Below are 69251 nucleotides of genomic sequence, written 5' to 3' on the forward strand. Positions count from 1 at the left end.
GAATATTCCATGGTACTATCTTGTCTTTTAGGCTTGTCACTTGTTTTTGATTTCTCCTCTTCTTTCTTTACAGCCTCCCCCTTTTCTTGCAACTTGTCCTCAAGTGCTTGGACTTGAGCCACGGCCTCGACATGTGAAAGTGTAGAATTTTCCTCCAATAGCTTGGGAATCCTAAGAACATCAAGCTCGAGTGGAGAAAAACTCATAGATTCGGCCTTAATGGCTTTAGTACCTACAACACAAGAAGATATACCCTTCTCAAGCATTTCAAGATCAAGCATAGGAGATATTTTAAACAAATCATGAGAAGAAGTAGTTGCATCATTCAAGCATGCATCAATCTCTAAACAAATAGGACAACTACATCCATCAATACATGTAGTAGTAACAAGAGACAAATCATCATCAACATGTGAGAAAGAATCAAGCATGTGAGACTCACAAGCATCATGAAGCAATAACTCAATGGAACTTACACCTAACAAAGAATAATCCTCAAAAGGATGTTTCATTGCTTCATATATATTAAAAATAACATGATCCTCTCCACATTTCAAAATCAAACTACCTTTTTCCATGTCAATCAATGTACGGGCAGTCCTCATAAATGGCCTTCCTAAAATCAAAATATCATCCCCACTCCCTTCTTTTGACATATCAAGCACATAGAAATCCACAGGAAATAATAGACCTTTAACACAAACCAACAAGTCTTCTACTACTCCATGTGGTCTTCTAACACTTCTATCCGCTAATTGGCATATCATAGGTGTCTTATGCATGCAATCAAGACTCAAGGCATGATAAATTGAAAGAGGCATAACATTAATGGCTGCACCTAAGTCTATCAATGCATGAGAAAAATGTGTGTTGCCAATCTTGCATGGAATTGTGAAGGAACCGGGGTCTTCACATTTTATAGGGAGTTGAGGCTTCATGATAGCACTCACAGATGAGGGTAATTGTACCCTTGCATTAGGCCTAAATTTTCTTTTATTTGTACAACAATCTTTCAAAAATTTGGCATACTTAGGAAAGTTCTTAACTACATCCATCAAGGGTACATTAACATGAATCTTGTGGAAGAAATCATATACCTCTTGATCAAATTGTCCCTTTACTTGCTTAGGGACCACTTGTGCTTGTGGAAAAGGAAGCTTCTTCATAATCTCTTGACTTTGCTTTCCTTCTTCCTTCCTTGAACTCTCCTTTCTTGTTTCACTTTGCTCGGCCTCTCCCTCTTTTTCCTTACTAAACAACTCGGCCATAGTCCCCTTTTCCACCTTAGATGGTGGTTGCTCACATATGATCTCCTCAATGTTTTCATCCTCATCATCTCTACAAAAAGATGCATCATTAGGAGCAAAAGAAGAACTAGAAACATTAACATCAATTGAAGAATTTAAAGAGGGCTTCTCGGCCTTCCCTTGTCTTTTGTCTTCTTGTACTCTTTCTCCCAACTCCTTGCCACTCCTCAATGTGATAGCATTAAGATTAGCTTTAGGATTAGCAACGGTGTTGGATGGTAATGTAGAGGCTTGAGCATTGGCTGCACTTAATTGGTTAGCAAGCATATTCATTTGAGAAGTAAGGGCATCAATTTTAGAGTTCATGTTCTCACACTTGTTACCCATACTCTCTACCTTGTTCCCTAAGCCATCATACATGTTTTTATACAAAGAGTTCATTTCAATCAACTGCTTACGTAACACATTCACATCATTAGAAGAGTTCGAATTAGAAGAACTCTCAATTGGAACAAGCCTCCTATCACTATAAGAATTAGAAGAAGGTGTAAGAGAATTACCACTTGGATTGTAGCTTTGAGAAGAGCTACCTTGAGACAAATGAGGTGGAGGGTCACGGCCAAAGGTGTTTTGATAGGATCCTCTTTGTTGATTGTCTTGTAAAGCCACATTTGGATTTGAATAGGAGAAATTAGGATGGTCTCTCCATGAAGGGTTGTAAGTATTAGAATAAGCTCCTTGCCCTTGCCTCCCACCATAGGATTGTTTTCCATTGTAGATAGCATTTACTTGTTCAAACTTAATAGGACAATTGCTTTCTACATGCATAGGTGAGTCACAAAAAGTACAAGAATAAGGGACAAGTGCTTGAGAAGTACTTACATTGCTCACTTGAGATATTTGTGGAGCCAACATTCTCCCAATCTTGGCAGCTAGCAAGTCCACATATGAATCATTAAGAACTGAGGAACCTACCATATTCACATTTCTCTTTTCCCTTGTAGAGTATTGAGCACCACTTGAAGCCATCTTGTCAATTAGTTCCCAAGCCTTTAAGGAAGTGAGGTCAATCAAGCATCCACCACTAGCGGCATCAATGTTAACTTTGTCTCTTGGAATCAAGCCCTCATAGAAATATTGGACTAAATTCTCACTAGAAATTTGATGGTGTGGGCATTTAGCCAAAAGGCCTTGGAATCTAGTCCAATACTCATAGAGACTCTCATCCTCTCCTTGTTGGACCCCATAGATTTGCTTTCTCAAATTGGTGACCTTGGAATTTGGAAAGAATTTATCTAAGAAGAGTCTTCTTAGCTCAGCCCATGTGCTCACTTTCACATAAGAAGGGTAGTTGAAATACCATTCCTTTGCTAAACCTTCAAGAGAAAATACAAAAGCCTTAGCTTGAACATCATCAACATTTACATGCATAGGCTTCATAGTATCACAAACCAATAGGAAAGTATGCAAAAACCTATGACAATCCTCTCCTGGTAACCCATGAAATTTAGGCAATGCATTAATCAAGGAGGATTTAATTTCAAATTGAACATTAGTAGGAGGAACATATAAGCCATAAGGATTATCATGCCAATTAGGTTGAGTTAATTGCCTAATGCTCCTCTCCTCTCTAGGGTTATGCAAGCCTTCAAATTCATTATTAACATGGCCATCATCATGCAAATTCTCATTCCCATTCCCATGGCCCTCATTATGCACATGCTCATGTCCTAAGATACCTTCCATTGTTGAATTACAAACCAAATGAGAATCAAGAATAGGTTGTGATCTTCTCAATCTAGAAATAGTCCTTTCAATTTCTGGATCTAATTCAACAAAAGAGGTATGTTTTCTTCGGGTCATGCACTAATCAAGCTCAAGAAAATTAAGAACAAAGAACAAGCTAAACTAAAATGCAAATCAACATGAAACAATTCAAAACACACAAAAGCAAGAGAAATAATTTTTTTTTATTTTTTTTAAACTCAATAGCAACAAAATGAAAAAAAAATAACACCAAACAAGTAGAAAGAGAGTTAGAAATGCTTAATCAAGAAGCTTTGGCAATTCTGGAATTCGCACAGTAGGCTCTCTGGAGACAGTGAACTTGTGAATTTTCTATCAGCAAATCCACATGATAAATTCCCCTGAAACTTTTATGAGAAACACAAGAGATATACAGGAAAATTATATAAAACTTTTAGATTAAAAATCCTGCCCAATCGTTTCCAGAATTTTTCACAAGTTGGTCCTCAAGTCTGGAGAAACAGGATTTCGTCCAGAAGACCTTCAGAGCTTCTAACAAACTTTCAAATAGGAAAATGGAAAAATTGAAGAAAATCCTAAACACAAGAAACAAAGATAAGACAGCGATAAGAAAAATGAAATTGGAATCAATCAATTTGAACGCACAAAGAGGAAGATATGCTAACTCAAAATTGAAACAGGGTTTTGGAAATCCTCTGTAATGGCTCCCTGGACCTTGTTAGATTGTAAAATTTCCACAGGACACTTCCCACGTCCAAAATTGACCAAACCAATTTTAAAGTGAAGCTAGGATATAGAGCTTTCAATGAAATAAATTTCAAATTCAAATTCCCTCAGACTCATTCCCAGTTAATTTTTCAATTTCAGACAGAGACACTAGAAACAGAGTATTTTCAGCTCTACACCAAACCAACGAAAATTGCATTAATTTTTTTTTTCTTTTTCAAAACAGAATAAAAACACTCAAAACACACAAAAAACACTAAACAAAACACAAAACACAAATTTTTATAATTTTTCAAAAAAATTTTCAGGAACACTAAAAATATAAATTAAGTACTAAACAACCTTAGAATTAAACTTAAACCATTCCCCGGCAACGGCGCCAAAATTTTGATAGGAAATTAGTCGCTTATCCTCAAAATTATACTAAAGCTAACCCTAATGCAATATAGGGCCAACCCTAGGTCATCTCCCAAGGAATGGTTTTAAGTCTAATTGAAAGTTATCTAGTGAAATAAATCAACCAAAGTTTGTAGGAATTTAGTTATCTAGCTAATTATCTAAACTAATTACCTAATATGCAAGTAATTAAAATGCTAGTGAAAGTGAGTGAAATGAACTTCCCTTTTTACAATAATGGAACCCTAGAGATTAGTTGATTTTGGACTCATTATCTTCTCATGATTAGGCTAAGTTTAGCTTCCCTTTCCTCTTGACTAAAGCTGTCATGACTTAAGAAAATTATCCTAAGCCAATTAACCTAATTAGCTAACCTCCCTAGGTCTTAGATTAAAGTCCTAGTTTAATTAACCAATTGGTGAAGACATTAGCCAAGTGATTCACTCAAAATCCTCTCTCAACAGCCATGGTCAAACACATAAATTGAGCAACCACAAGATTATGTCAAGCTACTCAACAACACAAGCATTAACACCACAAGATTATGCAATATTAACACAAGAAATTCACTAATTGAAAAACACAAGATTATGTGCCAAACAAAGAGTGGCAAAATTCAGTCATGGCTGTCCAAGGAAGAAATTAAATGAAACAATCCTCTCTCTTTACATCAACATCAAATTCAAATTAGAATTTATAAGCTAAGATGATTAGACCCTAGATTAAGGAATCTAACCATCTAGTAAAAAGAGAAGAGGATAGGAAACAAAAGAACTTAGCCAATTTGAAGCTCAAGACTCATCCTCCATCTTCATCTCTCTAGGATTCCACAAAGAAACTTAGCCAATCTTCATCTTCAAGAACCCTAGTGATTGCTTGTGAAGGCCAAACTCCATAGCTCTTGAATGATGAAAATGAGCTTCTATCCTTGTGAAAATGGAAGGGATGGAACGAAAATGAAGAAAGGAGAAGAATGGTATGAGTTTTGTGGAGGTTTGGTGGCTGAAAATGGAGGTTAGGGTGCTGGAAAATGAAGAACAAAAGAGAGAAAATGAAGAACACTATGAACAAGAGAGAGAGAATGTGGAAGATGAATGAGATATGTGTTGGATCCCATTTGAGACTTAAAATGGCGTGCTCCTTGGTGTCTTCCATCAGCTGAAGCTTAATTAAAATAAGGAAAAAGAAATTAAAATGTAAATGGGAGCCTTGTCACACTTGCAAAGTGGCAACTTCCTATTGGTTTGTAGATGATTCCAATGTGTGCCTAATTTCCCATGTGTCATCCACATCATTTTAGCTGATCTAATCCCTCAAAATAATCACAATTCACGTGCAAACCATCAGCCATTGTCCTCAAGGAGTGTTGACCTCAATTGCCCAATTGATGCACAAGTCACATGCCACCTATGTCACATAAATCACATAATTCAATTAAATAGCATATGATAGAATAAAATCTAATTCATGTCCAGAATTAAATTCATAATTAGAAGGGAGAATTTATTAAATTAACCAAGTTTTAGGCTGCACAAAATTATATAAAAATTTTTACACAAAGGCAAACCAAAAACTAGGACAAACTAAGACACTTAAGAAAGTGTTGACTTTTTTATTTAATTACTCCCAAACTAAAATGAATTTTAAAAATATAATTTCACCATTCATCAACTGGACATAAAATGCACTTTGTCAATTTTTCTTGTACATTTTCTCAAAAGTTCATTTTTTGGACCAAAATGCCCCTAGTGCACTGATATTAGAAACTTAGGCAAAGTTCCAAATCTAATGCAATGTGTGCACTTGAAGGTGATAAATCATTAATAAAATGGTCCTAATTGACAAATAAAAGTGGGTAACAAATGTGTTCTATCAATACCCAATTTCAATGTTTGCATAGAGAAGTTTCTGATGATGAAATCAAGAATGCTACTTTTGATATTGGAGCCTTCAAAGTCCCAGGTCTTGATGGTATAATGCAAGATTCATTCACACCTATTGGGATGATCTGAAACATAACATTTTTAAATTTTTCAAAAAGGTCTTTAGTGATCCTAAAACTATTGGGATGGTAAATGATACTTTCATCACTTTGATCCCCAAGATTGATCACCCCACTTGCTTGAAATATTTTCATCTTATATTTTTTTGTAATGTTAGCTATAAAATTATCACTAAAATTCTTTCTAATCACCTTTGGGCCTGTATGAATCATTTAATCAATGATAATCAATGTAGCTTCATTTAAGGGTGATAGAGCAGTGATAATATCATCATTCCTTAGGAAATCATTGACTCCATGAGAAACAAAACAGGTAAAAAAGGGTTCATGACTATTAAGGTGGACCTTGAGAAGACTTTTGATAGACTTTCTTGAAATTTCATTAATGATACTCTTAAATTCATTGGGATAAATAGCCACTTTAGAAACCTGATTCAGGCGGCCATCTCTACCACACACATGCAGGTCCTTTACAATGGAGCACCCTCTAAGGAATTCCCACCTTCTCGAAGCATCCGTTAGAGGGACCCTCTTTCTCTTTATCTTTTTGTGCTTTTGTATTGAATGTTTAGGTCATTGCATTAACAATAGCAATGATCATAATGAATGGGTGCTAATTAGACTAACAATTAATGGGCCTTCAATTTTTCACTTATTTTTTGTTGATGACCTTTACTTTTTGCAGAGTATTCTTTATCTCAAGCCATGATCATGCAACAATGTCTCTCTGAATTTTGTAACACCTCAGGGCAGAAGATACATTGATAAATCCAAGCTCTTTTGTTCAAAGAATGTTAACAACAATAGAGCTCAACAAATTAGTGAAGAGTTGGAGATTCCTCTCACTAGAAACCTTAGCAAATACTTGGGAATTCCTATCATTCATGAAAGGACTTCTAAGCTTACTTTTGCTCCTCTTTTTGATAAGACAAACTTACGATTGTTTAATTGGAAAAGCCATTATTTGAACTTAGTCAAGAAATTTGTACTCATCAAATCTGTTCTTTTGGCTCTTCCTAACTATATCATGCAAATTATGCTTCTTCCTCTGAATTAGAGAAAAGTTCTAGGAATTTCCTTTGGAATTCATCTGACAGTACCAAGAAACTACATCTTATCTCTTAGGACTATATTACTAAGGACAAAAAAGATGATGGTCTTGGCATCAGGAAACTTAAAAATTAAAATACAGTCTTCATTATGAAGCTTTGTTGGGGCTTAATCTCCAAACCTAATTGTCTATGGGTGTGTATCCTTTGTGATAAATACAAATGCAATAAATCCAAAATTTTGATGGTTGTCAAACCTAATACTTGCTCCTATAACTGGAATAGCATATGTAAAGTTTGGGATAAATTTATGCATTATGTTGGTTGGAAAGTTGACAAAGGAGATCAAATATATTTTTGGTATGATAAATGGTCTCCGCTCCCGGAACCTCTTGTTAATGATGCTTTACCCAATGCTGACTCTATTTTACATGCTAGAGTTGCTAATCTTTGCACTAATACGAGAGGATGAAATATAAATCTCCTAAGCCATTACCTTCACTCTAATGTGATCAAGCAGATATCCATTGTTCAACCTCCCAATCACCAAAATGAAGACAATGTTCTTATCTAGAGGCCCTCTTCTGATGGCAACTTTTCTGTTAAATCTGCTTGCAGAGCCTTGGAAATACATAAGGACCAAAATCACTTAGTACCTGGTATAAGATTTGAAAATGGCTCACTTATGAGAAAATAAGATATTTCCTTTAGAAAGCAGCTTGGAATCGCCTCCAAAACAACTACTCGCATTCTACTGGGATTTGGTTGTAACTCCTCCAGCTCCACCATTCATATTCTACGAGATTGTGGAGAAGAAAATGAGGTATGGAAAAAATTGGTCAGTCTTACAAAACTTTACACTTTTTTCTCTCTTGGTCTATAGGACTAGATAATTTGAAATGCAAAGAATAATGTAGGGAACTTGCATACAAGAAGAACATCTTGGTAGAGTCTTTTAGCCCAAGCTTATTGGAATATTTGGAAAAGTACATGCAAGAAACTCTATTTTGAAGATAAGGTCTTGGATAGCAATATTGCCTTCTCCAGCAATCAACAAATTAACAATGACACGAAGCTTCTTTCCAAATTCAATCATTTGAATAAAAGAAACAATATTTATGACATTAATTGGAAACCAAATTGGATGGTTTAGACTTGACACTAATGGTGTAGTTAATATTAATGGCACTACTGCTTATGGAGGCGTCATCAAAGGTGATAAGAAAAATTGAATTAAGCTTGTCCAAGCATATTGGATATCAACCCAGCACACCAGCTGAGCTCATGGAAATCTGCAAAGGCCTTACCTTTACTAGAGTGAAAAATTACCCAAAGCAAATATTCATACTGGCTCAATGGAGGCATTATCTCTTACCTACAACTATTCTGGAAGTCATCCATTCTCTAATATCATCAGAAAAATTAGAGAACTCACTTTATAAGACTGGGTGATCACTTTTGATCACGTGTATAGAGAAGGAAATAGATGTGCTGACCACTTAGCTCACCAGCTATCTCATGACAATTTTGTTACTACAATCTATGATGTTCCCCGTATGATAGTAGAAGCCTTTTGACTTCAGACATGACTATATATTGGTCTTTTTGCATTGTTTGCCATGGCCATGTATTCGAAAAAAATTGAATTGAATCAAATCTAATTTTTATTAATTGATTCAATCTATTTAATTTTTTATTCATTTTTTAAAAAATATTTTAGTTAATTAATTTAGTTAGTAAGATTTAAAATTGAATAGACTAAACCAATCAAACTATCACACACACACACACACACACACATATATAATTTATTAATTTATAAATGAAAAAATATCAATTAAGGACAGCTGGAGAAAATTTTTATCAATTAAGAATCACCTATTGTCAAAACCAGAATGAATACTTGTTAGTTCAAGTTAGTTTTTTTATTAACAAATATCTATTCGGGTTTTAACAAAAACTAATTCTAAACTAACAACAATTTATTTGAGTTTTTTCCAAGGAGAATTTTTGAGAAAGATGATGTGGTTGACTTTGATTTCTACTCAAATGATGTCATCAAGCATGTCATGGGTGGGCATAGTGAGAGTAAGGTCGTCTCCACCATCGGCATGGGTGGGCAAGGAAAAATCACTCTTACTAGAAAGATCTATAAAAGTGATAAGCTACATTTTCATAGATTTGCGTGGGCTAATGTTTCAGAAGACTGGAAAGTTAAATCATTATTGATCATTCTCTTGGCTCAAGTGGGATCAAGTAGTTATCATGGAATGGGCACAAAAAATCTAAGACATGCGATCCAAAAAGTTTTGGATCACATGTCCTTTCTAAAATATCAGTATGGAGAATTTGTTAAAGCAAAAAATCCATGAAAGCTTGAGAGAAAAGCCTTATTTTGTTATTCTTGATGACATATAAAGACCTGAAGTATGGAGTGCGATAAATGATGCTTTCCAGATGACAAAAATGGGAGTAGAATATTGATCACTAGTTGATCAATACAAGTAGCTCACGTTGCTAATGTATACGAAAAGTTTGTATATCAGCTTCCATCTCTCGACAAAGAACAAAACTAGGAACTTTCATCAATGAGGGTGTTTATGGGAGAACAATGCCCTCCTGAATTGGAAAATCTTGACAAGAAAATGGCTGAAAGTTGTGATGGTTTACCATTATCCATTGTGGTGTTGGCTGGCATATTAGCACAATTAGAGAGATCGAATTCATGGTGGTCCTATGTCACTGGAAATGAAATTTGGCATCTTTTTCAACAAAAAGTTGAATGCACAGACATTTTGGCATTGAGTTATAAGTTATTGCTACAAAATCTAAAACTATGCTTTCTATATGTTGGTCATTATCCTGAAGACTTCAAAATCCATGTTAGGGAATTGATGAAACTTTGGATAGCAAAAGGGTTGATACCAAAAGATACAGGCAATAAGAAACCAGAGGATGTTGCAAAATACTACTTGATGGAACTCATTGACCGAAGCTTGATCCAAGTTGAAAGCAAGAGGACCGATGGGAATGTGAAGGTATGTTGCATTCATGATCTTTTACGAGCATTTTGCATAGAAGAAAGCAAAAATAAGAAGTTCTATGACATTACTACTACCACTAGCAATTCAAATTTGGTTAGTCCTTGAAGATTGTTCATGTATAATCAAATTGCAACTTACCTAACATCTAGCCTAAGTACTAATCATTCATCTGTGCGTTCTTTGATTTTCTTTGAAAGTTGCTATGGGGATTCCAAATGTTACTCTACTCCAATGGTAAGAAGAATAATTACTCATAGAATTGTGCGGCTCATCCATCTTAGGTACCTAAAGTTACATTTTGAGTTGGGTTCTTTAAGAAATATTCCAAAAACAATATCTGACCTATGGAATTTAGAAACTTTAGAGACGGTGGGATATTCAGTGATTCTACCAAGGAGGATAGGGAAACTTAAACGTTTAAAGCATCTTTTACTTCCAAAAGAATCACAAATCCCACCTCTTAATTCTTCTTTAGACAATCTGGAAATCCTTTCTTTTGTTGTTGTTGAAGACTGTCAAGGTCCCTCACTAACCTATATGCGCAAGCTTAGAAAATTGGGGTTATGCTTTTGGGAAGGAAAATTTTATCCAAATGCGTTTTGGAAAAACCTTCGAACCTTATCTGGTCAACAAACACTCAAGATTGAAGATTACAAATTCCTTTACATAGATGCAATTTTTCCATCAAAATTGACCAAGATAACACTACTGCTGGGTTCTGGAGATATTTCTTTGGAAGTTCTTGGAACCATTTTCAGTCTTGAGATTTTAAAAATAACTTTTCATGGTGGAAGGTTTCAAGAAGAAGGTAGATGTGACAATCTTGACTGCAAGAGTGGATATTTCCAAAGTCTCAAAGTCTTTAAGATGAGAGACATGGGATACAAAAGTTGGAATTTGAGCAGAGGTGCAATGCCTCGTCTTCAAAGCTTGTCCATCAATTATTGTAAGATATTGATTAAGCTTCCAGAGGAATTATGGTTATTGCCTGATTTGCAAAATGTGGAGATGTTAGATCCATCCAAGAAGTGGCAGATTGTCTTGCCGAATTGGAGATGAAAGATGGATGCAAGCTTACAATCCTTTAATGCTGCATAAGATACTTGATTAACAGGTGAATTTGATATGTTTGAAATCCAGTTCCGTTGGTAATTGTAGATTCTCATTTGAAACACTATAATCCTTCCAAAGTAGCTCGAGTTTTGATTGGATTTTTTGTTCTTTACAGCTCAACATGTACTCTCTTTTTTAGTCAATGCTCTACATTTATTATTTTTGTTATTTTAAATTTTTAATAATGGTCTCTGGCATGATCGGGAATATATATATATATATATATTTATATATTGTCGAAGGAAATTATAATAATTAGGATAACGTATTTACATGTGGATTTAGAAAGAGTTCTGAAATTTAGAATTAGATTAGTTCAACATGAGATCTGTTTTGACCAAATGTTGGTGAACTTATGTTAAAAGTAAAATTCCATTCAAAATATGGCGATGACGTGAACATATCAATTCAATTCTTAGTCTTTCTCATGGGTCAAATCAATAGAATAAAAATATAAAAAAAATGATATTTCTTATTGAAATGATAATTTAAAGTATAAATAAAATAAAGATTGTTGGCACAAAAACCAATGAAAAGAGAAAACTCTGAATTGTATTTCTACTCTGCCTCTCTTACAACAAAGTGAGTCCTATTTATAGTGTTAGGACTCTGAACGAAAACAGGTAATAAGCTAACGTTACAAATGTAAATGCTAGATGTTTTATTGGCTTAATGAAGGGTAACGGAACACGTTTGGCTTCAATTCTGTAACTCTCGTGTATTAATTCTGTTGTCCGTTTCAGTCCGTTTCATTCTTCCCGGGTTCAGCAAGAAGATTACCAAGAATCCTATTTATAGCTTCAGTTTGACCATCTGTCTGGGGGTGACTAGCGCTGCTAAACTGGAGCTTAGTTCCCATCTTCTTCCATAACGTCCGCCAAAAGTGGCTAAGAAACTTCACATCACGGTCAGAAGTGATAGTTCTAGGAATGCCATGAAGACGCACAATTTCCTTAAAATACAAGTCTGCTACTTGAACAGCATTGTTGGTCTTCTAGCATGGGATGAAATGTGCCATTTTTGGTATCAGAGCTGGTCCAGAGAGCGAGAGAGTGAGTTACAGTTGAGAAAGTACGCTGGAAAGAAGAGAGGTTCAGAGGAGGAGTCCCTGACGTCTTCGCGTTTTATAAACCAGGCATTTTCTCAGAAAAATAACATCACCATCGTGCTCAGGAGGTCCTAAAATGTGGAACAAGAGGTTCCCCGTCACCGGAAACATCTGCACGCGCCTCCACGAGCCACCGTCGGAAGACCACGCGCCTCGCCGCCGGTCCACGCGCCTTCACGTGCCATCCGAAGGTTGAAGACGCTGACGTCAGCTGCCACGTCATCGTTCTGACCGGTCAACGATAGGTCAGCCCAGTAGTTTTCTGCCACGTGTCACTGTCGCCACGTCACTGTGCCCAGTCAGCCAACTTTTCATAAATTACATTTTCGCCCCAAATCTTTCAGTAATTCCAAATTTTGCCCCTATTTTTTATGAAATTTCATTTTGACCCCCAAATTTTTAGAAATTCCGTTTTAACCCCTAAACTTTCCCAAAATTACACTTTTGCCCCTTGATTTTACCTGAATTCCAGTTTAACCCCTATATTTTTCATAAATTTTAATTTGACCCATCATTCTTCTAGAATCGCTATTTTACCCCTAGACAGTCCAAAATCCCCATCTTGCCCCTAGCCTTTTGAAAAAAAAAAGTCTCATTTTACCCTTATATCCTTCAACGTTTCCAATTGCACCCCAATCTTTACCCCTAGCCTTGACACTTATCCAAAATGCCTCCAAGACGTAGACATGTGCACGAGGTTGAGATGGAAGAGTTGAGACGTAAGATACGAGAATTGGAAGCCACTGTGGAATTGCAGCAAACTCTGTTAAACAACAACAGAGAAAACTTAGAGAGAGATTCGGGAAGCAGTAGTTCGTCATCTACTGAAAACCGCCGCCGCCCACGACAACAACAATTCCGCCCTAATGACATCAAGGTTGACATTCCTGAATTCGAGGGAAGGCTCCAGCCAGACGAGTTTGTAGATTGGCTACAAACTGTTGAACGAGTATTTGAATACAAGGAGATTCCAGATGCGCAGAAAGTCAAAATTGTCGCCCTCAAACTCAAGAAACATGCTTCTATTTGGCGGGAAAACCTCAGACGAAAGCGAGAACATGAAGGAAAGCGCAAGATTGAAACCTGGGAGAAAATGAAACGCCAGCTCACCAGGAAATTTTTACCAGATCATTACCACCAGGATAATTTTATCCAGTTGCAAAATCTTCGACGGAGATCTTTATCTGTAGAAGAATATACTAGAGTTTGAACAACTCATGATGAAGTGTGATATTCAGGAGAAGGAGGAGCAAACAATAGCCCGATACCTTGCAGGCTTAAACACAGATATCAGTCGTCCAGTCCAGCTTCAACAATACTGGACCTTGGATGATGTCATCCGTCTGGCCGTGCGTGTTGAGAAGCAGATGCCCAAGAGATCCACTTTCCAACCTTCATCCTCTAGGAGTTATCCAAAAGGCCGTAAAGCAGAATTTCAGCAGACTAACTCCTCAAGCAAGCCACAACCTACTGTTATACGCAAACCACCATCCAATGCTGCCAAGGAATCTGGTTCTAAAGCAATCAAATGCTTTAAATGCCAAGGATTTGGCCACATTGCTGCGGACTGTCCTACACGAAGGGTTGTCACCATTCGAGAAGGATCAGGGTATGAAGCACTTGAAGAAGATGAGGAGGACGATGAGTTCTACGGCACTGATCCCGTATATGACGAGGAGGTCACACTTGCTGATCAAGGAGAAGCATTGGTGCTTAGACGAAGTCTGCATACAACAGTAGTCAAAGAAGAACCTTGGTTACGACGCAATATTTTTCACACTCGTTGCACGGCCCAAGGAAAAGTTTGTAATGTCATTATTGACAGTGGAAGCTGTGAAAATGTAGTATCTAACTACATGGTGGAGAAATTGAAGTTGCCAACACAAGATCATCCACAACCTTACAAGCTTCACTGGCTCAACAAAGGGAATGAGGTAAAAGTTTCTAAACAATGCCTTGTGACCTTTTCTATTGGGAATCGATATTGTGATGAAGTTTTATGTGATGTTGTTCCCATGGATGCATGTCACCTTCTCTTGGGGAGGCCATGGCAATATGACCGACATGCTATGCATAATGGGCGAGCGAACACTTATTCTTTTACGAAAGATGGTGTCAAGTTTACACTAGCGCCTCTACCACCCAATGAGATTAGCCAATCTTCAAGGGAATCTAGTATTTCTAAGCCGTTAGTGTCTTTGTTGACTAAGGAGGAATTCAAGGTGTCAAAATTCGAAGCCCAAATGATGAGCTTTATTCTGGTGCTTGAGGTGAATGACGAGACGGCCAATCCACCTGGAGTCATTCCGCTATTGTTAGAATTTCCAGATGTAATATCCGATGAGATACCACCAGGGTTGCCTCCAATGCGAGACATACAGCATGCCATTGACTTCGTTCCCAAAGCAGTCATTCCTAATAAGCCTGCTTATAGGATGAGTCCTCAGGAACACGCCGAAGTCCAACGACAAGTTGAAGAGTTGTTGAAGAAAGGGTTAGTTCGAGAAAGTATCAGCCCTTGTGCTGTACCTGTTCTTCTAGTACCTAAGAAGGATGGGAGTTGGAGAATGTGCATTGACTGCCGAGCCGTCAACAAGATCACTATTAAGTATCGATTTCTGATACCTCGGCTTGATGATATGCTGGACCAGTTGCATGGTGCCACTACTTTCTCCAAAATTGATCTTCGTAGTGGGTACCATCAAATCAGAATTCGACCAGGAGATGAGTGGAAGGCTGCTTTCAAGACCAGAGATGGCTTATATGAGTGGAATGTGATGCCTTTTGGGTTAACAAATGCTCCTAGCACATTTATGCGCCTGATGAATTAGGTATTAAGACCCTTCATTGGTAAATTTGTTGTTGTGTACTTTGACGATATTCTTATTTACAGTAAGAATCAAGAGGAGCATTTAGATCACTTGCGGCAAGTTTTGCAAGCCTTGCGAGAGCAGAAGCTTTATGCAAATCTCAAGAAGTGTACCTTCCTCACCAACGAAGTTGTGTTCTTGGGTTACATCATTACCGCAGAGGGTGTTCGCGTTGATCCAAGCAAAGTTGCAGCCATTGACAGCTGGCCAATTCCAAAATCTATCCAGGAGGTTCGAAGCTTCCACGGATTAGCTTCTTTCTACAAGAGGTTCATCCGTAATTTTAGTTCAATTGCTGCACCACTTACAGATTGCACCAAAAGAGAGAAGTTTCAGTGGACAGAACAAGCTCAGAAAAGCTTTGAGGAGCTTAAGAAGAAGTTGACTGAAGCTCCAGTCCTAGCTCTTCCTAACTTTGACCAAGTGTTTGAAGTTAGCTGTGATGCTTCTAACACCGGCATTAGTGCTGTCTTAAGCCAGGAGGGCCATCCTATTGCTTTTTTTAGTGAGAAGCTCAATGATGCAAAGCTCAGATATTCTACCTATGACAAGGAATTCTATGCCATTGTCCGAGCTCTCCAACATTGGAGTCATTATCTCCTGAATAAAGAGTTCATACTTTTTTCTGATCACGAGGCTCTCAAGTATTTGAATTCCCAGCAGAAGATCAGTCGCAGACATGCTCGTTGGAGTGAACTCTTACAGTCCTACCCATTCCTTATCAAACATAAGGATGGAACTCTGAACTCCGTAGCTGATGCCCTTAGTCGTCGCCATGTACTACTTACAACACTACAAACCAAGGTTGTTGGATTTGACCTTGTCAAAGAGTTGTATCAAGATGATCCTGATTTCCGAGGAGTGTGGGAAGCAACTATAAATCAACCTTTCCACCAGTTCTACAGACACGACGGGTTTTTATTTCGAGGTAAAACCCTCTGTATTCCACAGGGTTCCTTGAGAGAAGCCATAATTTGGGAAGCACATGATGGTGGATTAGCTGGACATTTTGGACGAGATGAGACAATTAACCTAGTGAAGGAGAACTTTTACTGGCCTCGACTTGAACGGGATGTCAACAGGCATATACAGAGATGCAGAATTTGTCACTTGGCTAAATCCAAGGGTCAGAATACTGGACTATACATGCCTCTGCCAATTCCAGAAGCACCTTGGGAAGATATAACTATGGATTTTGTTCTGGGTTTACCACGGACTCAGAGGCAAAAAGATTCTGTCATGGTAGTTGTGGATCGTTTCTCAAAAATGGCCCATTTCATCCCATGCCAGAAGACCAACGATGCTGTTCAAGTAGCAGACTTGTATTTTAAGGAGATTGTGCGTCTTCATGGCATTCCTAGAACTATCACTTCTGACCGTGATGTGAAGTTTCTTAGCCACTTTTGGCGGACGTTATGGAAGAAGATGGGAACTAAGCTCCAGTTTAGCAGCGCTAGTCACCCCCAGACAGACGGTCAAACTGAAGCTATAAATAGGATTCTTGGTAATCTTCTTCGCAGTTTCGTAGGGAAGAATTTGAAGCACTGGGATCTTATTCTTGCTCAAGTTGAGTTTGCTTATAATAACTCTGTCAACCAAGCAACTGGGAAGTGTCCGTTTGAAGTTGTTTATGGCACTCGTCCCCTTAGTCCACTAGACTTGACCCCTTCACTTGATAAGCAGCAATATAGCTCTGATGCTGACCAAAGGGCTAAGGAAATTAAGAAGTTGCATGAGCAAGTTCGCGAGCGAATCCAAAAGCAGAATTTGAGATACAAGGCTCAACGTGACAAACATCGAAGACAGCAGACTTTTAAGGTAGGAGACTTGGTTTGGATACATCTACAAAAGGAACGATTTCCTAAACAACCAAACGCCAAGTTGTCCCCAAGAGCTGATGGTCCGTTCAAGATAGTGCAAAGGATCAACAACAACGCTTACAAAGTGGAATTACCTGGTTCTTATGGTGTATCTGCCACCTTCAATGTTGCTGATCTATCCCCTTACATTGACGATAATGCTGAATTTGACTCGAGGGCGAGTTCTGCTGAACCCGGGAAGAATGAAACGGACTGAAACGGACAACAGAATTAATACACGAGAGTTACAGAATTGAAGCCAAACGTGTTCCATTACCCTTCATTAAGCCAATAAAACGTCTAGCATTTACATTTGTAACGTTAGCTGATTACCTGTTTTCGTTCAGAGTCCTAACACTATAAATAGGACTCACTTTGTTGTAAGAGAGGCAGAGTAGAAATACAATTCAGAGTTTTCTCTTTTCATTCGGTTTCTGTGCCAATTGTATTTGATTTCATAAATAAAAGGAGACTAAGAAGCTTCAGAATCTTTCATTTTTATTTAGATTGTCGAATGTTTTAACGAGATGTTATTGACAAATGAGATTTTATATAATAAATTTCTCTTAGATTATTTAGGGAAAAATTTTTGTTATGAAATTATCTTGATATATTTTATGTTTAAATAATAAATCATTAGTTTTCATGCATGTTGATTTCATTCTCCATATCTGTTTCATCTCTTCTAAATCATTTTGTCTTTTTATAGGTAAAAAGTTAACAGATGTTAGTTATTTCCTCTCTGTTTCTCATTTCAGGTTCTAATATTGAATTCATATCTCTGTTTCATCTCTTCTAAAAGAGAGTGAAGATAAGTGTTGAGTTATACTCGATCTTGTATGCATGTTTGCTTAAGGAGAATTGGAGTGTTGTGCTTTGGAAACTTTGCAGATGCTTGAATGCTCTGTGTGTAACGTTAGATTAAACATATTTCATCATGGCACATTGGATTTTGCTGCATATGTCAAATATCGCAGCCTTTTGTATGGTTTATTTGTGAATTAAGTATTTTGATTATGGATATGTATTTGAAGGTTTTTTGTATGGTAATTTGTTTTTAAGGTTAATTTTTTATATATATTTGGGTGAGAGAGAGAAGAGATTTTGCAAGGGTCAAGTTTTTGAAAATTATTAAATTAATACACACATATATATAGAGTCAATGTAAGTTTCTTTTAATATTTATAATTATAATATTTTTTAAAATACTTTTATAACTTACCCATCACTTGATACTGGCACAGGTGGTAAGACTAGAGTAGGGTGTGAGAAGAGGTAAAATGATCCAAACCCTTCCAATGTATCCCACAAAAAAATAATTTTATAACTTAAAAAGGGCAAATTGACAACTATAATATAGAAAAAATATTTATCAAAATACTATATGTTGAAAAATATTTACTTGGATACTATAAATTAAAAATCAAAATTACTGATACCAAGTTTAAATTTTATTGGGAAAATATCAATGAAGAACCGTTAAAATGGTTTAATGTCAAATAAGAGTTTGGATAGATCAAATACTTGAAAAAATTTAAAATTTGATTTATTAGTTATTAATATTTATTTGTTACAAATATTTATTTGATATCAAATTTAGAGGTGATTGATATTCTTCCAATTTTGTTATGAAAAAGCACACAACTTTGCGTGCATAGGACCGAATTTTGTAAGGAAAAAAAAACGTTGTGTCAGATGCGAAGGCGTAGCTACGGCGGGTCATGCTGCACACCCATGCCTTTGCAATTGCAAATAATACAACATAACATATGGAAAAAAATTATATTTATGATTACAAAAAGGGTTGAAGATTATTTTTCTCCCAACCTTTTTTTTTTGAGTAATATTGCACATTTTGTACTGATAAGTAGAATAATAATTTTCTTAAATCATTTTTTAAAGAAGCAATTTTATTCTTCTTTTAAAGAAGCATACGTCAATTTTATCGTGATTTAACTCTGTAGATTATGCATAGGCCCCATTAACCATATGACCTATCTTATTGTTATAAAGCTAAAGTGTTAATTTCTCCCTGAACCTTTTTCTAAGAGTGCTAGGTATATTAAAATTTTGTTAAAATAAAATTTAATAAATATTTATTTTAATAAAATATAATTAAAATAGTAAATATTTTAATATCTAAAAATATAATATTATTTTTATAAATATTCATCTAAAATTTAAAATATTATTTTTTTAAATATTAATAGTTCAAATTAGTTTTCAAAAAATTTATAGATGATTTGTAAATTATGTGTGAAGATTTGTAAAATAATAATTATAATAATAATTGCATATAAATTATATAAAAGGACCTTATAAGAAAATTAATACTCCTTCTATCTTAAATTATAAGACAACCTTGAAGGAATTTAACTGTTCCAAAACATAAGATAATTTGAGAAAAATAAGATTTCTCTAATGAAATAATAATACTTTTTCAATATTACCCTTCAAATGGAGAGTGATTTAAAATGATATTTTGGTATTTTAATATAATGATTAAATGACAACTAACTATCAAATTAATGAATATTTAATGGAAGGAGCAATATTTCTCTATTTTTAATACATGAATAAAGAGAAGATTATAATTGAAGTGTCATTTTCTCAACTTTCTAACTAGACTAAAAATATATTAATTGTAATATATCTAGATTAATTCATATTCATAGAGAGGAATAGCACTCAAGAAATTATTTTATTCAAGTGAAGTCCCAACAAAATTTAAAATGCAAAGTAAGTCACTTAAGTTTGTAATTGGTATTTTCAATACAATGCAACATGTTTCCAATTTAAATTTGAGAAAATGAGTTGTCTATTAAACAAGATAATATTAATTTTATCTATTAATTTAAAGATTCATTCCCTTCTTTTTTTTAATTTCTCTAACCTTGTATAATTCTTGTAAAATTGCTAAACAAATTTGATTCATTAAAACATTCTATTTAAATTTCATGACAAAATATAAATATGCATTAATATTTATTTATAATTTATCAGTTTTATTTTTAAATATATATATATATATATATATATATATTAGAGCCTATAATTTAGGGTCGTGCAAAGTTAGTCAATAATTCATATCAAATTTGATGGGTCAACTTAAATAAGCTTAAAAAAAATTAAGATCAAGCTTAGAAAAAAGTGTACAATTTTTATATCTGAGCACCCAAATAGGCCCAATATAATTCAAGCTAAACTCGATCAGATTTGGGCTTAGTCTAAATGCCCAAATAGAAATTTAAAATTTTTTTAAAAAAAATATACTAAGAGACCATATATTTAATTATACTATAATAGATATTTTCTTAAGAAATTAAAAATATTAATATTGTTATATTTTGAATATTTAAAGTATATTTTAATATTGATTTTCAAATTTTAAGACCACAATTTTTTTAAAATTTGAGTCATTTACATTTTTTAAAATATTCTGAAAACTATATTTTATATTGTTATAATAATAAAATTAATTAATTTTAAAATTAAAGTTGAAGTTTTAAAAAACAAGTGAACAATGATGGTTCAAGTTTCAACCTACTCAAATAAGTCCAAAAATATTCAAGACTGGCTTCTCTATATAGGCTTTTTCATAAGTTCGGCCTTATTCATGCCCAGCAAAATTGAGCCCAGTAAAGTTCGATTGGCCTGAATTACTAATTCTACAAAGTTTTGTATTGGCCATACAAAAAAAGAGATAATTTCAAATAAGGACTAGGGATGTGACATAATTACTAATGAGTTTCAAAAAAATTTGAAATTTTAGTTTAGTTAAAGGGATGAAAGTAAAAATAATTTCAATGATGAAAAGACTAAAGTACCCTTTACTTGTTATGCAAAATCATTAGTTGTTAATTCTCTTACTTTATTTGTTAATTTATTAATATGAGTTGCAAGTTACATGAGTTGACATATCAATAATTATATAAAACTTGACATCATTAGACAAGAAATAATATCAATTGTTTAATTGAAAATTTTACTTATCAATTTACTAATATCAGTTGTAAATTATTGACAGGTCTTGTAATTTATTAACTAATGTAAGACCTCTTAATAATCTACAACTAATGATAGTAAATTGACAAGTAAAGTTTGCAAATTAACAACTAATGTTATTACTTGTCTAAGGAACATATGTAATTTACAATTGATATTAGTAAGTTAATAAGTGAAATAAGAAAATTATAACATCCTAAATTTCAATCTTAGAAACTAGTTATTAATCATGAGTAAATTAGTAATTAGAGGATTGATTGTGATTTGAATGTTGAGTTGATGTTTTGTATTATTTTGGTGTTGCATTAATAGGATGAAAGGGTAGAAAGACGATTTGAGACTTGACGTGCAAGCACAAGTGAGATTTTTCTCACTGTGCCACGCGCCACAGTCGAAGCTGCGTGCGCCGCAGCGCAGCGTGCAAAATTTTTACTTAAAGGTTAAGTTAAATCATGAAAAATAGAAGGAAAAAGAGGGGGAGTCATGCATGAGAGGTAGAGAAGCTTGGGATCTGCTAGGGCAAGCCATAACTCGAGGTTTGGAGTCTGCTTTGATTAGTAACTTGTTGGGTAAGTAATACACAACCCTATGCTTTGATTCTACCCCTTTTTTCATTGAAGTTCATTGGTTGAGAAATCAAACCAAGAGATTTTAAGGTGTTGTAATATAAAAAAATGGGTTAAAATGGGATATCGAATATAGAACTAAGGTTTTGTGACTAGCATAGAGTTGAATGGTTGAGCTTTGAGCATTTAGACTCAAATGACCTAAAAGTTAGGTCAATAGGGTGAATTTGGGTGAATGGATGTGTTAGGAAGCTATTATAATTGTTTGAGTAGCCTATAAGGCTAAATCATTAATAACCATAAATAATAGATAAGTGAATTAAAAAGGGGTTCAATTGAACTATTTTATGAATGCCAATGAATTGCGTTAAAAATTGACTGAGGAGCATTGTGTTATATAGATTAAGCATTTATGAAGTTGCTCATAAAAATATGCGCTCCTAAGAGCTTAGTGTGGTTGGTAACCCTTAGTAGCAAGGGTTAAAAGTAACTGGAGTAACCCTTTTACTTGTTTGTTTATGAAATTATTTGCAAGTATTTTCATATAACTACGTAACAATGTGAACTAATAGAGTAGCAATATTGTGAAAGTATATACATGTGGATGTGCAAGTATTGATTAAAATGAATTTGAGAAGTGACACGTGCACTGACTTGCATCGCATCTGCAAGATATACCCTAGATTATAGTAGGGGGAAATGTGGTCCTACTATGAGGAGGTCTAGGAAGTCTTGATGATCTAGAGCATAGAGCTTGACTCTGCTAGGATGGATCTAGGAGAAGAAATCCTAATGATCTAGAGCATAGAGCTTGACTCCACCACAATAGACCTAGGATGTTGAATGATCCACAAGATTACCTTAAACTAGGGTAGGGGTACTGGTCCTACTCTGTATAAGGCTAGGAAGTCCTGATGATTTAGAATGTAATGCTTGACTCCAAAATGACAGAGCTAAGAGACCACCCATACGAAAATGACATGGTCTAAGTAGTGTTATGGTGGGCCCTGTTCCTTATGACTGAAGGGCCTGGTCTGAGTATAGAGTTTACTCTACCAGGGGGAACCAGGACTACATTCCCTGAGCATAATAAGGTTGATAGGAATGAATTCCTATGTATGCATATGTTACTATTTTATATGACTATACATGCTACTTTATCACTTGTTTATGATTTTGCTTACTAACCGGTGAGTTATTGAGACATATGTCTCACTCCATTACTTTTGAACATAGCTGAAGAGAGCTTGAGAAGGCTGGCAAAGGAAGTGAGGAAAGAGTAGCCTCGATACATAGTAGTATGACTACCTTTGAGTAGAAATGAATGTATAAATTTTTTATTGAGTAAAATTCCCAACTAGAATGCATATATGTGGGTGAATATGAGAAAATTGATTATATTGTAAATCTTGCTTGTATATATGTATATGATATTACATTGTGCTGAGGGTTCCCCTGAGGAGGATATGTGGGCAGGCCGAAATGCAAACAAGCAAGTATATGATGTTATAACTTGTTCCATTAATGTATATATATGTGTTGATTGTGAATTGAATGTTTTATGTGGTGAAATGAAAAACTGACACAAATGGTAAGAACTTGACACAAATGGTGAGGCAGAGCCCTATTTGGAAGAATCAAGTACATTTGTGATTCTCGACCATATGGTGAGGCGAAACCCTATATGTGAGAGTCAAAGGATTGAAATTGGAACAAGTCTAGTTGTATATGTGATTATGTGACTATGTATGTATTTTCCTCTTATAAGACCACAAGTATGTAATGTGACTTTGAGAGGCTAAAACGGGCAACTGATGTGATATATATGTATCATGATGTTGATAAGATGAATGTGGTCTTTTTGGACTTAGTTCAAGGCTCAAAGTGGTCTAATAGAATAAGGAATGAGAATTGAGTACTTAGAGTGCAAGTTTTTGAAAGAATAAGTTACTTTTTGCACCCAAGTATTTAATTTTAGATTGGATCATCAAATTAAGTCCAAACATGTTCTATTAGTTATTACATGTCGCAAGCTTCATGTGGACACTTAAATCACTCCAATCGGATGTCGAATGTGAAAATGGCGCATACCAAAAGTTTGTCATTTTTGCTGTCAAAATGACAGCAAAATTTCGGACAGGCACGCCGTGGCAAATTAAGTGCCCGCCACGGTGCATGATGCAATATGAAATAGGGCAGGTGGTTCTATGCCACATGTCACGGCACACGTGTTGCATGCCATGGCACATAACCCATTTTTTAAGGTTAAGAAATTATGGCTTTTTGAGTCGTTTGATATGTGTACCTTCTGCTATCGCTCTTATTTGAATATATGTTTTGAGAAGTTAAGATCCTGCGATTTTGAAAATAAATAAAGGGTTATTACTCTGATTTTGATTTATTAAATGTGTGATGTGGAATGGTAAAGCACAGGTTGTGATGGGAATTAAAGTTCGGACCCGGGGACTTTACAAAAATTAGCAACTAGTGAATTTGCATAACAAGTGAAGGATATTTTGGTCTTTTCACAATTGAAGTTATTTTCACTTTTATCCCCTTAAACTGAACTGAAATTTAAAAATTTTTTGGGACCTAATAGTAATTATGTCACATCCCTAGTCCTTATTTGAAATTCTCCCAAAAAAAATTGAACTTGGTGTAATTGAAGCCAATTTTTAATTTACAATATCTAGGAAAATATTTTCATTACATAGTATTTTAGTAAACAATTATTTTCTATAGTATGGTGATAAATTTTCCAGTAAAAAGTCATTTGACAATAATTATGTACATTTATTTTTTAAAAAATATTCAAATATATATACACAATAACAATGTAACATCATACCCCATTCGTACCCCCAATTGTCGATGATGATTACAAATACCATATTTTGTTCAGGTTTTCAGATGCAAATTGAAAATAAATATAAAAAAATGAATGAATAAATAAATAAATAAAATATCTTCATAAATCAAAGTTAAAAAAATAAGTATTTTCCTTTTTCATGATCTCAAAATTCCCACAATTATAGTCCTATCAAATTAAATGCTATAATTTGAATATGAAATAATTAAGGCAAAAGTCAAATGAAAATTATTAATGATTTAATATGATTATAAGTGATTGAATTATTAATGGGAGAAAAAACCCTTGTTAAGTCTCTATAAAAGGGGATGCAAGGAAGGAGAAAGGGGAGGGACATAAATTTTTGGGAGGAGCAAAGCATATCAATAAAGCTTTAAAAATTAAGTAATTCTTTTTTATATTATTTCCATGATACTCTAACCTTGGGTGGGTGTTTGATGATTTACTCATAGGTTTGTTACCACTCTTGTCCTCGCCATGTGTGATAGCAATATGAGGTTTGTGTTTTAGGCTTCAAATAATTGTTTGCCATTCAAAGTTGCTATTACTAGTGATTGGCACGGCGAATTCTCATGTTGATACAACATAAATGCCTCATAACTCTTATGCTAATTCTCAATGTGATTCACTTGTTGAATTCAAAATAATTATGCCTTGTACACATCCTCAAATTCCACATCCGTTTATCTATTTTGTTTATTAATATGGTCGATATGCGTGATGCGTTAGTACCAAAAAGTGTGTGATGAATGGATAATCATCTTTATTAATTTGTGCGTGAGATGATGGCACCGAGTCCTGGGCTTTTGAGTTGACACTTCTAGTTTTGTTTTATTCATTGAAATTGCATGCATAATGTTCTTATATGCGGCTTTAGTACATTAGTGAATGAGATTGTGGGTGCTAATTCTTTATTCAGACTGACAAATCATCCATTTTTTTCAAAAAAAAAAAAGAGGTCTTGATGAAAAAATATTCTTCTAACCTTTTTATACTTTTTTTAAAAAGAAAAAATGGGATTTACTTGTGATATTAAATCATCGTAAATATTTAATTCATTGATGATGTGAGTTATATTAAATTATTGCAATTGTCAAGTGTCAATAAAATTCTCTTTGTGCATTATTTTAAAAATAACAAATTTTTTTATCATATTTTAGGCTATCCCATGAGTAATATTAAGCTATCGTAGATCCCTAAAAATATCAATCTAAATATCGTGAATGATACTAAATCATTGCAAGTACTAAAATTCTTATTAAAACTTTATAGCCAAACTATATTCCCTAGAAAGTTCTATCTAAATTCCCTTATATTTTTTAGGATATGTCATGAGTGACACTAAATTATCGTATGTGCTTAGAGTGTCAACCAACAGACTATAAGTGATACTAAATCATTGCAAGTTTCAACACTAGTTAAATTTTCCTCTCTTGTGCATTATTACAAACTAATAAAAATAACTAAATTTTTAGCATATTTTAGGTTATGCTATGAGTGGTATTAAATCAGCTTAGATTCCTAAAAATATCAAAAGAAGATACTATGAATGACACTAAGTCATCGAAAGTATCAAATTTTGTTTTAAACTTTCCTTATTAAATGATTTTCAAGAAAATTATTGTTGAAAATTCCTTTTATTCCTTTAGGGTTTACTATGAGTAATACTAAATTATTATTTGCAGTTAGAGTGTCAAATGGTAGACTATGAATGATACTAAATCACCGCAAGTTTCAATATTAGTTATTTTTCTATTACCTAAAGGTGCTTCCTTGGAACAAATTGTTATTTAAAAAATAAATATAATAATATAACCAAAAATATTAATCTTTTCATGAAATAAATTAATTAAAAGAATTAAAAAAATTAAATAATAATATTTTGAACTACTTGGACTTTAATCCCTATCATAGGGTTTGTAAGCTTAGGCTATAATGTGCCATAATCGCCACAATTTCGTTATAAATTCTTATGTTTTAACATTCGTAACAAGTTCACAACTAAATCTCAGCCACTATTCCTCGTTTTAACACATACACATATATAAATTAAGATTTGTAAAAATTTACAACATTTCATAACTATAGATATGTATGCATTCTATGGCAACTTTATATACAAATGTACACAAGTGTAGTGTTTATTACACAAAACTTGGGAATTTTATTACCTCCTCCTATATTCATTAAATACAGGAAAAGATTAACTAAATCATCACACATAAATTACCACATTAGTCAAAAACGGTGTTTGAAAAGCTTAGATCCAAGACTCGTTTTGCAAAATCCTTAAAACCACAATATATTTGAATAATACACAGCAGAAGCAATTCACATGCACTCATAACACCAATTACATGCATCTTGAATTACAAAATCAAATTGGGAAAATGGGCTATGTATCGTGGCGTGCAATACATGCACCAAGGCATGTGACTCAAAGCCACACTCCTAACTTTCTGTGTCATGTGCCGTGGCATGAGACACCATGCACTACAGCACACCAGTTCAGATTTTCTGCTGTCATTTAACAGCAAAAATGACAAACTTCTGGCGTACGCTATTTTCCCATGCAATGTCCGATTGAAGTCATTCAAGTGCCTACTCAAAGCTTATCTCATAAGCTGACTAATGAGATAGTTTGGACATGATCTAATGATCTAATCAAAATTTAGACATTTGGGTGCAAAAAGTCACTTTTTTTGAAAATTTTGCGCACTCAAGCACTCAAATCAATCCCTTTCTCTTATTAGACAATACAAGGCTTTGAACTAAGTCCAAAAGAACCTATTATACCTAACTGACTGCAACATAACACATATATACACATATTTTGAAATTTAACCCCTCAACGACCAATTTTCACATTTATTAACTTTTCATAATTTGTTACAATTTGGCTTATTTGGCTTTTTCTCAACACCTATTCACATATATATATATATATATATTTATAACACAATCACAACTCAATCTTAGCTCCAAATTACTCATTTTATCATAATTTTACATATGGGTTAAGATTCACCAAAATTCACAACATTTACCACAAATCTCAAAATTTTCTCTATTTCACTACTTAAAATATGCATGCAATCCCCATGGAAACTCATATACACAAAATTCACATTAGATTAGGTCATTATACAAACTTCGAGTTCACACGGCTTCAACAACTCAAAGCTAGTCCTGACTCTTTTCTCTTGCCTTGGTCACTGCTTTGTCCTATAAAAATGTAACCATGGGGGGTGAGATAAAAATCTGAATAATAAAATAACTAACTCCTATTAACTATCACATGCAACTATATGAAAGTAAAGCATAATATATAGTCTGAACATAACATGTATTGTGTTGTTCACTTTAAATCATATTCACATATATCATTTCACCATATTCATCGCTTTTCACCTCTTTTTCCCATATACAGCATATAACATGATTATTACTAACTGAATCTCCAAATCACCCCAATACAAAATCATAAGCTCACCTTAGACTAATGTACACTCTCATTGACCCTGAGCTTACTTTTAGTGGTAGAATCACCATGGCTAAAGGTGTTCTATCTCACTTTTAGACTATGATTTCCCCCAATACACACAATAAGGTGTCATTGACTCTACCATCATATCACGCAGACATTAAAGAGTCCAAATCTCCAACACCTCACCTTAATAGGCACTAAAGAGATCATCTCTAATACCGCATCTCAAAAGGTACTAAGGAAGAGTAATTTTCCAACACCACACTGCATCGGGTACTGAGGAGAATATGCCATATGGTCTTATCACCACGTCTCCACTTGAGTAAACTCCCACCCTTATGATTATGCTTTCTAAACCATTCATAGGTTCCCAATCACCACTTTACTCATACACACACACACACACACACACATTTTCACATCAAATTACACAAATTTCATTACTTGTTTAACAAAAGTCTCTTTTTATACAATAAACACTCAATGCTATAAAACATACTTAGTTCAAAACTATTTCATGCATTATATAGCAGATTCACACATAGTTACAATAAATAGTCAAATAAAGAAAGTTATTTGATTACTTTAACCCTTCTGTCACTAAAAAGGTTACCAATGAATTTTAATTAAAACAACAGCTCATTGCAAGCTTTCTTTCTTAACTCATATGCACGATATGTCAATTTGAACACATTTGCACAATTTAATCATTTGGTCCAATTTGACCAAAAGCACATAATTACTACTTATGGCTGTATCTACCCATCTATTCTTTTCCACTTATCCGTTCTAGGTCCATTACTACTCGCTTACTATTTTACATCACCTCAAGTGGTCTCATTTTACCAAACATGATTTTCACCCTAAAATCTCATTAAATTAGGGCCAAATTGAGCCTATGGGTTCAAAGCTCTATCATTCAACTCTAAACCAGTCACAAAACTCTAATTTAACTTCAAACAATCTTTACTATTGGGTAAGAATCAAACCTTTAAAATTTCACCAATTCAAAATTTCTCTATAACTCATATTCAGAGAAAATTGGGTAGAATAAAAGGTAAGAGTTATACATAGCTTATCTACTAAGTTACTAATCAGAAGCACCTTTCACGGCTTCGAAATAGCTTGCCTTAACATACCCTTCACTTTTCTCTTCTCCCTTTCGTATGTTACCAATTTCTCCCTTCTGAAATTTTTAAAATTTCATGACTTCAAAAGTCAATTTCTAGTCCATGTGTCACGGCACATGCAGCACAAGTCGTGGCGCATGGCACAGTGAGAAAAATTCTCACCACGTGCACTTGCTTTAACACAAAATGCGATCATTCTATTTGTATCTATTCATACAACATCCCAAAGACACAAATCATCAACTAATTATTCAAATCTCTAATCCCACACTAATTATCACTTTATACTTGATTAAGAGCTAATCACAAGATTAAAAAAATTCAAATGTTATAGATTTCACAGTAATGACACACTTTATCGATCCTGACTCTTTTCCCTTTCCTTCCTCACCACTATGACTTGTAAAAATGTAACCACAAGTAAGATAAAAATCTCAATAACAAAATAACTCTTTACTACTAACTATCACATACAATTATAAGTAAGTATTACATAATATATACTTAAACATAACATATAACATGGGTTTCATTTCAAATTACTATATCAATGTAATGTTTCACCACTAATCACCACTTTCACAAGCCATTTTCATAACATTTAACCACTATTAGCTTATAACATGATCACTACCATCCAAACCTCCATCATCTCGACTCGAAATCATAGGCTCACCTTAAACCAACATACACACATTCATTAGTCCTTAATTAATATCTCCCAAACCAAATTAAATTTTCAAAATATAATTTCATATTCATTCTCCTAGGAATCAAATACATTTGAAATAATTTTCTCGTACATTTTTTCAAAATTTTAATTTTTGGACCAAAATGCCCCTATTGCAAAACTTTACCCCTTAGGAAATTTTCTTACTTTTAAGACTATGAATGTATCAAAATGGGGAATATAACATGTAAAATGGATCCTAAATAACTAGATAAAGTATGAAAATAATGTGCCTCATTAATTCCCCCACATTTATCTTTTGTACCACGGGCAAAATTAAGGTAAAAGAAGATCTCTTTCAAAGAAAATCAAACCAAAGCAAAGAAAAATAATGCTTAAAGTTACAAAATCACTAGCTCATGAACTTCTACAAATTCTCAATCAATGTGACAGCAATTAGGAAAGATGATTGAAAATTACTTTTCAACCACTAAAGTGTGTCAGTGTCGAAAAGTAATTTCCAATCATTGTAGTTCAATCCTTTTACCAAATGCATTAATTAAATGGCTTGATTTAACACTATTTGTGCTGCATGTAACACCATTAAAAATTTTCCCCAACAAATAGCTTAACCACATGATAAATAGGGTCTACCATGGTAAATAAGGGACAACTAACTTCTAAAAACAATTTATTACCTTGAAAGAACTACCATGGTAGAAAAAGGACTGCCATGGTAGGAAAGAGTAAAACATAATTTACAAAAACAACCCACCTTAAAAAAGGTTACCATAGTAGAAAGAAATGAAACCATTTTTTCTTTACAAATGATTACCATGGTAGAAGAGATTCTACCATGGTAAAAAGAAACGAACTAGATAGACTACCATGGGTAAAAGCAATTTAACTTATTAAATAGTCATTTCTAAAATTTGGGATCCTAAGCATTTATAAAATAAAAACAAATGTGAAAGGCTCACATGATCCCATTTAAAATTGAAAACATGATAAATAAAATATAATACAAAAATAGAAATAGTTCTAACCACCTAGTAACCTTCCCAAATAAGCATAAAAACAATTTTTGTTAGTACTCATACACATCTACAATTGTAGTTGGGTTACGGTCACCTAACACAATTTATATAGAGAAAATTAACATAAATTCATCTAACATTTGGCTTTGGTTTACACGACACAATATCATTATAAAATTATCCTTCCACGTGCCATTTAGGCCAAAATATCAATTTTTGACCCTTATACGCCCTACAATTACAAATCAAAGCCAACATCCATAAATAGACCAATTAATCGAACTCAACAAACAAGCCAAAACACATGGCCAAATCACATGCCTTTTTCAAAACATCCAACATTATCAAATATCTTCAATGCCTCAATAAATACAAAAATATTTATCAACAATTCATATTTACAGTCATCCCAAAATATATAACGTGCAAAAACTATTTAAAGATGCACGATTACAATTATGAATCCATATGTTCAATACATAACAAAGCCCTAACATTGGCAATAATGCATTATAAAAATCATAAATCCAAACCTAGAGAGAGGAAGTGGTTCCACACCATTAAGCCTCAAGGGTTTCTCCAAATGCCACACACTTGGCTCTTCTCCTGAAAATTATTAACCACGTAATGAGACTCAAATTCTAGTAACTAATGCCAACTCATGATAATATATACAAACAGTTAAATGTGTGATTGTTAAGTAAGGAAACAACAATCATATAATTCCAACAAAAATACAAGAAATATTGTAATGTATGAAAAACAACTATCTTTATCTCCCTCCATTAATCTCTAACTGTAGCCTTCACTCTGTTCTAAATTATTTAGTTAAAGATAAATTAGCCTAAACCCTTTTAAGCCACCTATTAGGTCTCCAATAGGGACGTATTATGTAGCATAAAAATATAACAACAACAAGTCTCTCAACACCTTCTATAAGAATCAAACAATGACGTATCAACACTGTATAATTATACAACATTATAAGCTTCACAATTTTTTCATTTTCAACAATATCACAACATAACATCCCACTTAGCAAAAACATTTAAAAATACATATTAACCATTCCATAATTTTTTCACAAACATGACAAAATAATTTCCCAACAATAATTAACAAATTTTCTCAATATTCATACAAATAACATGAAGCAACACTAATCACAAATTAAAGCATGGTCACTTTGTGATTTTTTCAATAAATTATTTCTTACAATTTCTCTTCCACCACAATCCTCACCAACAACACAATTTACAAATAATATATTATTTATAAATATTAGTTTCAATTATTGAAACTAATAAAATAACTTTAATAATAAAATTAGAGAATATAAAATAATTCCTAATCCCATTATTAATATAAATCTAGAGTTAGTACCCTTAAGTAAAATTTCTAACTCCTTTTTAAATCATCAATAAATACTAATAAGCTAAAATCAATCTCTAAACCAATTTTTATTATCAAAATTTTCATTTTTATTTCATAAATTTGCATCTAAAATATTTAAAAATTATAAATTTGGTCTCAAGCCTAAAATCATCATTTTGTAGTCATAGTAATCCGTTTCTCATCCCAAATAATTATCTAAAACCTCAATACATTAACCTATATTTTCATATTCAACAAAAACTTACCCATGAGAGTTTAAAGTTTAACTCATAAGTCTCAAATTCAAATTCCATTAACAAATTTATACTCTAAAACATTTATTATACTACTAACAACCTCAATAATTATATTTATTCATCATAAATTTATTTCTTTTTCAAACCTTAAATTCATCAGCAAAATCAAAAACTAAAGAGAAGATCTTACTAAAAAAATATTTAAAATATTTATATAATTTTAAAAATTTTAAAATTAAATCCTAAATATTCTATTAGGAACCTTACTGTTAAAATCAGATCCCTCCTTGTCGGCGACCGGCGCACTCCAGCCACTTGCATAACATGAAGACAAAGAGAGAAGAGGCAAATTAAAAAAAAAAAAAAGCTGGCCGTGGGGTGTCTTTTGAGAAAAAAAAAAAAAGGAAAAAAAGAAAAGGAAGTGGGTCACACATGATGATTTTTACACCACCCTTTTCTTTTCCTTTCTTTTCTTCCATAAATGTGCACTTTACACAGATGCAGACTCACGGGTTTCATTTTATACCTATATACACATTTTACACACACACAACACCAACAGTCGTTTCTCCGGTACCTTTTTCCGCCACCACCTGACTGTTGTTACTGCTATTACTGTTATTATTGCCGTTATTATTATTAGAGTTAGTAAACAGGCATGGCCTCGGCACTTATAGACTCGGCCTTTATGGACTTAGGCCGTAAAACTCGATTACTTCAATTTTACCTCAAAATTGAAGCCCGGCCCTTATTTATAGGGCTTAGGGCCGGGCCCGTAAGCATGGATAAGAATAAAATAAAATAAAATAAAATTCAACATTAAAATTTATTTAAAATATTTTAAAATTTAACATATATCAAACCAAAGTCTCACATAATCTAAAAAATGAACAAAAAATTTAAAAGTTCAAATAAGATGAAGGCAAACATCATCATCAATCCTAATCAAGATCTCCCTCATTATCATCCATAAATAAAATATTAAAACCCTCAGATGTAGGTCTACTTGTGAAAGATGGAGGCGGAGGCTCAATATTAATTATTTCTGCAGCTTCTTCATCATCACCTACAATAATTATTAATTAAATTGTTTTATTATCAAATATATATCTATACATATATCACAAGATAAAATATAAAAATTACTATAAAATGGCACAAAATAATTCAATCAATTGCTGGTACAAAATACAAATTAATGTTTGCACATTATCTGGAAAGAGGTAAAAAATACTTTGTGAATAGTAAAATGGGTTTCACGGGCCGCCCAAACCTGAGCCCTTTTTTTAGGGCTTAAAATGGCCGGGTTTCGAAGCCCGGTTACCCTAAAAAATGTTAAATTTTTAAACCCGAACCCTTATTAAAACAGGCTTAAATTGGCAGTCCGTCAAGCCCGGCCCTTATTCCCGACTCCAATCATTATTATTATTACCACCACCACCGCTATGATTAATACAACCACAATTATTAACTACTACTATTATTAGTACCATTACCTCCACCACTGCTACTGTTGTTGCTGTTACTACTGGTAATGATAATAATAATTTCTAAAATTCTTAGCTTAGAGTTATATCACAAATTAAATCTAGTAATCATCTTCTATTAGTTTACTTATTTCTAAATATTTTTTAAAATTTTTATTTATTCAAATTAATTATTAAAATTTAAATTGAGATGATACTGCATCATCACCTATTTAAGCATATTTAAAAATATAAGAACTAGTGCTGCAGATAAAAAAAATTATAGAGACTTAAAATATTGAAAAAAAGTATAAGGACCAATAATAAAATATGATAAAATTATATGGGCTAATAATTATATTTTTCTCTAAAAAATTAAAGGGAGAATTACATGCAAAACTCCGAACAAAAGATATTTGCAAAATAGGCTTAACAGATCCCGAAATTTTTTTTTTTTTATAGTTCAAAGGTTTCATTTGCAATTATATTTCTCGTTGAAATTATCAAGTCAGATACTCTCAACTATGCATTTTTTTCTTTTCTATCCTTCTTCTCCATTTTTTCTTCTTTCTCTTCCTCTTCCAACAACGAAGGGCGCCAGAGTACGGTAACTACTTTGTAAGTGCAACACCCACGTAAACACCAAAGAAAGCATCGCAAGACTGAACGACAAGTTCCCAGAAACAAGGTCTCTAACGAGAAAGAACCTACATAAATCAAAAGAAGAAGCAAGAAACTCAAGGGGCAGTCCAGGTCAAAGAGAGGGCAAAAGACCAAGAAACATTTGGTGCTTTCATTGCTTCAAACAAGCCAGGTTAACCAGATCTAAAGCTGGAAGGAAAAAACTCTCTTTTCAAAATCTTTTAGCCAAAAAGAAATTTCAGAAAATATATAACAGGACCTGTAGAGGGAGGAAGGAAGAGAGAACATGGAAGTAAAGTTACTCAGGAGGGAAAAATGATTGTCATGGTTGATAATTGTTGTTGTCAGATTAGGTTAGTAGGAAAAAAAGAAAAAGAAAAAGCAAGAGCAAAGCCAAGAGGCAAAGAAGAAGGATAATGCTTTATAAGGGTTCCGTGGTGGACTAAAATGCGCCAATGTAGCAGGTAATTAAAGAGTAAAAAGGAAGAGTTTTGTTTCTGGGAATCGTTGGATCTGCGCACACTATCCGACAATTTGCAGTGGGTACACTTATTTTCTCTCATGAGAAAATGCAAAATGAGAATTTGCAGAATTGTTTCAATACTCTTGTGGTTCACTCCAGCCTATTGTTGTTGGAAGAGGAAGAGATAAAGAAGGAAGAAAGAAGGAAGAGTGAGGAATAAGGAGAACAAGAAAATGCAGAGCAGGGAGAAACTGATTATGTAAAGGTAACTTGGTAATTTTAAGGAGAAACATATATAATTGCAAAGAGCATGCCACAAAAAAAAAAAAGCCTTTTCTATAAATATCTTCATTCTGAGAGCCCTGGATGTAATTCTTCTAATATTAAACTTTCATTGTTAGGAGTTTTATATTATTAGACTTATCTTGCACGTGATACAACGGGTAGCATAAACGTTCCCCAGAGTGTAGAGAAATGAATGTTCCTTGATGTTTCACATTATTGTTTTTTGGGAAAATATCAATGAAAGCTTGAGAAATAATTTAATCAGGCAATGATTTTTAACAAATAAACATTAACAATTAATAAATGAAATTCAAATTTTGATAAGTATCTAAACGTCCAAGTCTTTGTCTCATATTAAATAATTTTAATGGTCTTTCATTGACATTCTCCCTTGATTTTTTTTTCAATACATGAAAAATTGATGAATGTTGAAAAATAATTTAGAAGAGAAGATGCCTTTTCACTCGTTAATATTAACTAAACGATCAATTTTGGAGATTGGGGCATGCTAGTGAACCACAAGATGGAAAAACGAAAAGCGATGTTGAGTTTATGCATCTGTAGCTTTTTCTGGTGTGAAAAAGACAAAATGATGCAAATTATTTTATTTATTTATTTTAGCTTTCCCCATGTTTATATCCCGATATTACTTTTAAGACTTAGAGAGTCGAACTAGTTGAGCTGCCAATTGGATATAAAAGTGGTTTGGTTTAACTCATTAACTCACTTTGAAGATTGACCAGTTTGGACCATTTTGAACCAGACATTTTCATAGGACCAGAATTAAATGGGAACGGTTGAACCATTTTCTATTTTTACTATTATCTTAGTAATAAAATAAAATTTTTATTCAATTTAAAAATACTAATGTCAACTTCCTTCTAGAAGAATTATAATTAAAAATTTGAATGAATGATTAGTTTATTGGCATTATATGAAACTGTAAAGAAGATTTAAAACACTATTGCTTTAACACGACAGACAAGGTAAATGAGAAAATTAAAACTTAAAATGTTATGACTAAAAAACTCTAAACTAAGAATGATATTATTAGTATTTTTAATTAATATTTTACTTACATATGTGCGTGTGCATATATAAATACAATTTTTTGCTTAATTATTATATCACTAGTTTCAACTGCAGCCTGCAGGTCTAACCAATTAAACAATGAGAATCATGAGCTGATGATGTTTCCAATTTATCATCCAATCCGATTTTTAAAATATTAGTTTATGCTTTAAAACTAGAACATATATTATTTATTTTTAATTTTTAAATATTATAATTTGTATTTTGAAAAGAGAATATGAAACATTATAATGTAAAAATTAAATTATTAAATATTAAGAAAAAGAGCTTACAAGCTTGGCCTAAAGGTCAATCAATAAGAGTTAAGCTTAAAGAAATGACCAACTTTAAGGTGTATGAGTTTTTGGCCATGAGCCCATATGGGTCACATCCACAAGAGCCATGCCTATATGGGTTGAGCCTGCCCATTTATTCGCTTTATGAAAGTTTCTCCATATTTCGCTACATGAAAATTTGACAAAAGTTAAAAAGTACTTCGGGTGACCATTCTTATATAAGTTATATTTTAAAAAAAAATTAATGGTTCTTAATATAAGTCATCACTTGATGGAATATTAATTAAATATTTTTCAATATGACCTCTACTTAAAACTTATTAATTAAGAGAGAGAGAATGTAATGCAAATTTAAAAAAAAAATCATTAAAAATAGGTGAAAATTGGAAGTTTATTTTATTTTCATATAAAGTTAATAAATTAATTACATCTCTATTAAAGTTATTAGAGGCATCTTGTAATAGGAATTAGAAAAAATAATCTAAGAGTAAAAATAACTTTTAAATTTATTAATATTAATCAAACCATTAATTTGCAGGTCTGACATACAATTTTTTTAATACAAAGATAGGCAAAAGTGTAATATCTCAAAAATTTTAAAACTCAAATTTAATTTAAAATAAAATATTTATAATTGAATTAAAATTATAAATAATTTGATAGAGGTTTAGAGTTCAAATTTTACTAAGTAAAAGTTTAATTTTATTTTATTTTAATTATGAAAAAAATTACCAAAGTGATTGAGGCTTTTATGTTATGACAAAGAAATGTTAGGCCCTTCCTTGTAATTTTTTCCAATATATTTAGTTCATTTTTTTAAGAGTAAACATAGGCAAAAACGAAATAGAACAAAGAACCAAGAAATAGAACAAGAGCAAAAGAAGAGAGAGGAGTATGAGAGGGGAGGGAAGAGAGGGAAGCTAGAGCTCAGATTTGGAAGGTTTTATGGCTATTGCGAGCTCAGGTATGTGTTAGGTAAAACAAAATTGTCCCTTTTTGAAATAAATGTATCTTTTGTTGAAAATAAATGAACTTTACTTGTTATTTATTATTGTTCTATTGTAAATTTTATTTGGATAACTTGTAAATATCCTCCCCTTCAACAAGTGTAAACCACATGAACTGCATGAAATAAATAGATATTTTGTCATCAGTAAATGGACTTTGAATGTTATTTGTGAAGTTTAATTCTACTGTAAATTTCATCTGAATAACTTGTAAATTTCCTTTCATTCAATAAATGTAAACGATGTGAATTATGTGAAATAGACAGATGTTTTGTCATAAATAAATGGGCTTTGAATGTTATTTAATAGAGTTTCTGTTGTTAATTTCATCTAAATAACTAGTAAAATTATCACCTTCAGCAAATATAAACCATGTGGACTATATAAAATAAATGGACATTTATTGTTAATTAACTGACTTTGAGTGTTATTTATAGAATTTCTATTGTAAATATCATCTTGGTATTTGTATATTCGCTCTCCTTCAACAGGTGTAAGCCATGTGAATTATGTGAAATAAATAGATATTTTGTTTTTAGTAAATGGACTGTGAATGTTACTTGCAAAATTTCTATTATAGATGTCATTTAGTTTCCTCTCCTCTAATAAGTGTAAACCACATAGACTATGTAAAATAAATGAACATTTTGTTGTTAATAAATGGACTTTAAATATTATTTACGAGTGTTCTATGATATATTTTACAAAGGGCAATTCTGTCTTTACACCAAAACTTAATTGCACGAGAAACCTTTGAGCCTGCAGAATTGTATCAGATTTTATTAGGCCTTCAATGTAAATACATTAGTTCTTGGGACCTGCAATGCCATTCTCCCATAATGTTGCCATCGTTTATTGATTAGTAGCTTTCTCCCGTGTGAAACTAAAGATGTCGCTGAAATGATGTAACTGGATCATATATAAACCCTACAAATTCACTTCTTACACCTACTCATCCATAAATATAATTCATATATGCATACATAAGAGAATTATTTCAAATTTCAATGATGTTTTTTTTACTTTTTAAATATCACACATATGTTTAAAAATGTAATTTTTTATTTTTCTCCCACATTACAATAAAAATAAATTTTATACATTTACAAAATATAATAAAATATACTTGATATTTACAAAATAAAATTGAAATCTCTAAGAAACAACGTTGATATATTCTTTAATCTTTGTATTGTTTTCTTTATCATTTAATTCTGATAAATTTTATTTTCCTGTTAATTTAATAAATATTTATAATTATATATTTTGTCCCCATATACCGTCTTATTTTTGTATTGATATATATATATATATATATATAGATATATGTTAATTTTTGTATTGTTTGCTTTAATTACCATTTACTATTTCATGTTAAGAAAAAATAATATAAACGCATAATTCTCGTAATATTATTATAGTATATTTTCATGCCATATATATATAAAAGATATCAAAGATAATCCTAATGCATTATCTCTTTTGGATTTTGGGATGCCGACAATACAAATTGGGTGATAAAAGTGAACCCCCAGATTGGAAGGGAATCCTAGTCTAACAGTGATGAAAAGTTGTCTTCTCATTATTATTATTATTTTTTTTTTGGGCTGATGCAGACTAACATTTCCACAACGTTTCTCGTTATTGAAAGAGAAATAGCTAGGAATGCAGGTGTTAATTTATACATTTACAAAATATAATAAATTATATTTAATATTTACAAAATAAAATTGAAATCTCTAAGAAACAAAATTGATATATTCTTTAATTTTTGTATTGTTTGCTTTATCATTTAATTCTGATAAATTTTATTTTCATGTTAATTTAATGAATATTTATAATTATATATTTTGTCCCCACATACCGTCTTATTTTTGTATTGATATAAATATATATATATATATATATATGTATGTATGTATGTATGTATGTATGTATGTTAATTTTTGTATTGTTTGCTTTAATTAACATTTAATATTTCATGTTAAGAAAAAATAATATAAACCCATAATTCTCGTAATATTATTAAAGTATATTTTTTATGCCATATATATATATGAAAGATATCAAAGATAATCCTAATGTATTATCTCTTTTGAATTTTGGGATGCCGACAATATAGATCGGGTGATGCATGTGAATCCCCAGATTGGAAGGGAACCTAGTCTAATAGTGATGAAAAGTCATCTTATTATTTCTTGTTTTTTTTTTCTTTTGGGCTGATACAGACTGACATTTTCCACAATGTTTCCCGTTATTGAAAGAAAAATAGCTAGGAATTCAGGTGTTATGTTCAAAACCATCTGAACTAAGAAGCATATGTTGGGTTGATCCTTAGCTTCAAAATCGTTAGAGGGAGTGTGCTCTTTCTATAGATGAGAAATGGCAGACAGTGCTGTTAGTTCCCTTTTGGAAAAATTGTTTGGTCAACTTCTACAAGAATACAATTTGCCTAGTGATGTAAAGCACAAAATCAATTTGCTTCAAGATCAGATAGAAACTCTGAAAGCTCTCCTCAATTGTTCAGAGAAAAGCCTAAACACACATGAAGTAATTGCAAAAGGTTTTGGGCAAATCAGAGAGGTTGTTCATGAAGCTGAGGATGTGATCGATACTTACATCTATGACCTTAATCGGCAAAGAATCAAACGATGGTGGGATCCAACCAATTACGTAAGTCACGCAAAGCTTCTCCACAATCTTGCAGATAAGGTAGGAAAAATTAAGGTCAGGATTGAAGCAATAAAAAGCAACCAACAACTTGCCATGGAGTTGCTTCATAATTTACAAGGAGAGATAGAGGCAAAGATGGATACAGAGGCTATTTTGAAGGAACATAGGAGAAATGTTGAGAAAGATGATGTGGTTGGCTTTAATGTTTTCTCAGATGAAGTGATCAAGAAACTCACAGGTGGGCATAGAGAGCGTAAGGTCATTTCCATCATTGGCATGGGTGGGCAAGGGAAAACCACTCTTGCAAGGAAGATCTACAAAAATGATTATCTCAAGAGATACTTTGATAGATTTGTGTGGGCTAATGTTTCAGAAGATTGGCAAGTTGAAGCACTATTACTCATTCTCTTGGCTCAAGTAGGAACAAGTACTTATCATGGAATGAGCATGAAAAATCTAAAACAAGCAATCCAAGATGAACTCGGTGATGGCATTTTTCAAAATATGAGTATGGAGAATTTGTTAAAGCAAAAAATCCATGAAAGCTTGAGGGGAAAACCATATTTTGTTGTGCTAGATGACATATGGATACCTGAAGTATGGCATGCCATAAGTGATATTTTTCCTGATGACAAAAATGGGAGTAGAATATTGATCACTAGTAGATTAGAACAAGTTGCTCGTGTTGCAAGTCCATCTCAACAGTTTGTATATCAACTTCCATCTCTTAGCAAAGAACAAAGTTGGGAACTTTTATCAAAGAGAGTGTTTATGGGAGAGCAATGTCCTCATGAATTGGAAGATCTTGGTAGGAAAATGGCTGAAAGTTGTGATGGATTACCTTTATCCATTGTGGTGTTGGCTGGCATTTTAGCAAAACAAGAAAGATCCAAGGCAAGTTGGTTCTATGTTGCTGGAAATGAAATTTGGCATCTTTTTCAACAAAAAGTTGAGTGCACAGACATTTTGGCAATAAGTTATAAGTTCTTGCCCAAACATCTAAAACCATGCTTTCTATATGTTGGTAATTTCCCTGAAGACTTCAAAATTTGCGTTAGAAAATTGATTAGGCTTTGGATAGCAGAGGGGTTAATACCAAAAGATACAGGCAATAAGCAACCAGAGGATGTTGCAGAATACTACTTTATGGAGCTCATTGACCGAAACTTGATCCAAGTTGAAAGCAAGAGGACTAATAGGGGTGTGAAGGTATGTCGCATTCATGATCTTTTACGAGCATTTGGCATAGAAGAAAGCAAAAAGCAGAAGTTTATGACATCATTACTGCTACTAGCAATTCAAATCTAGCCAACCCTCGAAGATTATTCGTGTATTGTAAGGCTTCAACTTACCTAGCTTCTAGCCTTAATACTAATCATTCATCTGTGCGTTCTTTGATTTTCCTTGGAAGAGAAGAAAAGGTTTTCACTTGTTGGGAAGCCATTGTGAAGGACTTCAAATTGATACGTGTCCTTGATATCTCCTCTATAGTGACAGTAAGAATTCCTAATAGAATTGAGCAGCTAATCCATTTGAGGTACCTAAAGTTGGAGACTATTGATTGTTTAAATATCCCAAAAAAAATATTTAACCTATGGAATTTAGAAACTCTACAAATTGTTAGTTATCGAGTGGTTCTACCGAGTAGCATAGAGAAACTCAAGTGTTTAAGGCATCTTTTGCTTCCATTATATTCAGAGATACCCCCACTTAATGCCCCTTTAGAAAATCTACAAACCCTATCTTTTGTTACTATAAGCAGTGTTGCTTTCCCTTTAACCTACATAAGCAAGCTTAGAAAATTGGGGTTATCGTTTCCTGAAATAAGTCCTTGGAATTTGAAGAAGTTTTCACAAAAATTTCAAACTTTGTCTGACCTACAAACACTCAAGATTAAAGCCCACAATTTCCCTCAAATAGATGCAATTTTTCCATCAAAATTGACAAAGATAACATTGTTGCTGGGTTCTCAAGATATTTCTATGGAAGTTCTTGGAGCCATTTCTAGTCTTGAGATTTTAAAAATAGCTCTTATTGAAATTGACCGTGATTGTTGCTTTGACAATCTTGATTGCAAAAGTGGATATTTCCAAAATCTCAAAGTCTTTAAAATGAGTGACATGAGATACAAAAATTGGAATTTGAGCAGAGGTGCAATGCCACGTCTTCAAAGCTTGTCCATCAATTATTGTCAAAGATTGATTAAGCTTTCAGAGGAACTATGGTCACTGCCTGATCTACGAAATGTGGTGGTGTCATATCCATCCAAAGAAATGAAAGATTATCTCGCAACATTGGAGATGAAAGATGGATGCAAGCTTAAAATCCTTTAATGTCTCATAAGATGCTTGATTAACAGGTAGATATGATGTCTTTATATTCTACTTTAACAATTTGCATAATTGTTAGTTGCTCTTCACAACATATACTCTGTTGTTTAGTCAATGCTCTAGATTTATTGGTTTTGTTATTTTAATAATGGTCTTCTAATAAGATAACATATTTACATGTAAATTTAGAAAGAGTTATAAAAATTGGAATTTGATTAGTTCAACACGAGTTCAACTTTGACCAAATGTTGGTGAGCTTACCATTCAAAATATGGTGATAAAGTGAATTAATCAATTCATCAGTTGTTAGTCTTTCTAATGGGTGAAATCAGTAGAATAAAAAATAAAAAAAGATAGTTGTTATTTCGATTATAATAATTATTTACTCTGTTTGTTTCTCATTTCAGGTGCTTTATTGAATTCATATATCTGTTTTGGAAACTTTTTAGATTTTTGAATATGTCAAATTTTGCAGCCTCTTATATGGTTTATTTGTGAAGTAAATATTTTATTATGGGGAAGGGGGGGGGAGAGAGAGAGAAGTTAAGGTTAAATTTTAGGATGACATAACAAATTCACCTTTGAACAACAAGTTTAGGAGCATGTGAGGCCTTAAAATTTTTTTTAGTGCAATGTTCTCTTGACATTTCAAAACGATGCTATATGAGTTTGTAATTTTTGAATCATTTTCTATAATTTTCTTAGTTTTTTATGTATATATTGAGATTCTTTTTTATAATTTTTTGTCTAACTTACAATTAAAATTAGTTTTTACTAATGATATGGGTAACCTAGCATCATTTTTAAATGTTGAAGGGTAATATTGCATCAAAAATGAATTTAGGATCCCAGACACTTCTAAACTTATAGTTTGATGAGTTTCAGGTCTCAAACATTCCTAAGCCTATATCTCAAATGAGGCCCATGCAATGTTTTAGTGACTCTAAATTTCCTTGAGATTTCCTTGGAATCAATGTTTTTTATGAAATGACAATATTACCCTAAAATACTACCTCTCCTCCACTCAGCCCACACAGACATGATCCCTTCACATTTTTGCCTTCAATTTCTCCAAGCAGTGAAAACCCTCAAGGCTCATCTACGAAGGCCCTTCCAATTTCGCTCTCAAATTGGGGCACTCTGCAAATTGAGGTCCTCCCAATTTAGTCTCCCATTCTTTGTAAACAAGTTCAAGATCTACTATTGTACGACGTAAGACTCTCCCCAAATTAGTATGGTTCTTTCTTAAGTTGGGATAGAATAAAATAAAATGGTTTTGAAGTATTTTTTGTGTTGGTAAGCAATTATTGTTCTCCCCTATATGAGATGATGCGTTTTTGTAGTTTTAGAATGGGGCCATGAGATTAGTTTAAGGTTAACGGGAAATTGCTATTCTATTAAGCTTGTTCAAGTAAAGAGATCTTATGATCAAATGGTTTACAACTTTTGTCCTAGTAGCATCTGTACTTGAAAATGGGAAAATTGCTTAGTAGGGGATTGCATTTAGATATGTTATATAGTTATATTAATAAGATAAGGACAGTGGACCAAGTGAGTATCACACTGTGGCACATATAGTAGCAGTTTAGGTCCCTTAAGTATTATTTTAAAGTTCAATTCCTGGAGGTGTATATAGAGAGTATCATTTGGGAAAGGACAACCCCTTAAATGACACTCAAATTCATCTAGGGATTAGCCTTATGGCTACTAGCTGTAGAGATACCTAGAAAAAAATGATAAGGACAATGGGCTTTGATTTGGATATCAAGATGACTTGATAAGTTTGAGTGGGGGGTTTTCAGTTTCACATTATTAAAATATAGTAAAATTTATAACAATCATTAGTTGTGTTATCAAGCGATCTAACCTTATGTAAAATTTAGACTAAATGACTTGCATCACTAAATATATAAGCTGCACTAATTTGAAAAATTGAAACAATTCATTTCAAGTGAGACTTATGATGTTATTTTGTTATTCCTGGACTTCCTCTAGCATTTTTTTTTTTTAAATCACAAGAATCATATTGTGTTGGGGTTAAAGAAGGATGTGTGTGTGTGAAATATTATGGACCATATGAATGCATGCACTTTGTGTTTTGAATTATCAAATAAATTATTACAACAATTGAATGCTTAAGTGTGGAAGCTTTCATCCTTTGTATGATCTACACCATCTGTTGTTACTAGCAGTATGTTTAAGAAGTAAAAAGTTTTGTTTCATGCAAAAACTTCCTTGTGGTTCTGCATTTTAAGGATATTTTGTATATTCAATAGTTGCTGGTCATTTTTTTTTTTCCTACCTTCTCTATGCATGCGTGAATCATTCGCAAATGTCTACACAAATGAACTTGTGCAAATCTGGCTGCAATTTTATTGAATATGCTTATTTATTATCGGTCTTGGCCTTACCATGTTATGCACTCTTACTATAGAAGCTGAACTATAATGTGCCTAGAGGTGGGAGAGAGGAGAAGAGGGGATTAATTGCAATGCTTTCAAAAAGCAAGGCTAAACGAAGGAGAAAAGGAGGTTGTCACTTTAAGATGTAAGATCTCCACACATGGAAATCATGTATTTGATTGTAACTTCGCGAATCATATCATTATTATTTGGATTAAAGAACATTTTTGATTCTCAGCTATTCACCTAGGAGTGTCTGACATTGGTATTATAAACTTTCATATCGTACAATTTTGTCCTTCAATATTATTTGAAAATGCATGGTGCTTTGGGCACCCTACAGTTACAAAAATTAACTTTGATAACTTAAAAATTGCAAAAAAAAAATCAAAAATTACAAAAAATGACCTATGAAATTACACATAAGCGTCTTATAAGAAAATTAATGTCAATTAAGTCTCTTAAATTACATATACATAACATGATAGCAATATTATTTATTACCTGTATAAAAGGCCAAAATGATTTTGACCAACAATTATTTTAGGAACTTGATTGATATTAATTTTTTATAGGGTACTTATTTGCAACTTTATGAGTCCTTTTTTATATTTTTATGTCCTTTTTTGTATTTTTTGTAATAAGCTAATAATCAAAGTTAACTTTTTTAATAGTAGGTATCCAATGCATCATTTTTAAAAGTTAAAGGACAAATTACACCATAATAAAATCTAGGACACCAAATGCTATTGAGTGAATAGTTAAAGGGCAAAAATGCCTTTAACTCTTATTATTTTTGTGGTAGTGTCTTCTACAATTTGTTTTGCTCATGTGTTTTTATGTAACTATAGACGTTGTTCATGCAATGAGCTTCAATATTTGAATTTAATGAAAACAATTTCAGGATTGAACATTGAAAAAATAAAATTTAGAACTAGAAGTAGTCATTTCCTACTCTATTTTAGTCACTAGCTATATGAATGTAGTCATTTGCTATTTCATAGTTGTCATTTATTTTTAGGATTCAACACTTATGAAATGAAATTGGGAAATGGAAGTTGTCATTTCCTATACTATGTTAGTCACTAGCTTAAAGAAAGTAGTTATTTGCTATTTTGTAGTCATTTTCTTTCAGGATTAATTAAACACTAATAAAATGAAATTCAAAAATGAAAATAATCATTATGTAAAATAAAGTAGTCATTGATATGTAGTTGCTAGACTTCAGTGATTAAAAAAAAAATTGCTTTGGGAACTTGTAATTTGCCATTCCGTTTTAGTCATTTTTAAAAGAAAAGTACTTATTAGTAGTCAAGATAATTTAGTTATTGAATTTCAGTGATTAAAAAATTTCCTATAAGAACTAGTAATTTGTGATTCCATTTTTAGTCATTTTCAAAAGAAAAATAATCATTACTTAAATCAAAGTATCAATAATATTTAATTATTAGACTTCAGTTATATAAAAAATTTGTAGAGAGAAACTTGTAATTGTAATTTGTTATTCTATTTTAATTATTTAGAAAAAAGTAACCATTAATTAAATTAAAGTAATCAATGATATTACACTGGAAAGCAATTCGAAGCATATGAAATTTGCTTGTGATCTTGAAAGGTTGAAATTAGGCTCATAATTCACTTTCAAAGAAATAAGGGCTAATATACAATTTGAACTCTAAATTCATATTTAATATATTCTAAACTTTAAATAATTAATTTTAAGGCAATTTCACACTCATCATTAAATTAAAACAAATATTATAACTTTTTAAAAAATTAGGCCTAATATGAAATTTTTGTAAAATTTCACTCTTCCTCTCTCCTACCTTCCTTTGAAGAAAATTACATATCAATCCCCTTTTAAAAAAAATAATAGGTGTTTGTTTTAATTTAATAATGGAGTGAAATTGTTCTAAATTTAATTATTTAAAATTTAAAATATACAAATACTAGTTTAGAGTTAAAATCACACCAAACTTGTAATTTGAGGTCTAAATTACATATTAATTCAAGAAACAAATGCCGAAATTAAATGATTAAAAAAGGCAAGCACCCCCAATGAAGAAGTCGGATATAACTTTTTGCCTATAAACTGTCTGGAGTGGCTTTTCATGCGCACACAAAAAAAGATTAGGTCGAATCAGAGGGATGGATTTCTGTAACCATACCATATCGATGAAACAACAGAAAAAGATGCAAATAATTCAATCGTGCTCACAAGGACCCAAATCCTGTGATTACAAAATCAACGAGAGAAACTACACGAATCTCAAAGCAAAACTAATTGAACCATGCAATAACATGAATGCGTTTTGAAGATTTCCAAATAAAATTCCAGGGTGCCATGGGGAAGCCAGATTGGAATTCCCCCACAAGGGGAGTCAAATATCTTGACTAATATACCCTCATTTATTTTATCATATTCCATAAATGCCCATCTTTATAAGTAAACTAAACTAGGTCTTCTTTCTAAAGAAAAATATCTTTTTTTTGTTTAGATAAAAAAAAATTATCCGTTGCTTGAAACAAACAAAAGCAAAAGAGGTTAGAGACTGAAGTCATGGGTATGTTTGATTTCTGTTTCTAAAAATGGTTTTCTATTTTTAAAATAAAAGATTTAAAAAACTCATTAACATATGTGTTCTAGGATTTAATTGTTTTCAAAACTATTCTCATTTTTCATTTTTCAAAACATAAAAAGAAAGAATATATTTACTCGACATTATAGTTTTTCTGAATTTTTTTAATCGAATCTTTATAGTTTGATTCATGAAATTTTTTAATCCTTAAAGTTAAAATCTTTGAATTTTTCATTTAAAAGAAATAAGAATTTTTATATTTTTCTTAAAAGATCATATAACTTTAAAATTAATTACAAAATTTTTAAAACTCGAGTTTTATATGATTTAGTTGTATTCTAAATAATTTCTATACATATAGAATTTTCATTAAAAAAATTAATAAAAACGTAAGTATTGTATTAAATAAAATTTTCGTTTTTACTTTTTTGGCAAAAAGAATTACATCATATTTTTTATGAACCCCAAAATAATTTTTGTTTTAGGAAATTTAATAATTCATTATTAATTATAACCTTTTAGGGATTAACGTATGTCTAATAAATTAAATTATAAGGGCTTGATAAAAAATAAATCAGTGGCTTAATTTAAAATTGAAAAAAATTATAAGTACCTCCATATTAATTTTCCCAACAAAGAACAAAAACATCTTAAAGTTGTTTTTATTTTATTTTTCTTATTTTCAAAACACACTACATTTGATTATTGAAAATTATAGTTAGCTTGACTAATTATTATTATAAACCACTATTATTAACCGCCACCAATTATCATCAATTTTTTAATTCTAAAACTATTTTAAATTAACATAATCAAACATATTTTAATTTGTTCATTCTAAAAAATAATTTTGAAAACTAAATTACAAAATAATTTTAAAAAACAAAAAGTTAGAGATACCAACAAATTGGCCTGCATGTCTTTAAGTCCAAGGCTTAAGCTTAGATATGGATTGAATTTTGAGATAGAAAATTAGCCATCTAGAAATGAAGAAAGGCCACATAGCATTAGAAATAGAGTTAAATGACATGTTTACCCTTTAACTATTTGCTCAAGAGCACCTATTATCTTAAAATTTTACATGGTGCAATTTTCCCCTTCAACATTTAAAAATGCTGTGTTGAGCAACACATTATTAAAAACTTTAACTTTAAATGTTAGTTAACTTAAAAATTGTAGATATGATATCAAAATTATAGAAAAAGACCCCTCCTTGATTAGGAAGCTACTTGTTTTTTCTAGAAATATAAAATATCATTGAAAATTGTAGGGTTTCAATGACAAATAAGATACAATGAACAAAATATAAATAAGAGAAACAAAACAATAAAAAAGCATAAACCCATACAAAACAACACCAAAAAAAAAAGAAAAAGAAACAATGTAATGTCTCCCCACACCAAACTATAGTCCCACCGCAAATCTAGTATAAGAAAGGGTCAACGTAATTACCACATCAAATTATCAAATTGTAATCAAGGAAATTTATTTAAAACGCTTGGGAACCCATTTTATTAAAATCACTTAAAATCAATCTCATATTAAACAATGCAAAATGGAAGACAGTCACCTGCATTCATCATCCCAAACAAATGTTTTCAAATAAAAGAAACAAGACAAAGACAAGGAGTATGCGTTACAACATGCACCACATGCCATGACATATGGCACAAAGCCACAAGCTCCTATTCTGTGCCATGCGCAGTGGCATGTGACACCATATGCCGCAATGCACATGACAAAAATTTACTGTCATATGATAGTTTGATGAGGTAAACTTTTGATGTACGCCATTTTCACATATAACATCTGATTGAAGTGATTTAAACATATACACAAAGTTTATTTCATAAGTTAACTAATGAGAAAGTTCAAACATGATCTAACAGTCCAATTTAAATTTGGATACTCGAGAGCAAAAAGCCACTTTTCTTTGAAAACTAAAGCACCAAAGTGTTCAAATCACACACTTTGTCTCATTAGGCTAATTTGGGCCTAGAACCAAATCCAAAAGGATCATTCACATCTAATTGACCAATAATCACAAACATATATACATAAAATTCAAGATTTGGCCATTCAATCACCTATTTACACAATAAAGGGTTGTTACACAATGTCATCACTTTATACTATTGGCCAATTTGTCACATAATCATTACATATTCACTACTATCAACATACTCACATTCATATATACCTTTACATAACACAATCCTCACCCCCAAATCATTTTCACCACAATTGGGTTAGGATTCACATTACCACATCATCACTACTCATATACATTCCCAACATAGCTCAATCAAGTCTTAACCCATATCACATAATTCATAACAAGCAGCATATTTCCACACATACTAGGCTAAAATTCTCAAAATCATAGTCTATCACAATTTCAAACATGCACATGATTCCTATGGCAACTCATACATTTACAAGCGCACAACCAAACAGGTTCATTACACAAACTCTGAGATCTCACAGCGATAGCTCTACTATGCCGGTCTAACATCTTTCCCTTTACACAAGTCACTACTTTAACATGTAAAAATATAACTATAGGGTGAAATAATAATCTCAATAATAGAATAACTTGCTACTATTAACTATCATAGGTATCTGTAAGTAGGTATTGCATATATATAGTTGAATATAGCATATAATATAAATTTTACTTCATAAAACCTTTTTCACATCAAATCACCACTACTAGTATGATCACAACCATCCGAGCCTCCATGTCACCTCGACTACAACCTTAGGCTTTATTAGACTAATACATACTTACTGACCTAAGTGCACCTTCAATTGTAAAATCACCTGGCCAAAGGTGTTCTATCTCACTTTTTGACTATAATTTCCCCTATTAAATACAATGATCGGGGTGTCATTACTCTAACACTGCATTATACAGATGCTAAGGAGCTCTGATCTCCAATACCACACCCCACATGGGCACTAAGGAGATAATCTCCAACACTAAACCTCAATAGATAATAAGGAGATGAAATTCTCTAATACCACACCCCGTCGAGCATTAAGAAGAATGATGTCATATGGACTTTTCACTACTTCTCCTTATAGGTGAACTCCCACTCGTTATGATCATACTCACACAAATAAGTAGTTTGTATTCAAATCTATATATGTATAATCATAGAGTCTTACTTTTCCATAAATTTGCTTAATTGAAATCCTTCTAATGCAATAATCATGTATTTTCTCAAACATGCATAGTTTAAAACAATGTCATACAATAGCTATAATACTCTAAAACAACTACATTAGATAGTCAAATAGAGTAAGTTATTTAATTACCTCAACTCTTCTGTCACAAGAAAGGGTTACCCATGATTTTCTCAACAATTAAATTCTCCCCTACACACTTCCTTTCTCACTTTACATGCATAACATGGCAGTCTACACAAAATTAACACTATTTAGTCAATTAATCAAATTGATTACAAGCACTAATTATTACTAAAAACAATATTTAGCTATTCCTTTCCTTTCACTCAGTCACTTTAAGTTCACTACACCCCAATCACCTCTTTCCATTACTTCTATAGATCTCATCACATTCCTAATCAAATTTCCACTCCTTTCTCTTCTTGTTTAAGGTTAATTTGATTTTACAAATTTAAAACTTTATCCTTTCTCTTCTTAAGACCCTTTTCATTATCAAAGGGTAAGAAATAAATCTCTTAAAATTCTCCAATTCAATTTTCTAAAACTTATACTAAGAGAAACTAGTGTAGAATTGAAGCTAAGGGCAGTACAAAACTTATTTGATAAGTTATCGGTCAAAAACTTCTCCCAAAACCTTAAGAATTCTCACCTTACTCCTAATCACGTTTCTCTTCTCTTCCTTTCTATCTTTCACGAGCTAGATACATCCCTATTAATCACTTTTCTGTGATATGCGCCACGATACATGCAGCACTAGCTATGACGTATGGCACAATGAAAAAAATCCTCACTGCCCGCACACGCTTCATTCTAAAACATGATCCTTACACTCGCATTTGTTTATCCAACATTTCAATGAGTTAAAACATCAAGTTGTCACCCAAATTTTTAATCACTCATTAATTACTAATTTACCCTCAATTACCAATTAGTTTTAGATTTAAAAAATCTAGATGTTACAAACAACACTACCAAGACCATCCCAAGCCTTAAAATAAAACTAGAAAATAAGAAATTTCGCCACTACCATGAAACATCCAAGAAACTAGAAGTCACATCAAAAAATAGGGATGGGAGTTCATAGAACCATTCTAACAGTCTCATCCCTATGTAAATACTAACTGCTATACAAATGGAAGATTTACCATCTCCAAGCTTCAAATTCCACGTAGAGAGGGCCAAACCATCAGCAACAACAACAAACCAGCTATTACCATTACAAAAATTTAAAGCACCCACATCTCTACTGCAAACCATCACCTATCAAACTAAGAAGCCTAAGTCGAGCCCCTGATAACAAACCAAAATAATCAATATCTATATTGAAAAAATCTCATACCTCTTTGCCTGCAAGAAGAAGTTGCAAAACCTATGATTAATCATCATGTAAATCATCAATCCTTTGGACAACCTCTATCTCACCAACACCAATCAAACCCCTATTTCCTTTTCAGCAACTCAAATCAAAAGAGAAAACATCACACCCCCAACATAAAGAGACAAAAAATGTAATATCCTGGTTTTTATTAAAGGACTTGATTGTGGAAATTAAGGTTTAATGAAGGAATAAATTTATATTGGAGCTCAATTGAGGTTAATAACATGTTTAGACATTTAATTATGGATTTAATTGGGCCTAGAATCATATAAGAGTGTTAATTAGGGTTTAAAATAGATAATTAGGCTAGATTAAGCCCAAGAATGTGGGTTTGGCCATTCTGACATTGTCCACTTGCGGATGAGCACAACATAAGGCTTGACCACTAAAACATTAACATAAAACGGGGCCTTTTTTTTAGTTCTCCGCATGTGGACAAGTTTAAAACTATCTCAACCTTGCATGGACAAGTATAAACAATCCTTGTTTCACATTTTTTAACAAAATACAATAAAGGGAGAGGAAAAATAGAGAAGGGTGATTTGGCTATGCTAGGGCATGATTTCTTGGAGCTTTAGAAGTGTTTTGAGCTTGGATATCACTTGTGGTAAGCTTTTAGCCTTCCCCTATACCATTCTACATAGTTTTCTTTAGATTTGAGGGTGATTTTCTTATTAGGGTTTTCTTATGGGATAATTAATCCTAATTTATGATGGATAAATATGATGGTTGAGGTTGTTGGGAGTATAATGAATACTATAGAACATTATTTTAAGGTTTGATTTTGAATTTGAAGATTTTAAGGCTAAACTCTAGGCCTATTGTTGAGTTCATGTTGAATTCAAATTTTTGGGATGATTTTATAATGACTAGATGTTTATTTAAGTATGGATAAATATTTCTAAGGCTTTAGAATGGTGATCTAAGGCTTGAGAAAAAAATTTTATTTTTCAAGGTATTTTTGGATGAATTTAAGGAAATAAAGATAAAATTATGATATTAGAAGTGATTTGGGAGTTAATTATAGCTTATTAGTGAATGAGATTTTTAAAAAGAAGTGTGGAAAGATTTAATATGGTGCTAACCTAAGATTAATGTTAATTATGAGTTTAGGCCTAGACTTTTTAACTCTATAATTAGAGTTGTTTATTGATTTCAAAAAATTAATGTTATCTATTATGGAAAAATTGGTGTAGATTATGGTGTTGACACTGTAGAAGGTGATCACTCTCCTGTTTAGAGAACTTTGCTTTTGAAGAGTAAAGGTAACCACTTATTTGATGTTATGGTATGTGTTTGTAGCTAATTATGTGTGTTTTTGTTATGAAATAAATGTGTTGTGAACCTATGTATTGAAATAAATATTTGTTATTGAGAACATGTGTTGCCAAGTGGGATTTAAATTGTGTATGAAAATGTGTTGACATACCTAATGATAACGACGATAACAAAAGTTTCAATATTTTTATAGAAATTTTAATAGAACTTTCCTTATAAATAGGACTTTTCAAAAAGTCTATAATACAAAGTTTCAATCAAAACATCAAATCGATCAGGAGCTCAGCTCCTTCCAGCTAGCCAACAATGTATATGACAAAATGAGAACCTTAGTTATAAACTACGTGGAGCACCTAACCTTACTTTCAAAATAGAATACATGAGTTTAAATATTTACACCAAAGGGGATAATGTTAAGCAAAATTCTACCCAGTATAGATATATGCCCTTTAAAGTTCAGCAATAGGATTAGCATCCACTAATAAATTTGAGACCAAAATGAATTTCCAATGAATAGCATTCTAAAAAAATATAGAATTTAAAAGAGTGAAAATAATAAACTCAAACAACTATGTAGAATAATTGAAAAGATAATAATTCAACATAATAAACTCACTAAATCTGTAAATCTTAATTATAACCATGCTTAAAGAAAACAAATTATTCATATATGAATCAAAATAGTACACTTACTAGCTGAACCTATTGAAATTTCAAATACACAAGTTAATCAAAATCTAAGATTGTGAAGACTTAACATAACAAGTAATAAATATGGACACATAGTCCACGAGGTAAATAACAAAACATGGCTTATGTCTTGAAGACAAACATGGACACATAGTCTACAAGGGTAAATAACCAAATACAGCCTGAGCTACAAAGCAAACGCATACTCACAGTCTCCAAAAGTAAGTAACCAAACGTGACTCAAAGCCACAAAATCAAATGTAGGTTTGAGACCCACGAATAACAAATGTGAAAACAAGACCCATTAAACAAACTAGTTAGTCATAGCCATGGCATGCCAATGGCTAGTAAAACTATTATTAGCAACAGTGTTCTGTTTGTAATCCTCTCATAAATCTCATTTTAAACATGCAAGGAAAATAATTATTTCTAAAATAAAATTTTCATTTTCAACATCAAACTCACAAGAATTACCATAAGAACTACTTTAATACTTGACAAAATGAAATTTCATAAATGATGTGAATTATAGCATTTATTAAATGACAAAAAAAATTTCAAAGTAAAATAATATCATAAATCTTGAAAATATAACTCATGTGGAAAAAAATAAACGTACATGCCACATCTTAATCATTTTTTGCAACCATTTATAATTTCATATGATAAAATAATTTCATTAGCAACATATCCAACTTTATCATAGTAATTAAAAATGATCTATATAAAAATGTAATATTTCAATAAAGACTATTATAAGTAAATTAATTGGGATGCCATTCACTTACATGTCAAAATTTCAAATTTCTAAAGATATTCTTCCTTTAGTTCCTATCAAAGTCCTATTCTTCCATACGCCCTATAGGGGTATGAATAAAAAAATAATACATTTTCAATTTTTAGTACAATCTTAATCAACTGCCATCATTTAAAATTCCAAAATAAAAATTCATGTTTTAGAGTTGGTCCAAGTATTATCATTCATATCACTAATCTCCTCCCATTTGCTTTAGTCATGGCAATCTACTTACTTAAGACAAAACTTTCTCTTAGACTTTGCACCAAATGCACCAAATGCCTTAGGTGCATTATTTCTAACCACTCAATTAAATTATCCAACAATTTACCAATAACTATACAATTCTGAAGAATTTCAATAATGACATAGAAATTTATATTCAAATTACTTTGCAATTTATAAGTTAATTCATATATCCATAACTTCCATAAATATTCAAAAATCAAGTTTAATTTCCTCTAACAAGCATTTCAACAAACACCTTATAGTCATCATCCTTTAAGTTTCGTCTCACAGCTTTTCTCTTCTAACTTTATCCTAACCAAATCTTCCATATCAACCAATTTAAACAAAATAAATTTTACTCAAAAATTATGACCCATGTATATATCATTATCAAGCTTTAAGATAAATTTTCAGCTCAATATTTTAATTTTCTATTACCTATAACAACACAGGCAGCAGTAGAACACACACTAAAATTTTGTAATTTTGAATATGACAACAGCAGAACACAATCACATGCATAGCAGAACCAATAATGAAAGGATTTGAAGCTCCTCACTTTAACCCAACAAAACCAAACAGAAAAAAAATAGCATGGTAAGGTAGCCATTGTGTAGCTGAACTAAGAAGAGGAAAGGAGAAAGAAAATTTGCAGCACTAACAGGGGAAGAAAAAAGGGTGAAGCTTGCAGCTGAACAAAGAAGGGAAGAACTCATAAGCAGAACTCTCTTGCTTCAACAACCTAGCTCTTAACGTAGCAACGGCATAATGACAAGGAAGACAGAATAGAGGCAAGAAACATGACAACAGAAGAAGATAATAGTAGCAAACTCATGATGCAGTTGAGACCTACGCCAATGATGACGAGACGATGGAGGAGTTTATGAAGGTGGGAGGATTATCATATCTCTTTCTCTATTGGTAGACTATGGAGAAATCAAAGAAGAGGATGAAGAATTTATCATATTTGAAGGAAGGGCAGTTCTGTAATTTCATAAAGCAAAAGGCAAAAAAATAAAACTCCCTATGGCCTTATTCAAATTCGAACTTAGGACATGTTAAGAGGATACTTGCACAACTACCATTCCATCAGCTTTCCTTCTTGTCAAATTTGTCCAAAGAATTAATATAATTACAAGTAAAACACATTATTACATATTTAATTTTTACTTAAAATTTATGGATTATTACACTCCTATTAGGCCTAATGGGTGGAACATGTGGCTTGGACTAATTTATTTTTGGCCGAGTGAGTTAGAGTATCATGCATGGTGTATAGAGGAGATAAGGTGTTGTCATACATTTTGTGTTTCTAAATTAAATATAATTGTATTGAAATATGTTTTTCTTGCCCACTTAACAATCTGCATAGTTGATTTCATTACATGCATTATAGCATTTTAAATTTGGTTACTGAAACATTCGTATTTCATTCCATATAGTTAATATTTTTTGCAGGAAATGTTCTAGTTGAAGAAGCATCAAAAGAGAAAGTTGGTGTATATGGACACCTCTTGGCTTAATTGGTCTCTTCTTGGTACATAGGGCAATTTTGAATATAATGAGCATGTAGACTATATTTTGCTTGACCTTGCATGTAATGGCCATAAGACTACTCTACCCCTTATGGCCATAGTGTCAACTTAATTTTTTGATTAACTTCACATATATTGTCACGAGAATTTTGTCTGTCTTTCATGGTCCATATTGATTACTTGGAAAACTTTTTATATGGTCTAACTTTGAAATGTTGATTAATTAGTTTTGATTATATAAATGTGTTAGGTGGCTATAACTCAACTATGGCTTTACTTCATATGTTTTTAGAATTTTTTTTATCATATGATGTTTGATATAGTTGTGTTGTGGTTAAGTTACACTATAGGGGAAACACTAATTGAATAATGTTAACAAACTATGAAAAGTGTTGTTTATGCAATCAAAGTTCAATGTGTGAGTTATGGGTGTACACTTCACTACTACAAAATATATCTTTAGGAGCGGGTATTTAGGAGCGCTTTTTAAATAAGCACTCTAAAATGTGAATGCAGAATTTAACGGAACGCTTTTCTAAATAAGCGCTCTTGTATGTCAGGCTTCTCAATAAGATAACGCTCCTAATTAATATATATAAAATATGACAAAAAATTTAAAAATATCTTCGGGAGCGCTCATACTTAAGCGCTCCGGAAGATTAGCTCTTCGGAAGTGCTCGTTTAAGAGCGCTCCAAAAGAAAACCTTCCAGAGTGCTCTTCGACGAGCGCTCCAGAAGATAGATTGCTCTTCCGGAGCGCTCCGAAAGAGCTTATCTTCTGGAGTGCTCTTTTTCGAGCATGCCGGAAGAAAGAAGTCTTCCAGAGCGCTCGACAAAGAGCACTTCGGAAGAGTCTTCCCATGCTTATATCCATCCGTCAGTTTTCTTTTCTCCATTTAGTTTCTTTCAAACCTCTCTCTCTTTTGTTGCCTCTTATTCCTTCTCTGTGTCGCGCATCTCTCTCTGTTTCTATGCTGTATCGCCATCGTCTCTGCGTCACAGTAGCCGTCGTCGCTGTCCGATCTCTACGTCGCATCGCTGTCTGGTGTCTGTGTCGCCACCGCCGCACCATCGCTGTCTGGTCTCTGCATCACCTCGCTGCACCACTATCTGTTCTGCTATTCCAGATCTGCATCTCTTTCCAGATCTGTATTGCTGTTGCAGATCACCATCCATTTATTTTGCTATTTGTTGTTTGCTGTCTGCTGTTTGCTGTTTTAGATTTGCATCTCTGTTTCAGATTTGTATTGCTGTTGCAGATCTATACTGCTGCTGTACACCGGAGGAAGGGATGCCGTGAAGACCTCCGTTGCTGCTGTGCATCGCTGCTGTACAGCGGAGGAATCGATGTCGCTGCTGCCGTGAAGACTACACTTTGAAGGTATTTTTTTAATAATTAATTTATATATATTTGAGAATAAATTTTAAATATTTTTTTAATAATAAATATTATAGATAATATATGAATTGAAGTTATTTATATTAAAATTATGGAGTATTTGTAGTTGATAATTTAGATTAAAGTTGAGGAAACTACTTGAACATTTTTATTTTATTTATGAAATATACTTTTATGGGAGATTATTATTATTAATTAAATTATAATTGATTGACAGAATTTAGATGCATTATGGTACTAAATTTTTATTTGGATGAATTGATTTTTTTAGTTTAGATGTATTGTGTTGTGAAATTTGATTGTTTGATCATTTGGGAGATTGTTCTTTTAAAGAAGATGCTGTTGAATTTTTTTTTTATAGAAATCTAAGTCTTTTGTTTATTAAATTTTGGTAATCATATTAGTAACATGGATCGTAAGTGGATGTTGGCTAATCGACTATCTAGAGAATATTGGGATGGTGTAGATGAATTCATTAAATTTGCATTTTGTCGTGATCAAGACCCCCGTGGAGTCATATGTCCTTGTTTGAAATGTTGCTATGGAAAAAGTGTAAAGCCAATAGAATTAAAAGATCATTTAATATGTAATGGGATTGATCCAACTTATACTTGTTGGACCATGCATGGGGAGACAAGGAATAATACAAGTGATTGGAGGGATAATGCGAGCTACTCAACATTTGATCATGATAGTGGGATATATGATGTTGACCGTCTTGATGAAATGATTGATGTGATTGAAGAGGATCTTAGAGACTGTCCTGAGATGTTTGAGAGATTGAAGAGTGATGCTGATAAACCATTATACCCCGGTTGTAAAAAATTCACAAAACTATCAGTTATTTTGAAACTATACAACCTAAAAGTAGCGAATGGATGGAGCGATAAGAGTTTCACGGATTTGCTTGAACTCTTATATGAAATGTTACCTGAGTACAACGAGCTTCCACCTAATACTTATGAAACTAAAAAAGTGCTCTGTTTTTTTTTGGATGAGCTATGAGAAGATATATGCATGTCCAAATGATTGTGTCCTCTTTCAGAAAGAGTATTCAACCTTAGATAAGTGTCCAAAATGTGATGCATCATGGTACAAAAGAAATGGATGTAGCCCAGTGAAGGCATTGTGGTATTTTCCAATCATACCAAGATATAGACGCCTATATAGCATTGCAGAAGATGCTAAACACTTAACATGGCATGCTAATGAGAGAATTAAGGATGGCAAGCTACGGCACCCTGCAAATTCTCCTCAATGGAAAAAGTTTGATCTTATATACCCTGAGTTTGGGGTTGAAGAAAGAAACTTACGCCTTACACTAGCCACTGACGGAATGAACCCACATGGCATGCAAAGTAGTACTCATAGTACATGGCCAGTTATTTTAATGATCTACAATCTCACTCCAGCATTGTGCATGAAGCGCAAATTTATGATGCTGTCATTGTTGATTTTTGGGCCTCGATAACCAAGAAATGATATAGATGTGTACTTAGCTCCTTTGATTGAAGATCTGAAGATTTTGTGGGAGACAGGTGTGGAAGTTTATGATGGGTATAGAGAAGAACATTTCATCCTACGAGCAATGTTGTTTGGCACCATAAATGACTTTCCTGCCTATGGCAATTTATCAGGATACAGTATCAAAGGACGAGATACATGTCCAATATGTGAGGAGCACACATGTTCAGTGCGGTTGGAACATTGTAGGAAGAATGTCTTTATTGGTCATCGATGATTTTTGCCGCAAACACATCATTACCAACGACTGAAGAAAGCCTTTAATGGCCACTTGGAGAAGGGTAGAGTTCCCATGCCATTAACTGCTGGGCAGCTCTTTGAAAAAGTCAAAGATTTAAATATTGAATTTGAAAAACCATTTGCAAGTAAGATTGTTAAGAATGGTTGGAAAAAGAAGTCCATATTCTTTGAGCTACCATACTGGAAGACCCTAGATGTTAGGCATTTCCTAGATGCAATACACATCGAAAAGAATGTCTGCGATAGTCTTGTTGGCACATTACTCCACATTTCAGGAAAGAGTAAAGACGAAATTAATGCAAGGATGGATTTAATTAGCATGGGGTTAAGAGAAGATCACGAACATTTGATGTTTCAACTGGGGATAATGCCTTCTATATTAGAGAAGATCACGCAGAAGGGATTTGGATTGATGAGGGATATGTAGAACACACAAAAGAAAAAAATAAAAAAAATAAAAAAATAAATTTTAAAACTTGTAAGTTCTTTATTTAAATTTCCTTTTAATTGTTAAAAATTTATTTTTAGTTGTTAAATTTTTTTTGTTGTTAAAAATTTACATTTTTCCTTTCAGGTATATGGCTACCCCACCTGAAAACAGTGGTGATGCTCCACCCACTAAAGAAGAAGCATTCAAGGAGGTTAAACGGGGTAAAACTGTTATGAAAGCAGTAATACGGGCTCGAGCAGCTAGTCGTAAATTACCAGTAAATTGGAATGATAGGGGCCAATTAGTTAAGTCTCCTCAGTTGGCCAGTTACATAGGGGTCTTAGCTCGTCATTATGTTCCCTGTTGCATTGCAGACTGGAGAAAGAAAAATGACCCACAGCTTGAAGAAGTAAAAAATAATATATGGGAAGATTTGTGTATATCTTTTGACCTGGATAAGAGTCATAGGCATTATATCATGAGAAAAGCAGCATATGCTCATAAAAAGTTTCGGGCTACCCTCACAACATATCATCTAAAAGATGCAAATGATGAATTCAATCCTCATCCTCCTAAAATGTATACAGAGATCCAGCAAGAGTATTGGGATGAATTTATTAAAATGCGCCAACAACCTGAATTTCAACAGATCAGCCAGGTCAATCGCTCTAAAGCCGCAAGTACTCCTTTTCAATATAGAGCAGGAAGAAAGAGCTATCCAGATATTGAACATAGTTTGGTGAGTTTCAATTAATATCGTCTGTTGATATTACTTATATATATATATATATATATAAGGAAATGTTTTTTAATTATTCTAATATCTTATTTAAATAGAGGGAAGAAGTTGGACCTAATGCTCCAATTTCATGAGCTCTTGTTTGGAAGACTGCTCGAGAAGATAAAGAAGGCAAATTACCTGATGAACGCACTCGAAAAGTCTGGGAGGATTGTGTGAGTATTAATATTTTAGTGTATTACTTTATTTACATTATTTACTTAATAATTAGTTTACAATTTGTTCAACAGGAAGCATTATCACAATCAATATCACAAGATGATGTGGGGGAGCATGTGGATGTCCTTGGTAGGACATTGGGAGCTCCAGAGGTCTCTGGTCGTGTTAGAGGAATTGGATTTGGCATTTCTCAGGGCACCTACTTTGGACGTCGGTCTAAAATTTTTATTGAAGATAATTTTAATGCAAAGATGGCAGAAAAGGAGGCGAGAATGGAAAAAAAATTTCAAGCTCAAATGGAAAAGAGATTTGAGCAAATGATTGGAGTTATAAATGTGCCACAAGGTAGCCCTAGTGATAAAGATAGTTGCTCCTTCCATACTAAAAAAGACTTTCCTAAGGTTATAATTTTTCTTTCTATTATCTTCTCTTTATTCCCAAATTATATTTCACATTTTTTTAAGATATTAATTTTTAATTTTTAGGGCGAGTCTCAATATCAATTATGGTTAGAATCACCACATTGTCATGTTGTGGCAATCGGATCTGTGTATAATGATAATAGTGTTACTATATACTCCAGACCGTTGCCTGCTGATCACTTAAAGGTGACTATAACTATTCCAATAGAAAATGATGCTGAGTTGCCAGTGCAAATAGAAGATGAGAATATATTCACGATTTTTGATGCCGTTGGACCTTATGTGGCTTGGCCTTCAAAGCTCATTAAGTTACAGGTATAATAATTGATGGTTCTTTAAAATCATTCATGTTTTTTTACGGCCTTACCAATCCATTTTACATCTTATAGTCCTCAAAATTTAAAGAAGTTGTAAAGAAGCCAATCAAAGCGAAAGGAAAGCCATCGAAAGGATCTACCTCTGTGACTAAGGCAGGGAAGACCAGCACAGAATCTACTCAGTTGAAATATCCTCATCAAAATGCACTTGAAATGATTATGCGAACAACATTTAAAAATGATATCCGTAAAGTAGAATTTGAAAAGGAGATTTATGGTGAAATAATTAGTGAAAAATTAGCAGCTGAAAATATTAACGAGATTCTGACCAAGGATTGGCTACAAACAACACAAATTAGTTTATACATCAGATACTTTCTCAATTTTATTACTTATTGTGGTAATTATTTAATTTTAGTTGTGAATGATTCTATTTTTTTTCATTTTAGGTACTTATATCATACTTTTGTGGTGCTGGGCTCATTGATAACAAAATTTTCATTTATTAGCCCGCACAACACTAGTACCTACAGTGCTGAGTACCATTCTCAAAAGATTACTGATGCATTCAAAGTCAAAGGCAAAAGAAACATGTTATTTTTAGCTCCTCACAATCCAAGGTAAATTATTATTATTGTTTATTTTTAACTTTAGTTGATATTTTAGTTAATGAAATATTTTATTTTTTCAGGCAACATTGGGTGCTTGTTGTATCAATCCATTCGTCCCTTTGATTTATTATCTTGATTCATTAAGAGATAGTGACTTTAAGAACTACAAATCTATGAGGATATTATTTAATCAGTAAGTTTTTAGTTCTATATTCTTTATGTTTATTATAATAATTAATTTTTACTTGGTATGCTTAATCATTATATAATAGGGCTGTAGCACGTTATCGAGGAGGTGAAGGTCTCCCTCCAAACACCAAAAGACCTGATCCTGTTGAGTTTTATTCTTAGAAAAGAATAAAGGTTTGTATTATTTTCTTAATAAAATAAGTTGGTACATATCTAAATGATTGTTTAATTGATATTTTATGTTTGTTATTCTGAATATGTTGTTCTGGATTGATGTAGAATTTTTGAAAAATTCTGGAACATCCAAGTTATAGGGGAGACTCTGCCGGATTTTCGACAGCAAATACTTGTATCATATATATAACTTCATCATTGAAGTATTTTAAATTAAGTTAGAATTTATTTCTACCATATAAATGACATCTTTTATTGTTTTATAGGTACCTACACAATTACAAAGTTGGGAGTGTAGATACTATGTTATGAAGTTTATGAGAAAAGTAATCACACAACAAGAGTTGATCATTACTGAAAATGTAAGTCAAAAGCTTTGAAATTAAGTTAATATAATGTTAATTACTTATATATTGCTTTCATATCTTGTGTAGTATTTTGTTGGAGCAAGATATTCGCATTTTACTATGGAGCAAATAAAAGATTTAGTTGAAGAATGGTCAGAATATATTATTGGCTGTTTGTGATAGGAAGTTAGATTTCAATGTTAAAAAAATAACAATAGTTTCATTTGTTAGGCTTGTTAGAAATTAAACTAGGTTAATTAGAAAATTGAAATTGTTATATCAATTTCAAATTTTTTTCTTGTATATAAAATTTTTATGTTGATATTATTTTTAAATTAGTTTTTGATATTATGATTTGCCATTATTAAAGATATTTAAAAGGAGAAATTTGAAAAATTTAATTTAAAAAAAATAAATGTAATATACAAGTGCGCTCATCTGAAGAGTGCTCCTATAAAGAGCGTTCTCGTATGGAGGAATACAGGGGTGCTCTTGTAAAGAGCGCTCCGGTAAGGTAGCATACGGGAGCGCTCCTATAGAGAGCGCTCCGGTATGCATCATACAGGAGCGCTCTTACATAGAGCGCTCTCGTACATGACATGTATTCTAACGCTCTTACGGGAGCGCTTTTCTAAAAGCGCTCTTGTATAGCTTACATACAGGAGCGCTTAAAAAAAGCACTCCTGTAAATTTCAGAGTGCTCGATACGGGAGCGCTTCAAAAGCGCTCCCTAAGGTCAAAAAAAGCGCTCCTGTAAGCTTATTTTGTAGTAGTACTTGCACTACTTTTCATTATATGTTACTAATATGATGTTGGTTTTAAATGACCCTTGTTTGATATTTGTTTTCATAAAGGTATTTTTGGACATTTCTAGCCTCTTTAAACTTGTCTTTGGACAAATTAGTTCTCAAGGAACATGCTTCACAAATAAATGATTTTCGTAACATCTTTTGATGTTTTGAGACTTACTTTAATGGGATCTCATTTTGGTAATCACTTATTTACCTAAGTTTTCTTTTAAATTACCCTGATAGATCCTTTTTTATCATAATAGTCAATTTTTAGAAAAAGATTACTTTGTGAGAAAAAGTCTTTTTTACCCTGGTAAATTTTTGTAAAATGGTTTGACTTTTTGTTACCATGGTAGACTTTTTTGTACCATGGTAAAGTATGTCATGCCCAAAATTTTTGTGTGCTTATTAATGAAAAATTTAGGAATAAGATTTAAATAATAATATTAGTCAAATATGGAGAAATATGATAAATGATTTTTAGAAGATAATGAGTTTAATCATTTGAACAAAGATAATCATAATGATTGAATAATAAATAGGGATTACTTTTGAGGCATAAAGAAAAATTAGAATATGATGAAAAAGAAATATTTGAAATAATATTAATATTAGTAATTAGAAAATATCTAAAAGAATTAATTGTAAGATTTGGAACATTAGAGACTTTTGGAAATATTATCTTTCTTCCTATAAAACTCCACAATAATAAGATGAATAAGCCCAAATTGAGCTCACCAGATGCAAGACTTGTTAATTAAGAGTGGGTAAATATGATGGGTTGGGTTTATTTTATTTATCCATTTTGTATGTGGGTAACGTGAGGCTATATTGGATGAACACGTGAAAGTTGTAAATAAAGATTAAGTGACATCACTTCCTCCTTCTCTCCTCATTTTGGAGTGCAAAGCGTGAGAGGGGAGGAGGAGAGAATATATGCTCTGCTTTCATGGAGTTTGAAAAAGTTTAGAGAGAAAAAAACTTTAATCCACTCTCCATTCTTGCTCAAATCCCACATGCAAATGCATATTTCAGACTTACCCAACTCAAGCTTTCAACTGAACTTGGTAGGTTTCAGGATATTTTCAATTTTTTAGAAGGAGCTTAGGGAGAAAAATTCTAAAAACTCAAGACTATAAATGCTTGAAGTGAGATAAGCATAAATTTATAAGTTTTTAAATGGATTGATGAGTTCGGAAGATGAAGTGTGTTATTGAAAATATTGCTCAGATTTTTCAAAGCTTATACATGGGTATTGTGAGGTAGAAATAATTATTAAAAGGTTCGAAGTTATTCCATGCTCTGTTTTTATTTGAAAAGTAAAATTGTTCACAGGGAAAGTCACGGTTTTGCTGTTTCAAAATGAAGTGAGAAAAATAAGAATTTATCTTTATTAGAGGAATGGACTACACTTTGATTGTGACTAGCTTGGAGTAAAAAAACAAAAAAAAATTATTGAAAGTTTTCTCGTTATTGAGTTTTTATTTTGCTGATGGAGGGAGTATGTTTTAGAAATTTATAATTATTAAGTGGAGAAGAAAAACTCATTTAGAAAATGAGTATAACTCTTGACCGTGACTAAAATATAGGAATATGGAATTTTTTTTAAGAAAGAAGTGTTGGGAGTAATCTAATGTAATATATATAAATTATGAATTTAATTATTTTGGATTGGGGGAAATGATATACTTGTGATTGAATAATTTTTAGACTTTAATATTTACAAGAAGTCCAAAAAAATTCATTTTCAAGAGAAGTTGGGACAAAAAAGCGTTTTGATCTAAGGTAGTATTTCTTTAATTCTTGTGATGGCAATATTGGTTGATTTAACATTATAAAATTTTATTACCATGAATTGTAAAAAATTTATGATTTAATGAGATGTTATAATGCTAGTATAACACTTTGGCCAATGTATGTTTATACTTGTTAAGTTTTATAAATTCATGGTCTAAGCTTATTATATTTTTTTTATGAGAGAATCGTAATTACTTGAAGCTTGAAATAGATTAATACTATTAGATTTTTATAAATCTCACTCTTCTTTTTATGTCACAAATAATAGGTACAGGTTTGTGCAAGAACCATGGCAAAGAAAAAGAGGAATGAAGAATTCATTTTTTTACCCTGCTTCCTAATTATGTTCTAATATATTTTAGAGTTGTAATATATATATATTTATATTTATATAGTTTCATGATTATATTTTGACTTGTAACTAAGAAAAAAGATTACAAATAGGAAAAATATCAATTAAGGACCATTGAAAAAATTTATATCAGTCAAAAATTACTTACTATCAAAATCAAAATGGATACTTGTTAGTTCAAGTTACTTTTTTATTAGCAAGCACTAGTACAAAAATGACTTTTTACAGCGATTAAAAATGATTTTTTACAGCGGTTAAAGGGGTGATGTTGTTCCAGAGGGTATAGAAAGTCTTTCTTTTTACATTGGTTATAAAGCCGATGTTAAAAATTATATATAAAAAAATATAAAAAAATTTTAGGGGGCCGACGAGTAGGAGGGGACGAGGGGGTGGGGGGCGGGTGAGGGAGGGGACGAGGGGGTGGGGGCGGCGACGGCGCTTGATAGGGAGGGGGAGGGGGAGGGTGACAAGGAGAGGGAGGAGGGGAACGTAATGAGAGATATTGAAGCAGTGGAAATGAAGTAGGAAGGAGACTATATGAATGGAGGGTAATTTAAAAAAATTTTCTACACCAAGTGAAGGGTTACCCAGTATAAAAAGGTGTCCTTTTACACCGGAAGGTCCACCCGATGTAAAAAGTGTCAAAAACTTTAATATATTTAAAAAAATACCACCGCCTAAATTTTTTACACCGTTTGCTTTCCAATCGATATAAAAAGTATCTCATAAATTTCATATTTTGTACTAGTGAAGTATCTATTTGGATTTTAACAATTAATTCTAAATTAATAACAATATATTCAAACCTTTTCATTTAGATTTTGACAACAATAAGTAATTGATTGAGATAAATTTCCTTTACTAGTACTTCATTGCCATGTTCCCTTTCAAATATGCCTATAGTTCAATTATAATGATGGATAGATTATATTTTGGTATGTAAATATTTTTATATGTGGTAAACATTACTTGGATAAAATACTTACCCAAGGGAGCAAGATTAGCTGTATGTTGATTATTATCTTGACTTTTTGCTTATTGAAAGTGAACATTTTAAGCTTCAAATGAGGTCCTAAATCACTAAATTTGGAGTTGTATATTATAAGATAAGATTTTTACAATATGAGGTTAGAAATCTGAAAATATTTTTGGAGATAACTGAAGCAATGAAGAACGAAAATTCCTCAATAAATATTGATTGATGTTTGAAGTCAGGAATTATTTTTCCGCTGAAGATGACTTCTTAAGCTTGATTGAGAGACTTAAATCACCTCACTATGATTTTTATAAAATTAGTTATGAATTTTGAAAGTTGATAAAATATTTTGAAAAAATGCAACAGTGTTTAAAAATCAAATTGGCATTTTTCACTTTTTGATCTTTGGTCTTTGATGATTATAGAGGTTGACCTTTTCATCCTCGGAAAAGTTATCAACACCCACAAGCTCAAGTTTATTCGAGAAATTTCAATAGAAATATTCTTCGAAGTTCGAAATCCTAAAAAATATATTGTTCAATTAGAAAATCCAAGGATGTTAGGAAGACTCATCTAGGCATTATATTCAATAATTATATCTTATATTCTAGGGAGTCGAACATGAGGATAAAGAACAACATACAACTACTTCTACAGAGGGTTTAATATGGCTTAACATTCATCAATAATCAGCCTTGGATATCATCTCCAACATCTTTTTTCATTGGTTATTTTTATATCTAAGTCAGCCTATATTTCAATCATTCTAGGTCATAGTACTTTAGCTTATAGATTATGTATATTAGAAAGGGATATTGGAAGTATGCTCCAAATATACTCAGATATTTGTGTTTGTTTTTTAACTTTAATATATATTTTTCTTTATACCAAGATTATAAAGGTTTAAAAATAATTCTTATAAGTACTTATTAATTATTCAAAGGAGTTAAAATATATGAGATGTTACATTTTAAAATATTATCTTAAGTTTTTTCTATTATGGTAAACATTTTTTTATCATAGTAGTGTTTTTGGAAAAGTAAGTTTTATTGGTAGACACTTTTCTATTATGATAAGTATTTAGTGGGATAAAATTATTTGTGAAATTATGAAATTTGTAAAAAATGAGTGTAAATTTTTTTATTGTTATAGAAAGCCAACTACACACTCACCTACGACAAACACCCCTTTCACGATAGAAGTTAGCAAGAGATGTGCCGGATAATGAAGGTCATAGAAAAGAACTTTCAATGACAGAGAGCAAAAAACTCCCACAAGAAAACTCTATGAGAGGAAATAAAAGAATAATTAGGAAGTTGCAAATACCTTATATTTATGACGAGGTGTAATAAATAATAATATTTTCTTTATTATATAATGAGTTTTTATCAAGATTTATGATATTATTTTAACATATTTAATATTTATGCATTTTTAAAATTAGATCTCAATTTTTTAATAACTTATACAACACATAAAAAGTAGTAAATTTTGAAATAAAATATTCTATGCAGGTTTTTAATATGCAGAAAAAAAAAAAAACTCTACCATAAAATAAATTGTTATCTTAATTTTAATTTGTGTGGGGTGAAATATTCTTGAATAAAGTAAGGTGTTATTAATATTTTTAATATTAAAAATTATTAAAAAATAGATATTTTAGATTTTATATTGATATGAGTATAGTATTTTATTGAATAAAATAAATTGTTGTCTACATTTAAATATAATTAGAATTAGAATAACAATTTTGAAATAAAATAAATTGCTTATGTTTTTATTAAAAATTATTTATTTTATCTTTTTTGCTTTCTTTTTTTTTATTCCGTTGTTACAC

The 69251-nt window shown here is 32.1% G+C and overlaps 2 protein-coding genes and 1 non-coding gene across 3 annotated transcripts in view; 2 read left to right on the top strand and 1 right to left on the bottom strand.

Moving 5' to 3' along the window:
- Positions 1-397, bottom strand: part of LOC129301806 (uncharacterized) — a 2760-nt gene extending 2363 nt beyond the window's left edge. The window contains exon 1 of the mRNA XM_054940411.1: positions 1-397. This exon is cut by the window's left edge and continues 118 nt beyond it. Coding sequence (XP_054796386.1) covers positions 1-281 — 281 coding nt within the window. The 5' untranslated portion in view covers positions 282-397.
- A 2009-nt stretch (positions 398-2406) lies between these two features.
- LOC129304293 (small nucleolar RNA R71) lies at positions 2407-2513 on the top strand. Its single transcript, XR_008591659.1, has one exon. It is a non-coding gene; the product is annotated as a small nucleolar RNA R71 (small nucleolar RNA).
- Positions 2514-40027: 37514 nt separating this feature from the next.
- On the top strand, positions 40028-45897 carry LOC129302083 (putative disease resistance RPP13-like protein 3). The gene is made up of 3 exons (XM_054940763.1): positions 40028-41688; positions 42629-42838; positions 45244-45897. The coding sequence occupies exons 1-2, from the start codon at positions 40189-40191 to the stop codon at positions 42683-42685; spliced, it is 1557 nt and encodes a 518-aa protein (XP_054796738.1). The 5' UTR covers positions 40028-40188; the 3' UTR covers positions 42686-42838; positions 45244-45897.
- The last annotated feature ends 23354 nt before the right edge of the window (positions 45898-69251 follow it).

Source organism: Prosopis cineraria, unplaced genomic scaffold, assembly GCF_029017545.1.
Source record: "Prosopis cineraria cultivar Desert tree isolate PC_DT_omini unplaced genomic scaffold, ASM2901754v1 PC2, whole genome shotgun sequence".
NCBI lineage: Eukaryota > Viridiplantae > Streptophyta > Magnoliopsida > Fabales > Fabaceae > Prosopis > Prosopis cineraria.

Coding starts and splice junctions, on each gene's coding strand:
- LOC129302083 (XM_054940763.1), top strand. CDS start 40,189: ATGGCAGACAGTGCTGTTAGTTCCCTTTTGGAAAAATTGTTTGGTCAA. Junction 41,689..42,628: donor GGACTAATAGGGGTGTGAAG/GTATGTCGCATT, acceptor GAATTTGAGCAG/AGGTGCAATGCCACGTCTTC.